The 72,089-nt window shown below is 44.2% G+C and overlaps 1 pseudogene across 1 annotated transcript; it reads right to left on the reverse strand.

Annotated features, from left to right (window-relative positions):
* Nucleotides 1-1,502: 1,502 nt before the first annotated feature.
* LOC308252704 (small ribosomal subunit protein uS5m-like) lies at nt 1,503-45,152 on the reverse strand (annotated as a pseudogene). The gene is made up of 2 exons: nt 45,001-45,152; nt 1,503-2,176 (listed from the first exon to the last, which is right to left on the reverse strand). The product of its transcript is annotated as a small ribosomal subunit protein uS5m-like (transcript).
* Nucleotides 45,153-72,089: the final 26,937 nt, after the last annotated feature.

The following is a 72,089-nucleotide window of genomic DNA, read 5'->3' on the forward strand; positions in this document are numbered from 1 at the left end:
CCAGGGCTATTGTTTTTTAAACTCTCTACAGACTTTGGACTTTATTGGCTGGCTGGGTGGACTACTTCCCACTCCTCCTTTCTTGCAATATCTGCCCCCCTGTCTTTGCCTCAGAGGAACCTCACTTTCACTATTCCCGCTATCCTCTCCTCATCCAAGGGAACCTTTTCCTGCTGGTTTATCCTTCCATTTTTTCATGTTGCTACTACAAGTAAATATATATTCCCATCTCTTTCCTACACAAAGCTATACACTCTTTCTAAACCTTGATAATTTAATTTAAAAGATACAATTTGGAGGCCACTCTGTATTGGGGACATAGAGCTCTTCCTCATTCGTTCGTGTGCCTTCTCAGCATTCTGTTGGATGGAGGGCTTACTGAACCAGTTCCCTACTGGTGACGGTTGGGTTGTTTCTGTTTATGGGGTAGTACAACACTGCAGTGAATCAGTTGTGGTTCTTTCCAGGAAGAAGATGAGACTGTGAGGGAGGAAAGGGATCATTCATTTGAAAAACCATAGAGAAAAGAACCGAAGTCTGTTTTTTATGGAAACCTGGAACCCCTAAAACTTACCTCTCTGTGTTTTCTAGGGATTGTCCTTTTGCAGTGGCCTTGATTGGCAGGCAGGCTTTGCAGATGTAGCCTTGGAGATAAGCAAGGGGTCCTATAGAGGAGGCATCAAGATTTGCACTTGAACTTGCTTTGCAGTCGTTGCTGGGGGGAAAATTTATGCCAGCTCAGGAAATGGACTCCAGTCAATAAGGCCTTCAGTGCAAATATTCTCTTGGAATAATTTATTAACTCCCTGCAGACCTTGTGGTCAGACACAATTAGAATCTTCTCCCACAGAGGCCGTGTGCCACTTAACAGGCTGGGGCTAGGCCTGCAAAGTGGAATTGAGGAGGCCCAGGGGATGTCTGCAAACTGAGGCAGGGGGCCATGATATGGGGGAAACAGCTCAATGTAGGGCAAGAGCCAGGCCTGGGGGGCGGAGGGAGACAGGCTTGAATCTTCACTCGGATAGTTTTTTAGCTGGAGTCCTTTGGGAATGTTACTTTATCTTTTTCAGCCTCAGTTTCCCTACCTGTTAGATGGGGTTAGCTCTTAGCATAATATAGATAATAAATGGCAGGTAATTTGGGAAGAAGTTTCAACTCCATGGGGTACAAACATGGAATACTTTTTTTAAAATTCTTCCCTTAACACACACACACACACACACACACACACACACACACACACACCCTGACATTCCAAGGCGTGAAAGCTGAGCCTCCTCCCGGTGCTGGCCCGCCCGGCACTATGGTGGATGAGGCCCAGGGAAGCTCAGCTGGGGCTCTCCTTAAACCTGACCGTATGGAGCACCTTGTTCCTGGGTGGTCCTCACCTCCTCCCAGTCCAATTGGCTGTTCTGGCTCCGGGTCCTTTCTCTAAGCCCCCTTCAGCGAGTGGCCACGCTGGGCAGAGGGCGGCACTCCCCTTGGACTTTACAACGCAGACACTATTCCCAGCCAGCTGTTGGTGGGTTTCCTGGTGCGAGAGCTCGTGGAGGAGGCCCAGGTGAGGTGAGCATGAGAGGGACCCCGAGACCTTGGCGCACCTGTCTTCCATGCCAGTGAGGGGCAGACGGTGATGAGGCCGGGTGGCAGCAGAGGCCATGGCCTCTGGGTGGTTTCTTCATCTTGATATGTGTCCTATTAAATGTTAAAGAGATCCCATGGAATATTACACGGTCTTTGTAGTGTTCCGTATCATGCAAAGAGTGAACTGCTCTGTTCTTTGCTTTTCTGGAAGCATCCCCCGGTGCAGTGGCTTTTCCAGTGGCAAAACCTGTGGCTCCTTTGCCATTCCCCACAGCAACCAGGACATGGACTGATCTCTTTCTTCCCTCTTTGCTGTCATATTGAAAACATTTCTTACCTCAAGTATCCTGGTATCAAAATCATCATGTGTTTCTCCACCGGGACCAGGGGCGGGAGGGCCAAGACTTTGAACCATGTTTCCACTCCAGCTTCGCTCCAGCGTGACCTTCATCTTCCTCTTCCTGTCCCACTCTGCTCTCTGCTGGATCGTGTCAGCTTCAGCCTTCTCCTGCTCTTGTTGCTGCTTTGGGCAATGGTTTGCACAGCTCCATCCCTCCTAGGAGGGACATTCAGACCAGGCAATGGGAGGCCACTGTACACTCCATCAATAATCTGACCCCTGTTCAAAACCTTTCTTCTCTCTCTCTCTCTCTCTCTCTCTCTCTCTCTCTCTCTCTCTCTCTCTCTTTTTTAGTTCTCTTGCCTCTTTTTTTTTGGTCAATCCTCACCCAAGGATATTTTTTCCATTGATTTTTTTTTTTCAGAGAGAGTGGAAGGGAGGGAGGGAAGGGGTAAGAGAGAGGAACATCGATGTGAGAGACACATTGATGAGTTGCTTCCCGCAGGTGCCCAACCAGGGTCTGGGATTGAACCTGCAACCAAGGTACGTGCCCTTGACTAGAAATCAAACCCGTGACCTTTTGGAGCACAGGCCGATGCTCCAACCACTGAACCACCGGCTAGGGTGCCTCTTCCTTTCGTTTTTGCTCCTGCACCAGTCTCTACTAATGTACTCTTGCATAGCTGACCAGCTGTCAGTTTAGTGAAGAAACAATAGGATCTGTACCGTTGGCCCGTCAGGCTGGTGGGAGAGGAAACCCAGCATTGTGACTGTAGCACACAGATCCAGCTGCTGAAATGGTTCCCAGAGGTGACAAAGGGCCTTTGCTGAGAACAGTCTTCAACATGAAAGTGGAAGCTGTTGCGAAGGTGTTTATGTAAAGCTGCCTGGACCATAAGTGACCTGCCAGTGTGCCATACATGGCAGGGAGGCAGCCCGCTGCCCTCACCGCCACCCGGGGGTGGCGTATCTGACCTTACTCCTGCCACCAGCAGGTCTGTCTGTGGCACAAGACTTTTCCATTCCAATCCATAGAAACTCTGTCTGACCAGTCTACTCTCCGAGTTCAAAGCCAAATGAAGATAGTTCACATTTATTAAACACCGACTGTGTGCCAGGGGCTATGCTGAGTACTTTATATGCCATACCTTTTTCAAACCTAACAACAGCCCTAAGGCAGGTAAATGTTCCGTCCATTGTACAGTTAAGACAACCAAGGCTCAGAGAGGTTGAGTGCCTTCCCAAAGTCACACAGCTCACACGTGGCAGAGCTGCGGTAGAAACCCAGGATCAACCAACTCCGCACGTAGCCCATGCCTTTAACCATTTTGTTACATGAGGAGTTGAGAAAATGAAAGTATAGATGGGGCTGAGCCTTTTAATATCTGAGTGCTCAAGCTAGAGATCCGAGGCCAGTTACCCAATGGAGGGAAGTACGTGAAGGGTCGCTCTGAGTTGGAAGTGGAGCCATGTGCAAGAATGGGAGATGAAGAGAGTTTTTGGACCCATTTCTGAGGGGTCTGAGGTGGCCAGAAAGAACCCAGGCATATGCAGGAGGGTGCCTACCACGTGAGGGCCAAGCCTAGAAAACCTGTCACCGCCCTGTCTATTTTAGGTCCTCTGGTGGGTCTGATCTGACAGGGCATTTAGAGCATCTGAACCTATAGACTGTCTAACTCAATCAATTGATTGTCCAGTTTTGCAAGCATTTTGACTTTGGTTCATTTCAGCGTTGTGCTGAAATGCCCTGATTGCTTATGTTCCCACTCAAATACCGATGGACACATTTGCATCAAGTGTCTTTAAGTACCCAGGTCTGTGGTGGCCACTTAGGGGGACCTGTGTTCCAACATCAAGGAGTTACTATCTAGTTCAGTTGGAAAACCTAACGTGGACTCATTCGCCCCATCTTAGTCCTGAAAAAGAATGCTTATGTTTGTTTATCCCTTCACTTTGCACTTGGGAGATGTGTTAGTTAGCTAGTGCCAGAATGATGCCACATAACAAACCTTCCCCATACTCAGTGGTCCGTAACAGTGGACATGTACTCAGATTGTGCATTGAAGGAGATGGCAGGGGAGGCTCTGCTGGACTCAGCTGGGCTTGCTCACGCAACTGGGATTTGCTGAGCCAGGCTGGGCTCAGCTGGGTGGTTGTGCTACAGGTTTCATGTTGGTGGGGTAACTTGAGTCAGCTGGGCTCCACATATCTCTCAGCTTGTTTGGACTAGGGGGTAGCCAGGCATGTCCTTCTCATGTGATGGCAGAGATGAAAGAAAGCACATCCAGCTGCACAAACCCATCTATGTCTCCTGCTTCCACCATATCTGTCCTCATCCCATTGATCAAAGAAAGTCACATGGCCAAGTCCAAACTCATTGAGGGGGGAGGAACTACCAGGTTTCATGGCAAAGAGAATGAGGTCAGAGTAACTCAGAGAAAGTTATAAGAAATAGTCATGAAAGACTCCTGGTGTGTTGATGCTATTCAGAGGGTTGCCTTCTCCTCCCCAATTCCTGTGCCTGTCATGTCACTGCATCAGAGAAAGCTGTGCTTTCCTTGAGCCACTGGGTATTTTCATTGGCTGAATGCCATGAATCTCATGTTTCCCTCTTTGCTGTGGCCCACAGGAAGCTCAAAGTCAAATGTCAGCTCATGCCTACCTGGGACTGGAATCACTGTTCCCGATGCTTACCTGATCCCAACCCACCTATGGCTTTATCTTCTTTTTCTCCTAAAACAACCTCATTTATTTTATCCTGTTCTGTTGCATAGGTGTGGTGTTTTTGTTTTGTTTTGTTTGTTTGTTTGTTTGTTTGTTTGTTTTTTTGTCAGCAGCTACAATTCTTTTCCTGAATAAGGTGGGGAATAAGTGAACACCCAAATGCCAGATGAGGTGTACAGATGGTCCATTCCACTAACATTTACTGAACACCTATTGTGTGTCGGGCTCTATAGCTGGTTCTGAGCTTACATGGTTGAATCTTACACATTCCCTGCAGTTGAGGACCTCACATGACAATAGGCTACTGCAGGGTTTCTCAGTGTCAGTACTACTGGCACTTGGGCTGGATAATTCTTTGTTGTGTGTGTGTGTGGAAGGGGGCGTTGAGGGGAGACTGTCCTGTCTATTGCAGGATATTTAACAGCATCTGTGGACTCTACCTACTAGACAGTAGTCTCACCCAACCCCAGTTGTGACAATTAAAAATAGCTCCGGATTTGCCAAGTGTCCCCTGGGAAGCACAATTACCCCTGGTTGAAAACCACTGGGTTATAGTAAGTGCAATTGTAGGAGGTTGGGAGCCTGGGATGGCTTGCTACCGGAGGTGGCACCAGAGTGGAGCCCTGGAGGCCAGTTGGAGGAGCCAAATGAAGGGGAAGGGAGAGATCATTTCTGTTGCCTGGAGCAGCAGGTGTTGATGCAGGAAAGATGAAAAATGAATCAGAGATACCACAGATCCAGGCTGTAAAATCGTGTTGACTGTGACCCAGACCTTGGATGAATTAGATTCTGTAGGTCAGTGCTTTTCAACCTTCAGGATGTCTCATAAAGGACATATGTTAAACATGCTGGCAGATTCCTGGGCCCCACCCCCAGGGATTTTAATGGAGGAGGATTGGGCATTATGAATCATGCTGTTATGAACATCTGTATATAGTTTTTTAAAAATTTTGTTTTAAAAATTTATTTTAGAGAGAGAAGAAGGAAGAGGGAGAGAGAGAAACATTGATCTGCTGTCTCCTGCTTGCACCCCAACCAGGGATAGAGCCAGTAACCTGGGCACGTGTCCTGACTGGGAATTGAACCGGTGACCTTTGGGTGCGTGGGATGACATGCAACCAACTGAGACACACCAGCCAAGGCTGTATAGAGTTATTTTATTTTTATTTTTATTTTTTATATATTTTTTATTGATATTTTACAGAGAGGAAGGGAGAGGGATAGAGAGCTAGAAACATCGATGAGAGAGAAACATCGATCAGCTGCCTCCTGCACACCTCCCACTGGGGATGTGCCCACAACCAAGGTACATGCCCTTGACCGGAATCGAACCCGGGACCCTTCAGTTCTCAGGCCGACGCTCTATCCACTGAGCCAAACCGGTTTCGGCTGTATAGTTATTTTTTAAAAAATATGTTTTTATTGATTTCAGAAAGAGGAAGAGAGAGAGAGAGAAACATGAATGATGAGAATCATTGATCGGCTGCCTCCTGCACGCCCCCTACTGGGGATTGAGCCCACAACCAGGGCATGTGCCCTGATCAGGAATCGAAATTTGACCTGCTGGTTCATACATAGGTCGACGCTCAACCACTGAGCTATGCCAGCTGTGCATGTGTATAGTTTTTACATGGATATTATACATAATGGAATTGATATGTCATATGGTTAACTCTGTGCTTAATCTTTTGAAGAACTGCCAGCTTTGTTTTCCGAAGTAGAGGGTTGCAATTACTCCATATCTATTCTAGTGGGTGTGAAGTGGTATCTCAATGTGGTTTGGATTTGCATTTCCCCGATGGCAAATGGCGTCATGTGCTTACTGTTGAACAATGTGTAAGCTTCCCCGGTTATTTTAATGTGCAGGCAGAGTTGTCAACAACCTGTCTGTGTTGAGGGAAAGCAGAGATGCTGTGGGCAGTGTAGTTGGAAAAGCTTCCTGGAGGAAGGTGAGCAGCCCAGAGAGGTTAGACTTGCAACTAGATTTGCTGAAATCCTCCTGGGAGCCACTGCGGGAGGGACTGGAGGGAGAAGAGCTGACAAAGAGAGAGCCCTGATAGGCTTCTGCAGGGGTGGAGTGAAGGAGGTCTAACTAGAGAGAGAAGAGTGGAGACATAAAGAGGGGGCTGTGTGGGAGAGATACGGAGAACTGGAATAGCCCAGACTTTAGGCCCATAGAGTACTGGGGCAGGGGATGGGAGAGAGGGAAGCAAGAGTCCGATTTCAAGCTTTTTCTGCTTCAGTGGCAGAGATGAGTAATCCATTTTGGGGAATGGGTCAGATCTAAACTAGAAGCAAAGAGGAGGTGGGGACATGAACAGCATAAGTCCAGGCTACGTCCCCTTACCCTCCCTGAGCCGCCCCTGGCTCATCCCTGAGTTGGGGTGACAATCCTTGGTTGCAGGGGGTGTATGAGGAGTAGGTGAGGTAATTGATGTAGCCTGGAGATCTGTATCGACATGCACTTTGTTTATACATCTAATTTATGACCTTGGATTATTATTTACACTTGGCTCTCTTGCTACAAGACTGTCTTATTTATCTTTATAACTGTCTCATGTGTTTGTATAACCTCAGTGCCTGTAACTGATCAGGGCCAGATTTACAGTTCCTTCCCTTCCCCTTATTAATGGCTGAGCACTCATTGTGAGCCAGGAGTTGTATATATTGGTTACGTTCTGTCCGCTTCCAACCATCCTCCCAGGGTCCCATCCCCCGTTTACAGATGAACAAAACAAACCCCGGGGAGTTATTTGTCTTTGGCTGAGTAAATTTTCGGTGCAGTGGGGGAAGAGGATAAAAGTTTATGGACTCCATGTTATATGCCAGATTACGTAGTTTTTCTTAGTGTTCCAATCACCCAGTAAGATGGCGTGATTATCTCCACTTTGCAGATAAGTAAACAAATTGCCCAAGACCACACAGTTAATGAAGTGGCAGGGTGTGACTGCAAAGCCCCTGGCTCCCCGCTATAGTATATCGCTTCCACTGAGACCTTCAGGCAGCCTGAGAAGGGATTAAGGAAGGGATGGAAGGGTCTGCAGGAGTTGGGAGGAGCAGCTCAAGGATCAGCGCCTGCAGTGCTGCCCTCTGCACGTAGATGGCGCTCGAGGCTTGGCTTCCGGGACACACCTGGGCTCCAGCCTCTGATAAACAGGCTACTGGTTTCATACAATTTATTGTAAGGAGAGCAAGAGATTAAAATAAAATTTTTTTGGCCTTTGTTTTGTTTGTGTTTCTGCTTGTAAAACTAATCTATTGACTCTGTGTCCGCAGTTCATCTTTGTAGCTACCCGAGCCTAATATGCTGGCAAAACCCCAGGGTTGGGGTGGTGAAGGCACTGGCAAGTGAGACATTTCAAGCAGAAAATAAAGTGACATGGCCCCCTCACACAGGGCCCCTCTCTTGACCCCTTTATCACAATTGCCATGGTCTGAAGATGTCAGCAAATCCCCCCACCCTGGGAAGCAGGGCCTCTGCCCCTCAGAAGGAGGAATGTTGTCAGAGGTGGAAAGAATTTCTCCTTCAGTGTCTGACCCCTCATTTTGTGAATCTAGAAGATGGATGGCTAAGTCATGGGTCCGAATTCAGGTCTTTTGGGTCAGTTTTGCTCACTTCATTCTCCTTCTCTCTCTCTCTCCTTTGTTAAGTTTAAGTATTTGTTGTCTCGACTGGGTTTTGTAAACATGATGAAGGAAGTGGGTTGGGTGTAAACAATAGAGGGTGAGGACTGTGGCAGATTGGAGGTGCCTTTCTCTCTGTAAGGAGGCAACCGGTTCTCAGCTCCAGCTAAGAGGAGATGCCGTGTTACCTACTTAAATTTTTTTTTTTTGGCTTGATTTGTAAAAAGTGGCAGATCTGGATTTTTATATATTTTCTAATGTTTAACAGTTACCAAGTAAAAAAGGTGTGGGGGAAAGAAAATGCTAATCGTGGTCTCTGGTGTAGAAAAAATAGAGTAGCCTCCTCCCATATCCTCCTGAAACAAACCTGGTTATCTAGGTGCCCAGGGAAGAGAAGGGCTGTGTTCGCTAGAGAGCTGGGACCTTGGAGGGTTGTGTGGGGGGATCTTGGCTGCACCCCAAGGGGGGATGGGCAGGAAGCAGCTGAGAGGAGTAGGAGGGGGTGGAGGAGGGCTTAAGAAAGGGCACCGAGCCTCAGGTCAGCTCAGAAAGGTCTTGCCAGGCTGGGTGGAGGGGCGCTCTGGTCAGCTGCTGGGACCCGTGTTTAAAAGAGAAACAGAACTGTTCTGAGAAATTGAGAATGGTGTCATCTTTATATCCTATTTTCCTCTTTGCAGTTATTCTTAAAGTCTAAATGTGGGGATTTTCTTCATGCACATTTCGAATCTGGATACTAACTTAAAAATTATTTTTATTGATTTCAAAGAAGAAGGGAGAGGGAGAGAGAGATAGAAACATCAACGATGAGAGAATCATTGATCTTCTACCTCATGCACCACCCACACTGGGCATTGAACCTGCAACCTGGGTATGTGCCCTGACCGGGAATCGAACCATGACTCCTGGTTCATAGGTTGATGCTCAACCACTGAGCCATGCTGGCTGGGCTGGATACTAACTCAACTAAAATCTCCCCATTCCTTTTTTTTTTTTTTCCTTTGGTCACCAGGGAGCTTGGAGTCCAGCTGGAGTTCCTATGCTTAAAAACTGTGCAAAACCTAGTGGCTTGCATAGATGCTTTTCCCCTTGGCCTTCATGTCCTATCCCATATATATTTTCCCTGGCTTTGTCTTTTAATTACATTTTCCAATTTTATTATGTTATGTCCCTTCTCAAAAGCTCCCTCAAGTCCTTTGTGGCATGAATAAAATTGCTTGTGTAGCATGGCATTTTGGCAGACCGAGCTGGGGGACGCTTTTACCGTGGACAATACTTCTCTCTCCTCTGCCCCCTCCCAGGCCCAGAAGGTTTTGTTATGGGAAGGTGGGAGGTAGGGAGGTGGACTAGCATCTGTTTTCCACTTAGCCCTTTGTGCTGGGTCTGAGGTCCTGTGTTAGAGGGTCACAGACTGGCAGCTGCTTTTCATCAGCTGCTTGGTAACATCCCAGGCAAGGTGTGGCCAGAAGTTGGAAGAACTCTCAAAGGAACTTCCTGTGGCTCTAGACACAAGCAGAGCAGCTTCAGGGCCTGGGTGACATTTCCTACGCTGAATTGTCGAGAGTGTCATTCTCCCAGGCTCTGCAGGCAAACTTGCTGTTTGCTATTCTCAGACAACCCAACCGAGTGGAGGCTTTTGGGGGCATCTGGAATAACCTGTTGGCTAGAAATAGCAATGAGGAGTCCCTCTGCCTCTTTGTGGGCAAACGTGTGCCAGTGCAGATGAGAACACGCTTGGTGGACTCTGACTTTTAAATGCAGATGAACACATCACATCACAACCAGGCTCTTCAACTAGACCAGAGAGCACTTTGAGGGGGGCTGACTCCTGCAAAGCCATCCAGGTAAAAGGGGCCCATGCTGCTGTCGTTTGCATATAAAAGAATGTATAAAGAGTTTGGCATATCTATCAATTTTAGGAAGGCACATTTTCAATGATTCAGCAATTCCACGTCTTGGAATCTACCGTACGGAAATGTTCAGATGTACGTGGAATGACATATGTTCAGGATGTTTATTACAGCATTGTTTATACTAGTGAAAAAGTAGGAGTGGCTAAGTGATGGTACATCCATATGATTGAGTGCCGTGCAGCTGTTAAAAAGATTAGATAAATTTATATGTGTAACATGGAAATATCTCCAAAACACACCAGGTTTAAATAAACTATACATCTATCTGAATATGTAAAACTGTACATAATATGTACATTATTATATGTAACTATGCATGTAGCCATATAACTATATATGTATACACAACTATATATAGCTGTATATGTAGCTACACATATTACTATATATGTATACACAACTATATATGTGTGTATATGTATGTATGTTTGTATACATGTATATATATTTTGTGTGTGATTTTATTTATTCTCACTAAGTACCCTCTCCCTCAAAGGAAGGTATCTGGGTTTGTAGATGGCTGCTGGTGACTGGCTGAAAGCCATTGTCTGTAGTCAGGGTCATACTCAGATTTTTGACCACCTGTCGGGCATGAGCACTGACTCATCAGAATGGATACTGGGGCATGTTCTGGAGACCTCTTCCTATGCCAGGTGTCGACTCTTCAGTTCTTAGATCATGAGGGGTAGGGGTCTGGGAGGTCCCAAGGGCAGCTGTTGACCAACTAGTATGGAAAGATTTCATTTATTTAACAGCTGGTGTGGCTGTACTGGTGCTCCTGGTGCAGTATCAGTCTGGCTGCTGGTAGTCATACTTGAAAATGCAGATAAAAATGTGTGGGCTGCCCCTACCCTGCTTGGTGAGTGGCAGACTGTGAAGTGGGCTCCACGGAGCAGAGGTCTGTGGGAGTTCCTTGATCCTAGCTGTGGGCTTGCTGTTCTGGGAACCGAATCCCTTCCTGAACCTGACATTGCTGACGAGTCCTGCTGTATCACAGCCTTTCAGAGAACAACCGAATCCTGCAGAATATTTGGTATAATTAGTTGTTAATAACCGGGCCGGGTTCCCCACGGTGCAGATTGTTTCCATATTGATCGCCACCTGCATTGTCAGCACTCTGGAAAGACTGAACTTTAAGTGCTTAATTCAGTCCCATTCAACCAATAATTTTGGTTTTGTCCTCCAAACAAAAGCACCCTTGTTTATTTCCCCCCCTCCAACAAATAATAGAATCAATCCATTTCTCTCCCCTCCCCTGCCCAAACCGAGTCTGCTCCTGTAATCAATACATTTTGAAATGTCAATGTATTCCGGGTGAGAGGAGGGGAGGGTGGTGGAAGTGGGCGAAGGCGGAGCTGATGGGAAGACAGCCTCAGTGTCACCAGGCCAACAGGCTGCCCTTTAAACCCTATCGTGGCAAATTCCCACTCTGTCAGGGGCTTCCACACCTGCATCCGTGACATTGGACGTGGTCTTCCTGCTGTGGGTGACAGAAATACACATGAAGCACTTTCTCATGTGCTTCACGACCCAAAGCCAAACTGCTAAGCTTTCCACTTTTTAAAAATTATCGAGTACACTGTATAGGAGTTATGCTCCCTCTAGCCCCATCCCGGGTCACTTGCCCTGAGACCCACCTTATTCATGAAGCTAGTGTTGGTGGGGGCTGTGGAGGGCTGGTGGCGAGGATGAGAGAGGCTCAGAGCTGGGCTATTGGTAAGCCAGAGTGGAGCCAGCCAACCAGAGGTCTACTTCTCTGTATAAGAATTTAATAATGTTCCTAAGGAGTCAGAATTTGGTCAAGTTGCCAGGGGTCATTGTTTGTGGAAAGAGACATTAACATTGAGCATCTATGATGAGCCAATAATTTTATAAATAGTATTTTTAAATTATCATAATAAATCCTCATTCCAGAGATAAAAAAACAAATGGAGGCAAGGTGAACTGCCAGGAGGCTATATAGAAGGTCAATGACTGGACCACATTAGGACTGTGTCTTTCAGACTCCAAAACCCTGTGAGAGAGAGAGAGAGAGAGAGAAAGAAAGAGAGAGAGAGAGAGCTTTCATTCCCCTCCGCCCCCAAAAAAGAGAGAACAAAAATAGTACCTCCTTATAGAGCAGTTAAAAGGATTAAATGAGCTAAGACTATAAAGTGTTTAGTCAGACTGAGCACTTAGAAATAGTTGTTGTCCTTATTATTATTATAATGATTCCCCTGGTATTCATAAAACATTTACTTTCAGAAATTTCTGGTATCAGCACAGTTGCAAAAACTTTATTTTTGTCTTGACTTTTATCTTAAAAACATGTATGACATTGGAAACAAATCAGACAGGATTTCTATCTCAAAGAGATGACCATCTGGTTTTGGAGGGATAGAGAAAGAAGAAAAAACAAAAAACAAATCACAAGACTGTGTTCTACTTATGATAGGAGGAAAATGTCAGAGCACAGAGGAAGGTCTGGGGGAGGGGAGGCATCAGAAAAGGCCAGGATGGGGATTTGAACTCATGAAAGAGGATGAGTAGATGTCAGCTCGACAGCCAAGGAGTGGGAAGGGAATTGTGAGACAAGGAGCAGCATATTCAGAGGCTTGGATGCATGCAAGGGCTTACGGGGGGATGGCCAGTAGGTTGCTGCATTTGAAGGGAAGAGGCTTGTGTGAGAAATGACCAGAGAGAGGGCCGGGTCAGTAGGCAGGGCTAGATCATGATGGGCCTTCCTGACTAAGGAGCAGACTTTATTTTGGAGGTTTGTGAATCCTTGAAGGTTTTTACATAGGCAAGTGGCAGATTCACAGTCAGGTTTCAAATGACTTTGTCCTGCATGTGGGGGCTGTTCTGGTGGAAACTGGAAGAAGTGTGGCCATGGTGGAAGCTGCTGGGGATGAGTGGGAATCAGCCGTGAAGGGGGAAAAATGGGATGGGAGAGGCACAGACCTCAATCCACAAAAACGGGGCATCAATTGGATGTGCAGAGTGAGGGAGGGAGAGGAAGTCTGGGGTGATTCCAGTGTGGTAGAGCCATTGACCAAGAAAGGAGGCAGGGGGAGAACATGTTTTGAAATATGGAAAGTCGAGTTTTGGGCCCTTTGAGTTTAGGTACCTGAGATCTAAGTGGAGCTGAGTGGGATACAAGGTGCCTAGTTCCATATAGAGAGCATAGTAATTGGTGATTAGTAGAAGGTTAATAAGTATTTGTTGAGGGAATGAGTAAATGTGGATGAGATTTCCCCAGGAAGAACATGAGTCAAGCAGGGTGCAGAGAAAGGCATCCTGGGGTCATTAATTACCCACAGACCTCTCCCCCCAAGTAACTAATTAAGAGACACTTGAAATTCAAGAATCATAAGCACACCAATCAAGAGAGGAAGATTCAGGGTATGGCAGAAAGTTATTTTCAGTACTGATGTTGACCTATAAAATGTGTAGACTAGCTAAACGTTTTCTTTCTTAGGAATAATAGCCAACATTTATTGAGTGTCTACTGTGTGCTGGGTCTTGACCTGTATTTCTTCACTTAGCACAAGACTTGACCTGTATTTCTTCACTTAGCACAGGATGACAGGAATATGCTCTGTTTATTCCTTGTCTGGAGATGGAGGCGTGGAGACATTAATGGCTTACGTCCTACAGCTGGTGTGTGGTGGATTTGGAATGCATACCCAGGTCTGGCTGACTCTGAGCCAAGACTCTTCATCACTTTTTTTGTCTCCTAGGTTTCTACTCATTTAAAAATCAAGGTTGAGCATATGGAGCTTTGCAAGAGGCGCTTTGACTCATGAGGTAATCAGGTTGAGAGATGTGCTGTTTGGAGTAATGTGGGAAATAGAAGTTGCTACATTGGTCCAGTGTATCTTTAGGCTGTTCCAGGTACTTCACCTGCCATCTGCTTCCATTCATCTCATGTGATATTAACTTGATGGCTTTCCAAAAGTCATCTCATGTGATACTAACTTGCCAGCTGGGGGGGGGGGGGTGTCCTCAGTTTTCCAGTGACGGCCTGGAGGACTTTTCTCCATCTGGATGAGCATTGAGATCAAGGGTGAGCCTGCCTCAAGGTCAGTTGGGTGAACAGATTCTTTCTTTTGTTGGCTCATGGAGCTCAGGTGGTAATTGTGGATGAATGGATTCAATTAAAGGCTATCAATGAGCTGGGTCTACTGGGGGCAGTAATCAATTATCAAATGGGGCAAAGGACCTATGTGGACTGAGCACAGCACCATGCCTGGCTTTGGTAGCTTCAGAGAAGCTCCTTCAAGAATCATAAAGAAGAGGGTCTACCAGTATTCCCATTTTTTTTTAGTAGCTTGTTTACCCCAATTTCCATCCCTTGTAGTGAAAAAAGCGTAGTCTTTAGAGTTAGGCAGGCAAGGCTCTGACTTCAAGTTCTGCTCCTTGCTAAATTTGTGGACTTACGCAATGAAATTAACCTCTCTGAACCTCAGTTTTCTTGTCTGAAAAATGGGGCTAATAGAACTTACCTTGTCAAAACCCTTACTGTGGACATGAAATGGATAAGATATTTAAGGTGCTCATCATGGGGCCTGGTACTGTAAAAGGGCTCAGTGTATGTGAGCCCTTCTGCTGAAGGAAATGGAGGATGTACGTCTAGATAATTTGTACCTGGGTACTTATTCTCTTGCCTTTAGGAATTTTGATATTTTCATCCAAATAAAATCTGATGTTATAATGGCCCTCATGTTTTTTCACTTTGTTGCAGAAGTAATCAGAAATTGTCCAAGGAATTCAGATATCATAAGTATTTGCAAACTATTGCTTCTAACTGAGAGTAAGAATCTTGCTAGCGCCCAGTACACATGCTTTCATATTATTAATGATACAGAATTACATGAACTGATTTTAGTGTAAATGGAGAACATCCTTTCCCCCAGTGGCAAAGGCTCAGTACTTTTTCTATCATGCTACCTTGCTTGCATTTCCAAAGGCACACTTATTTGTATCCCATGTTCCAGCTTTTGCTCATAGCTTTTCAAATATGAGCATCTAGGAAGCTCTTGCACATTCCTGTCAATTGCTGTTGATGCCTCATCCTCCTTCTCATTGGGAATGGTAAATGTGGGTTAAGCAGACACAGTTTCTCTGGGCCTCCCTGTTATGGACTGCATGTATGTGATTCCTCCAAATGCATACATTGAAGTGCTAACCCGCTATGGTATTAGGAGGTTAGCCCTTTGGGAGGTGAGCCCTTGGGGAGGTGATCAGGTTTAGATAAGGTCATGAATACGGAGCCTCCTTGTGGGATCAGTGGTCTTATAAGAAGAGAAGGAGACCAGAGCTTTCTGTCTCCACCTTCTGAGGACACAGCAAGAAGCCTGTGGTCTGTATTAGGAAAACAGACCTGATTGCTGTCTTTGAACAAGGAAGGGGGCTCTCACCAGAAACAGACTAAGCTGACACACCAAGAATCTTGGACTTCCAGCCCAGAACTGTGAGAAATAAATTCCTATTGTGCAGGCCACTCAGTCCACAGTATCCTAATATATAAAGCCAGAGGCCATCACGACTGAAACAACCAGACAGACAACCTAACAACAGGCTGTGTGGGGCGACCAGGCCAGCAGGGGATTAGTGAGGGATGACCAAATGACTGAACAGCAGGATGTGTGGGGCGACCAGGCTGGCAGGGGGCGCAGTTGGGGGTGACCAGGCCAGCGCGGGGGGAGGGGGGCAGTTGGGGGTGATCGGGCAGGCAAGGGGGGCAGTTAGGGGTGATCAGGCCAGCAGGCAGAGGCGGTTAGGGGTGATCAGGCTGGCGGGGGGGAGGGGGGGCAGGCAGTTAGGAGCCAGCGGTCCCAGATTGTGAGAGGGATGTCCAACTGCCAGTTTAGGTCCGATCCCGGCAGTCGGACATCTCCCGAGGGGGTCCCAGATTGGAGAGGGTGCAGGCTGGGCTGGGGTGAGGGGGACCCCCTCTCCGTGCACAATTTCGTGCACTGGGCCTCTAGTCCTATATAACAAAAGGCTAATAATGCAAATTGTCCCCTTGACCGTTCGACTGGAAATTCAACCAGGCTCAGCCGGCCCCACCCCTGATCGCCCCCCCATCCCGGTCAGGGGCGGGGCTGGCCAACCAACCACCCACTGCCCCTCCCCCCAGCTGGCGGCCCCATCTGCCCCGATTGGGGCGGGTGGGCCAGACCCCACCTATGCATGAATTTGTGCATCGGGCCTCTAGTTATGTTATAAATACCCCCTTCCATTTTGCAGTTTATTTTCTTCTGGATTTGTGGCCACGGGACCTTGTTCATAGGGGACTGAGCTTCCCCACATGCTTGGTGATTCTTGGTTGTGAAATCATCTTTCATAATCAATTTCTCCTGTCAAGAGTGTGCCCTCTCTCTTCTTTCGAGAACTGCTATGTAGTTATTAATTTTTGTTTTCGTGTTCTCTCCTCTCTCTTGGGAGCACACAGAGGCAGGATTCATCAGGTGTCCATTGCTGCGCAAGGCAGCTTTCTTTCTCAACTTGACAGAGGCTGGTGCCATAGGGACTTTTGGTGCCTGGTCCTCTCTGGTTCTTCCTCCTTCCTGGTGGAGAATTGTACTCTGTGCCCATTAGGCATTGGGTTGGGTCACATGAGTGGAAGTGATGTGTGCTACTTCTAGGCATTGGAGAAGAAAGCCCTGGTGTGGAGGTCCTCCAGGGCTTTCTTCTGCAACTGAGGCAAACCCTGCTGAGATGGAGGGTCCATGAGTTCCATGAGTGCTGGGCCACCACACAAAAGACAGCAGATGCTACCCTAGAATGCTGCCCAACCTCGAAGAAATAACTTTCGTTGTGTCACAGTTCTGTGATTTTGGGGTGTGTGTGTTGTTACTGTAGCATTATCTAGGCTATACTGATTGACATCCTTTTTCTTCAAGTCCAGGTGGCCAGTCAGGCAATGCCCTGCTTTTTACTCAGCAGCTTAGTGTGAGGTCAGACTTGAGATTTGCAGGCAGACAGACATGTGTGATATGACCTTGGGCAAGTCACTTTAACCTTTCTCCATTTTCTGTTTTTCTTTATTGCCTATTCTGTAAATAGAAGTGATTTATACCCACTTTCTAGGGTTGTTATGAGAATTAAATGTAGTAACACATGTAAAGTAGGAGTATCCAGTAGGTGTTTAATGAATGCTTTCCCCCTTTCCTGTGCTGTAACTCTAAGCTTACGTGCCTGATATTTTTCTCCCAAAGATTCCACCACTTTCTCATCAACCAGTGTTTCTTTGTTGCCAGAACTTGGTGCCAAGCAACCATTTCCCTCGCCGTTTCCTCTGACTTCTGAAAGATGAAATTGTCAGCACAGCAAGGCGAGGATTGATCAGATGAGACGCCCAGCAGATGTCCAGAGAGTCAGAGTCCCCACTGCTTCCCCGTCTGTCTCTGTGCCAGTTCTGTAATCTGTATTAGGAAAACATGGTCTGGTTGATTGCTCTGTAATAGACTTTCACAACATTAGCGCTTGCTTCCCTTTCTTCTGGTGCTCCATGATATTTGTTTTCATTTTCAATTTCCATTCAATTCAATTAGATGCTTGTTTTGACTCAGACACTGAGCTGGGCATGGGGGATACGGAGTGGATTAAGGAATAGCTCCTGCCTGCATGAAAGTCACTCTGGTGAGGGGAACAGATTTGTTGGCCAAACCAATGAACCAACCAACCAACCAACCAACCAACCAACCACTGACCAACCAACCAAAAGAAGAAAAACCCAAACACTGTGCTAATTACAAAAATGAAAGCATGCACCTGGTATAGAGAAAGGACCGAGAAGAAACTGATGAATTCCATGGGGTGTAAGAGTGGGAGAGAGAGAAAAAGACTTCTTCCAAAAGATTATGTTCCAGCAGGGTTTTGATGGGTGAATAGGAGTTTTCCAAGTGTATTGTGGAGGAAGAGCATGTGGAAAAAGAAACAGCATTTGCAAAGGCATAGTGACAGGAGGCATGGATAGTGCTGGGCCGTATATGTGATCTGGTGTTCAACAGAGCATGAAGTGCAAGGTGCGAAGTGCTGGAGATGAGGAAGAAGGCTCTGCCAGGCAGGCCAGGGAAAGAGGACATATTCTTGAGTTTATGGGTATGTATTAGAACTGCTTGCATTTCACCTTTATTGCTTTATACTGGCCATGAGTTCCAGTTTATAAGGTTGCATCTGTTGCCTTTCCTGATCATGTGGGGTGTTTAGCTCTCATAGGTCTGGATGGAGTAGAGGGCTCTGGGAATATGCTGGAAAGAGTATGGAGCCAGGAGAAAAGACTTAGGCTTAATCCTGACTGTGCACTTCATTGGCCCCATGTTCCTGGGCAGGTAGCTGAGGTCTCCATTGCCTGCCTCACTGAGCATCTGGGAGGATTAAGATGAAAGAAATATTTAAAATACCCAGCCCAGAACATGGCATCCCTTGGGTACTCACTACATCTTCCATTTGGAGGAATCAGTTATTTGCATTTGGGAATTGCATTAAGCCCTTAAAGAAACAATTATTAGAATGGATTTAAACATGGAAAAATTGTTATGATTGATTTAAAAAATTGACTTAAAAATTTGAAAATTGTTATCATTGATTTAAAAAATACAATTATGCGTATTTTTTTATTTTTGAGAAAACTTCTTGCGTCTTTTTGATGACAGACCTTTCAGTGCCCTCCAAGGAGGAAAACAAACTTAAAAAGAACCAAAAGAAAATTGAAATAATATGACATTTCTAAGGTATCAAATCTCAAAGGTCTTACCTTGAGATTATTTTGGTAAATCCATTAACATTTTTTGCTTCCCCCCACCCCAAATGTCATGTGTTAGAACACACTGCTGTTTTGACCTCTCCATTGTGATATTTATTTTAAGCCATCAGCAGAGTTTTAAATATCTCAGCAGTGAACTTTGGCCTTTGAGGAAGGCAAACTAATTTTTTCCCAAACCATTCTGTGAAGCCAGCCCCTGGCCTTCGTTTCTTGACAGCTTAGAAAGGAAAAGTGAAGTCGGTGGCTTTGTGAGGAAGAGGATTTGCATTTGGACAAGAGCTCAGAAACTTGGGGTCCAAAGCTGTCTTGTCCAGCACATGTGCAGAGGAAACCTTGATATACCCGGAGAACTGGGACCAGTTTCACACACGTGGTTTTGCAGACGACTCAGACGAAACAAAAGCAGCAGTGATGGGTGGGATAAAGTTGTGGTCACAGATGTCACAGGCTGACTAAGGTCTATCATCATTTGATGGTTCCAACAACTCTATGAAGTAGAGAGTTTTCATCCCCTTTTATAGATGGAGAAGCTGAGTCTTAGGGAGAAGTTTAGTCTCTTGCTCAAGGTCATAGGGCCAGAGGAAGCTGAGAGCTGTTTTTGGCCTGACACTAGAGGGTGAGATCTTAACCACTTGGGGCTGCTTCCTGGGGGTCTTCATGTTGCGTGATCTTGAGCAGCTCCCTGAACCTCTCAGAGCATCTTAGTTTCTTCTTTCATCAGATGGGGATGACATTATCTACTACCTACCTCATTCCTGTGGTGATCAGCTATGCTTCCCGAGGTGGGAGCTCCTAGAGAAAATAAATGAAAGTAAAACATTGTGATAAATTGGGTGTTGAGTATCCTGACCTCTCTGTTTTACTGCTATCTGGCTATCAGTTTCCACTCATAGATGCACCCCCGCCCCTGGACCACAGCATACATCCTTCATCCCCTTTCTCTTTTTCATTTCCCCATCTCAGGCTCTTCTCCACTGGGTTCCCTGGCTCCTGAAGTTCTCACCGATATTCCCTTTCTTAGAGATATTATGTTTCCTGGTGGAGGTAAGCACTGGGGGGTTGGGGTACATAGAAGAGAAGCAACTGATCAGCCTGGGGGTTTAACGGACCTTCTAAAGGAGCTGACGCTTGGGAGATGAAGAGGATTTTGGTGGATGGAGGGAGGAGGAAGAAGAAGGCACTGTAGACTTGTGCAAAGGTATAGCACATTCGGGGACCCCCAGGGATTTGTACAGGATAAGTTGGGTGTGGTGGCACGTCAGTATTGTTTGCTAAAAACTGCATGGGTATTTTTTTCCCCTTTGTCTCCTCAACTGTTAGTCCCAGGAGAGCCAAAGACTGCACACCTTAATTCCATACCCCTTACAATGCCTCCCTGGGGATAGGTACAGAGCCAGCTAGACTCAGGTTAACACTCATGTACAAATGAGTGGGTTGTATTGAGTGAAGTGGGCAGCATAGCAACACAGAAAGGACATAGACTTTGTATACAGTCAGTCAGACCCAATGCAAGTCACTTACTCTCTCTCAGCCTCAGTTTCTTCATCTGTGAGATGGAAGCAAAAATGCCTCATCCGATTGCTGTGAAAATGAAAGAAGACAGGCTATCTGGGAAGGAATGGGCAGAGCAGACTCAACGTGAGTTAGTTCTTGATGTTTGCAGACTCTCCTATGAACTAATCCTAACTGCTTCATGGAGGCTTCAACTTCATGATGGCAGCCAAGGATGGGTGTTATCCCAACAGAGAATTGCAACATTGGCTACAGCTCAAGCTAACTCACACTGCTGCCACTCCACCTCCTGCTTTTCCACCTCCTGTCCTGGAGATGGGAGTTTGCTTCCATGGCAGGTAAGATAGAGAAGAACACGTGGGTGCAGGAAACACTTTGTTTCTTTCTTTATACTCACTTCTCCCCAAGATAGTGGGGTTGTTACTGGCGTATAGGATCTAGGAAGTCTTCAGGCTAATACAATCCCTTTGATCCGCAGCCCTGAACCATAAACTCAAGATTTCATCCTTTCCTGCCTCAGCGTATGCCCCACAAGTGCAGTCATTGATGTTTTATTTGTAGTCCAAAAGCCTAGGACAGTGCTGGGTGCAGAATAGGGGCCCAATCATTTTGTTGAAAGAATAAATGGGCAAATCCCTCCCAACCTCTATCCCTTGTTTACCTTCAGCATGGAGTTGGCTAGATTACGTGTTGTTCAATCCTATTCTTTCTTTGTCTGCACGTGCCTGCGTTTGCTATAATAACACTGGCATGGAGGGTTGTGCATAGCCAGGGCAACCAGGAGTGGAGTTCTGTGACATCCAGACATCCAGGGAGGCCCATTTACTGCTAGTTTCATTTGATGAGTTCTTGGTCTCATGGCTGAAAGGGTGTATGTGCTCTGAGGTGTGTGGTCAGTGTGCTCTCAGGTCTTGCTGACCCAGGAATGTGCCTTCCTTCGGTGACCTGCCATAGTCAAGCTACTACCCTCAAACAGATGGATTTCTCTCCCTCTAATAAAGAATCAGTACATTTTTACAATTACTAATACTCCCAGTAGCAGACTCTCTTCCCCCTCCCTCACTCTGAGAAACCAAGTCAGGTCACCAGGTACTAAGCACCTACTGTGTGCATGGGAGTGCCCTTCATCCCATGCACACAGTAGGTGCTTCACCAGGTACTAAGCACCTACTGTGTGCATGGGATGAAGGGCACTGGCTGTCCATCTTTCCCTCTGCATCTTCACAGGCATTATAGCCGTTTACAGACACACAAGTGCATCTATGAAACAAATCCACACATCTGACTGTGCCTGTGCATAAAAAGCTTTCCCGCATGTGTTTTAAAGATAATTGAAAAAGATGGTAGCTGCTCTCCTTTTGAAATTCCATTTTCATTTTGATTTTCTTATTCAATACAAGGTATCCTTTTCTTTTTTAAAAAATGCTCCCGAGGTGATTTTAGAGAAATAGGAAAGGAGGGGGAAAAAAAGAGAGGGAGGGAGGGAGGGAGGGAGAGAGAGAGGGAGGGAGGGAGGGAGGGAGGGAGGGAGGGAGAGAGAGAGAGAGAGAGAGAGAGAGAGAGAGAGAGAGAGAGAGAGAGAGAGAGAGAGAAACATCTATGTGAGAGAGAGACATCAATTGGTTGCCTCCCATATGTGCCCTGACTGGGAATTGAACCCATGATCTTTTGGTGTATGGGACAAAGCTCTAACCAACCGAACCACCCCATCAGGGCAATGTGATGTTTTCTTGAAAGTTATATTCCAGTTTGGGAGCCAAAAGGTGGGGCAGCATTGCCATAAGAGTAATTGGCCAAAAAAAACCAAAACAAAATAAAAAAATTCAGATAGAATTAGTGGATGCAGCTCATCTGCCCGAGGTTTGCTATTAATTACCACCCTGCCACCCCCCACTCTAAGGGACTAAACTCATCTCTAGGTGAGCTTCAATTGATAATATGAGGTTGATGATCAAACCCAAGCTCCCCCAGAGCAATGTCATCAGTAGGAAGGGCTCTGATGGATAAAGCCGGCGTGATGGAGCCTAATGAAATTGGGTCTCAGGAATGCAGTGTGGACTCTTCCACTATCTTTCTGTTTTCACTTCACAATCAATAAAGCCATGAATGAGAGAGAAATATGCTGGTTACATTACTTTAAAATAGCCTGGCAAAAAATAATTTCTTATTGATTAGTTTCCCATCGAAGGCAAGGTCTGTGCATAAAAGAAAATTGACTGCTGAAAATTCTAAAATAAAGTAAATGAGGGAAGATGTTTAAATTTTTAAAGGGGGGAAAGGGTGCAATCGATGTACCCAAACCTGGTGCTTATAAAAGTAGTGCTGGAACTGAAATCTAAGTTGTTCTTGATCTGATTGACTGACTTTCATTTATTTACTCCAGTATTAAAAAAATGTGAACTACACTGATGGGCTTTGGAAAGCAAAGCCCATAGAAAGATGTTTCAGATTCCATGGGAAGTAAAGAAATGTAGGAGTGAAAATGGTCCTGGAAAGTAGGAAATTAGGTAGGAAATTATTTGATGGGTTATGTGGTCATGCCTATTTTTGGTTACATGCCCTAGAAACTGGTTTGATCCAGTGGTCCTCAGTGGGAAGTGATTTTGCCTCCGAAGGGACATTTGGCAATGACTGGAGACACTTTTGGTTGTCACAACTGTGGGGTGACTGTTGGCATCTCGTGGGTAGAAGCCAAGGATGCTGCTAACCACTCTACAACGCACAGGGCAGCCCCGCCCAGCCAAAGAGTCAATGGTGCTGAGGTGGAGAAATTCTGGTCTAAGAACAAAAGTAGAATTTATTGAATCATAACTGAAAATCCAGGATAAATCTAGTTGTACTCAGATGTTCATTAGAAGCACCTTTTCCTCTTGGGCCTGCCATGTTTCCTGTGAGCTTCATTCTTGGGAAGGTTTCCCCATCACGGTCATAAGATGGGCTTTGGCAGCTCAAGGCTGCAACTAGCTCAGCCGCTTTAGTGGAGAAAGGGATGTCTTTCTCATTGGTTTTCCCCAAGCATCCTGAGACTGAGTCTTACTTGGCTAATCTTTATATTTGGTCATCCACGAACCACTCATAGTGGGGCTAGAACATTGGCTAGACCTGGGACACACACCCACCCTTGACATGAGGTGGGGATAGGATGTTAGATTGGTCCCATCTAAAACACTTGGACTGAGAGGGTGGCAAAGTGTTTCTCCAAAAGGAAAAGTATTTTTTTTTGGGGGGGGGGGAAGCGGGCATTTCTGTAATAAGGGAGAGTAGATGCTGAGCAGCCAAGCAACACATATCCACTACATTTATTTTCTGGGGAAATTCAGAGGGTGGTGGCATGGGGGACACTAGGACCCCTCTGATCCTCTCTCATCCAAGAACCCAAGATAAGGTATTTTAATACTCCTATGATAGTGTTTCCCTTTCTCTCTCTGTGCCTCCTAATATTCATGTTACATTAAGATAAATGTATTTATTTACACATCCATGTGTTCTCCTAGGCGGTGAAACCATAAACAGAGGGATCACATCTAATTCATCTTTGTGTCTCCAACACCCTGCACAGGGTAGAGCAGGGTAGGTTAAAATAAAACTTTAAGAGAGCTCAAAGTCAGTTTGGTCCTTTTCGACTATTGATCATTCATTCATTGAATGTTTATCGAGCAGCTACTACTACCAGTATGTGCCTGACCCTGTGTCAAGACTTGGAGACATAGCAGGAGACAAGGCAAGCACATGTGGGGTGTAACATCTGGTGGGGTGGCAACCATTGGACAGGTGACAAAAGTGAGTTGCATGCTGCAAAGGGGAGTTCTGAGAGCTATGGAAATCACCACAAGGGCCCATCTTAGAGAAGGGTCTGAGGAAGTGATCCTCAAGGAGCAGTCTAGAAGGTGAGTGACAGATAGTTTTGTGAAAAGTGATCGGAAGAGGTTTCTGTCCAGGGGCAACAGCCTGTGCAAAGCCTCGTCGTGATGGTGGGGCACATGGTCGTGGTCATTGTGACCTGTTTCCAAGATGGAGTTGCATTTTAGGTCTGATTTAAGGAACATTAGTCTCAGCTTTCCACTGTGGCGAGTCTCTTCAGCAGTGATTGTTTAATTTTAAGGAACAGAAACTCATTCAAAGAAATTAAAGTGAATAGGAATTTTTATTGTCAGGACACAGTAGGTACTCGGGGAATCCAGTGTTAACAGCTGGACCTCATGGGACTAGAATGTTGTTAACCAACCGTTTTCTCCACCTCTCTCTCTGGGGCTTAACACATCTGCTCCATTCTTCTCTCTACAGACTCACATCTGCCATCCAGATCTCAAGTTTTGCTCTTTATTACTTTACACTTGCCCAGAGCTCTAGCTCTTCCTCCTCGTAAGCTTTTAGTTCTAGTTTCTAACACCCTCTGACCAACTCAGCCTCTGTATCCCTTTCACATTTCCAAGTATAAGAATCTGATAGGTGCAGGCGGTGGTATCATTGTTGTCCAATCAGCTGTGGCCAGGGGTGTCACATGGGTGCTTCTGCTGTGTGTAGGCTAGAGAGAGTCTCTGAGCAGGTGTGCAAATGGGAAATAACTGGTGGACCTCTCTGGAGTGGTATGCTTAGACACCAAGGATGGTGATGATGATGATGATGATGATGATGATGATGGTGGTGGTGATGGTGCTCAAGATGTGGCCAGCCCTCTTTTAATAACTTATACTTGTTAGCTCATTTAATGCTCACAATTACCCAGTGAAAGGTTAATATTATTTTCTTTGGCTGAAGAGACTACTAAGATGCAGAAAGGTAGACTAAAATTGCTTCAAATGTTATTTTTGTGAAATGTTAATTGCTGAACACGTCTGATTTCAACATCAGGGGAAATGTTACTCACAGATAATTGTCTAGGGGACATAGCCATTGGTAATTCTTACCCAATTCTCCTTCTCACTCAGAATACTCCAGCCATGCCAGTATTCTTCCGGTTTCTCAACATGCAGCCTTTGAACCTCTCTCCCACTCTTAACTTGGTTAACTTTTATTCTTCTTCACGTCTTAGCTTAGACATTATTTTCTCAAAAGCATTGTGTGAGGTAGTTGATAAATACCATCTAATTTGATTCTTTTGATAACTCTGAAACATGTGGGCAGTGCACTTTGTAGATGGTCTCCTTCAACTTCCATTCCAGCCTATTGACTATGTCATCTATATTGCAGAGGCTGGAAATATAAAAAGTACACTTCCCAGACTCTCTTGCAGCTAGGATCCTGGCTATGACTTAGGTTCTGCAAATCAGACTCACCCTTGAGTCTTGAATTCAGAAATGAGTTAGAAGGGAGAAAGGTATAATGTGACCCACCTTGCTGCTGTGGGTCATGGCAGAGTTGGGGTGGTTCTTCAGCCACTACCTCCTTGACTTGGTAACTTCTCGTAGCAGTGGTGGCTGTTTTCTAATCATTATAGAGGCAGGGAGATTTGGGGGCCAGGGAGTTGTTCATGGAGGTCCAACTCTTTGAGCCCTTCCATTGGTTTTTCTAAGACACCTTACACCTAGTAATCAATTCCTTTCTGCTTAAAGTAACTGGAGTGGTTTCTGTTGTCTGCAACTGAACACTACCTCAATACTCGGTTTCCCGTACCCTGCCCCCTTGCCTCATTTTACTCATGAGGGCCTGAGGTCTGAGAATCAGAGTTCAAATGGCTTGACTCAAGTTTCAGAGCACGTAAGTGATGGAGAACTTGACTCTCTTCATTTGTCTACCTTTAGTACTGCCTCTAAGGTCTCTTGTCTGGGCCCCCTTTCTCATGTTATTTCCTCTAGTGTTCTTACCCCACAGCACATTTGTTCCAGTCAGATGGGATCTGATAGTTAATTCATTCTAAGGCCAGAGGGATGTGATGTAACCCTTCCTCAGGCACCTCTGCATTTTTCAGAGGACTATGTGGATAGTATGATGATGAACCCCAGAGCATGAATCCCAGGCACCATGGCAACTGCTTGAGGAGGAGGTGAAGAGGGTGGGGAGAGAACCTGGGGTGGGAGGCTCTGAAAGGAAGGTCAGGAAAAATGACCAGGTTCTCAGCTGTAATTGTCCTGGCCTGATTTCCTTGAGGCCTGTGTTAATCTTCTGGATTTGCTGAAAGGGGCTTGCCCCAGGTGGTTAGCTTCCTAAAGCGTTGGTTTGGGGTTTATAAACCAATTGGAATACCCCACTTCCGACCCACTCCCAAGAGCTCTGGTCAGATTTTAGACATGCTAGCTAATTCCTTTCTATAGATTTGCCTGGCTTTATTAGGAGTAATGGTACCAAGGGTATTTTTCTTTATAGACGTTATAATTAGTAATTGTTTTGAAGGGCAGTGGCTGTTAAACTACTTATTTTTTCTTTTCCTGGAGGACAGGACAATTTCCAAGACGGATGATTTCACAATTGAAATTCCATGTCTCCCAGAGGTAGATTTTTATGGCGGTTGGTGGAAGCAAAATCCTCTCCTTTTATTTTTTCCATTACATGTCCAGACACAGACACACACAAAAGCCGTTTCTGGGAAGGGAAGCGGAAAGACAGAGCCTCCGCTGAGTGTGTGGCAGTTTTATAGACAGTCGCCTGGCTCGCTGGCTAATGGGATGGATGATAAATGCTCCCGAGATACCATTTCAGTCAATTAATTAGTTAATGTTTAAAGATGAAGAGTGTCATGTAGATAGAGAACATTATGATTCTCTTAATAAAAAAGACAAAGTAAGAAAATACAGGAACAAGAAGATAGTGCAAGTTTTGCCTTTGAACTCTAACTTCTCTTTGATTCTGGAGTTAGTCAGGGAGCTGTGAGTGCTCTCTATGGCCAGGTCACCTCCAGTGAGTTCTTTTCTTCCAGGCAGAAAATTTCAGTCCAGTAAGTACGGTGGGGTCATTGGTTATTTTCTTGTGACACTTGTTGCATGGAAAATCCAGAATTGGGTACATTGTTTGCAGCTCTGAAGCTGGTTGGAGTAATTTCCTAAACCAGTCACGCCCAGAAATGACTGGAAGATGGGTAAGCGGCATGCAGGCCCTCCTTTAGGGTGCCCTAAGGTTCAAGATCCAGAAAATAAAATTTAGTCCTTTTTTTGTGAGGCCTTTGAGCTGTAGACAAGAAGTAAAGGGTGGGATACCTGGGTGAATATTAACTGAAACAAAGATGGGAGTCTAAGCAATGGTGTTAATAAAAGGAGAGGTTCCTAGAGCAATGGCTACCAATGGGGCCCGTGTTCCCTGATTTCGTACCACTGGCTTCCATGCTGGGTGAGCGGTTACTTCAGTGAAAAGGTTTGGGGTGAGGGCAGACAGCCCACACCCAATATAGTGTTTATCAAATCCATGCACTCCAACTATCCTAGACAGATGCCCGCATCACCCATTCCAGTTGTTTGGACTCATCTGCCTAATTTTGAAGATTCCCGAAAAGGGGAGGGAGCATGAGAGAAGCCCAGACACAATGGTTCCTTGAAGTTTCATTCTATCCAGGTTTTTGGCAGAATAGCAATGCTTGATTTGAAAGCTACATCCCTGGTACGACATACTCATGGTTGCAGGCTGATCAAAGACTTTCTTTTCCTGTCACAGCTACTCAGATATTTTTCATGAACAGAAGTTGGAAAGCACAGTCTCTAGTAGTGAGGGGGATTCAGGCTTTGGAGTTCAGACAGTGCTATGGTCAAAAGTCTGGCTATCACCTGCCAGCTCTGTAAACCTGTGGTGTTTCCTTATCTGCTCAGAGCCTCAACTTCCTCATGTATTAATGGGGTAATAAACATATTTATCTCAGAGGATTAGAAAGTTGTTTATTCACTCATTCCACAAAAATTTATTGAGCTTCTGTAACATGGCAGGCATGTACTAGATTCTTGGTCTCACAATGGCAAGACAGGAACATTCCTTGCTTTCATGAAGTTTCTGTTCTCATGAGGAGCAGGCAGTAACTGAATGAGTTAACTAAAAGTGGTGATGGCCTACGAAGAAAACACAATAAAGGAACATCATAGAGAATAGCTGGGTGTGGAAGACGGGCACCTTAGCGAGGGAGACAATTCCATGTGTCTCAGAGGGAGGGGACGAGAATCCAAGATGCTTAGGAGACCATGAGTAGATGGACCATGAGACATTTGTTTAATAAGCTTGGATTTACATATCTGTAAAAGTCTCTACCATATTCATTAGAATACAGTCCACTTATGTGAGCTGGACTTCAAGAATCTGCGTCCTCAAATAACCAGAACACAGGCTCTGTCCTTGGCTTCTAGGAGAAGGGTAAAGACAAGGAATAGCAAATAAAACGAGTGATAGCAAATAAAATTTTAAATAAAAATCCCACATGCCAAAGATCTCTGCCGAGTCTGCCTAATTTCTAATACCACTTTTAGCCCCAGAATTCCTGATTCTCAGTTCTGCAGGATGCTCATCTCTGTCAGAGACTCCATTTCTTTGGGGGAATTTATTCCCAGTGGGCAGCAACGTGGGCGAACCTATTGATTCTTTTTCCAGGTAATAAGGGGGGAAATAAATGGCATTTTCAGTTTTATTCCTCAGCTAGCCGGAAAAACAACAACAACAACAACAACCCACCCTAGAAACATAAAACCAATGTGTGCTTGAGCCCCAGTTAATCAAATTTTTGTTGTGGTTGGCAGACAAAAGCTGAGCAGATTTTTTTCTAAGTGTGGTGCAATATAGAGCTGGATTTTGCTGTAATTTTGTCATTAGGACCAAGAGAAGAAATCACATCAATCAGAGATAATTTCACTGAACTTCCCAGAGGGCTGTGAAAGGAAGAGTGAACTCCCTGTTGCTCTGAAGTGGCAGCAACTGACTGTCCAACAGATGAATTGAACAGATGGGAGGAGGTGTCAGTGTGAAATTGATATGTGCCCTGGTGATGGAAAAGAAGACACTACTTGGAAAATGACATGGGGGTGGAGGGGGGGGGCGCAGAGAGGGGAGATCTTGCTGAATCCCAAAGGTCTGCTTTTACCCTTGATTTGGCATCTAGAGAATGACAGGTATAGGGAGACACTTGGCCAAAATCTCATGGCAGAAACAATCTATAATAATAAAGGGGTAATATGCTAATTAGACCGAACGTCTTCCGAACTTCCTTCCTGACCAAGCTGGGGGCAGAGGGAAGCTAGCCTGGGTCCCGGGTGCCTGTGGGTGGCCTGAGGGAAGCCAGCCCAGGTCCCGGGTGCCGGAGGGCGGCTGAAGGAGGGAAGCCTGGGTCCCAGGTGCCAGAGAAAAGCCAGTGCCGGCAGCCGGGGGAAGGAAGGCCTATCTTGCACGAATTTTCATGCATTGGGCCTCTAGTCTATAATAATAAAAGCATAATATGCTAATTAGACTGGACATCCTTGGGTGACCTTCTGGACGAAGCTGGGGCTGCGAGGGAAGCCTGGGTCCCAGGTGCCTGCCAGTGACTGGAGGGAAGCCCCAGTCCTGGGTGTCAGAGGGAAGCCGGTGCTGGCTGCTGGGGAAAGGAAAGCCTACTCTTGCATGAATTTCATGTATCAGGCCTCTAGTTAACAAATAAATAAATCACTTTAATAAAAATTCATTAAGCATTTACAATATCCCAGGTACTGTGCTTAAGTGTTAAGATAAAGAAACATACTAGGCCTTTTTCTCTCCCAAAGGCCTGCACTCAACATGATGAGTGGGGAAGACAAATGGGGAGAGGCAGGTGACATGGATGATTACCAGGACGTTCAGAGTGATGAGGACCACGACAGAGGGGACACATGGCTCTGGCCTGGGGACTCAGAGATGGCTTTCTGAAGAAGATGTCTGGGATGGGATTTTTTCTAATTATAGAAGTAGTATATGTTTTCTTAACACATTACGGACAGATCACGAGACTTCTTGCTTCATATTACACAGTGTTTTACAAAGTATCATACTTTAAAAAGATATTAGCTTGTAAGAACATGTAATAAATAACTTCAAAATGCAATGGGTATTTAATTTTAAAGTGTGCCTTTAACATTTATGTAAAACGTTTTTTGTACTTGGTCAATAGAAACTTATCTGGCCACTGGGTAAAGCTAGCAATAAAACTACTGGAACGCAATGTGTTAAGTTGAGATGCTGTATTAGTTATCTATTGCTTCATAGCAAATTATCCCCAAACCAAGAAGCTTAAAATAACACACATTTATTAACTCACAATTTTTGTGAGTCAGGAGTCTGGTTGTGGCTTAGCTGGGTTCTCTGTTTCATGGTGTTGCAAAAGGCCCAACATTTATGTTCTCATTTGAAGACTCGAGTGGGGAAGTATCCCTTTCAAGCTCACTGACTGGTTGTTGGTAGCACTGAGCTATTTCCTGGCCATTGGTCAGAGGCCACCCTCAGCTCCTTGCCACAGAGATCTGTGCCACTTGGCAGCTTGCATTGTCAAAGCATGCAAGCTGGGAAGACACCTAGGAAGTCTGTTAGAGGCTGCTGGTAAGATGGGAGTTATACATCATTTCTTACCTGATCACAGAAGTGACACCCATCAGCTTTAAACTTAGAAGCAAGTCACACTCAAGAGAGAGGACTGCACAAGGGCAGGAACACAAGGAGATGGAGGTCATTGAATGCCATGTCGGAGCTGTCTGTCACAGCTCCCGGAAACAGCTCCTGGACTGCAGACTCATTTGAAACTGATCTGTTAGGACGAGTTTCCAGGAAATAACACACGCAAGTGTATGATAACAAGCAAAGTCCTCCAAAGGAAGACATTGGCTCAGTCTGCAGGGGAGATGGGAAGACAGCATTATTGGAGTTATCAGGGGCAAGGGACCTGGAGTACTTATAACCCCCCTACCTGCCATTCCTTGGCTAAGTACTGCTCTTGGGGGACATAAATTCCCAGGAACTTGTGGCTCTCCAAGGGTGAAGAGCAAGTGCGTGCCAAGAGCCTGAGGCTGTTGAGAGTGGAAGCCCATGGGGGGCTTGTAGGCATGAAAATGTCAAAGGGATCCTGGGGGATGTGGGAGAGCAGTGACAGCATCTGCTACTCATGTTTATTATAAAAATTGTTAAAATGTAGGAAAGTATGACGAAATGGAGAATTCTGCATGAGTAACAGCTACTGGAAGCAAACTGTAAAGGTTAGGAGTGCATTTGGGAGAAGGAGATGAGAGGAATGATGTAGGCAGAGGAAATACCAGGGAGGGAATTATGGACGTGAGCGAGCATATCACTTTATAGTAACACTAAGTAGATTAAAAAAAATAGATTCTAAGTAAAGCATAGGGTAGGTAGGGATCCATGGACCACAGATGGTGTTTTACTGGCCTGTGCATAAAGGTTTTTGAGCCAATATTGAAAAATGGCAGATCCTACCAAAAATATCTGGATTTCCTGATTCTTTTGACAACTTGGAAGTGCTTGCAATACTGAGTCTGTATTCCTCTTGGAAAAAGGAGCTGGACATGTGAAACTGCTCAGGTCTGGAGTTCGGGTGTGCACTTGTGGTTTCCTCTCCCAGCATCCTCTACTGTGTCCCTCTGGCCTTTGAGATTGGGACACATGATGGAGTGTGACAGGGGAGTGGTGGAAGGTGAGGCTGGCAAGAGCTACCTCACTCAGGGCCTCAAACATCATGCTGAGGACTGAGGAGTATGTCCTGGGGCACTGGGGAGCTACTGAAGGTTTTATGTAGCAGGATGACATTGTGAAATTTGTGCTTTAGAGAGCCCTCATCACTTGACCCCACCGACACGCCAAATCAGATATGGGGATCAGATAGGTCAAGCTTTTAAAATAGATCTCAGCTGTTCACATTTAGGTTAATTATAGTCCTTGTCCATGAGACACTGTCATTTCTCTAGGAACGAATCTGTTATTTTACTTTAATGGATTAAATATTTAATAATCTAATAACTGTCCATGCACCTGTCAGCCAGCCCAAGTGCTATAACATTGACACGAACTTACATCTATTTCTATCTCACCTGTTAATGGGATTCTGCTGTCTTTGCTTATTTATCAACTATTCTTCATCCTAGTAACCTGGCAAAGATTAGATGAGCTTAAAAATCATCTTGTCCTGCTGTTTTTTAAGAACCTCTCTATTCATGGGAAATTCACTGCTTTAGCAAGCGGCCAATTCCAGTTGTTAGAAAGTTGGCCCAGTCCACCGATTCCAGCTGTGCTGTCTGTTAACTTTCTCCTATTCACCTGGAATCTGGTAAACACAGTCTTCATTCAACATGTATTGAGCTCCTGCCTTGGATAAGGCATTGTGGGGAATACAAAGGTGGTTAAGACAAGGTTTTTTGCCCCAGTGGAGTTTATAGTTTAGTAGCAGAGATAAGACAAATACATAAATAATTATAATACAACTAGAGGCCGAGTGCATGAAATTCTTGCACTGGTAGGGTCCCTAGCGGCTGCCAGCTGCTGGCTGGGGCCTTCCTCCCTTCTCCCGGTCACCTGCCACCGTTGGTCAGGGCCTCCCTCCATTCCCCTCCACCCCCGGCCAGCCCCGCCCCCTGGTCGAACTCTCAGACGAACTCCCGGTCAAGGGGACAATTTGCATACTACGCTTTTATTGTATAGGACAGTGGTCGGCAAACTGCGGCTCGCGAGCCACATGCGGCTCGCAAGCCGCAGTTTGCCGCTCTGTTGACTAATGAGTTTGCTGACCACTGGTATAGGATGTCAAGAGTGCTGTGTAATATATGAGAGGAACAAGCAATGTGTTACTGGAATTCAGAAAGAGAGACGGAGATTAATTCCAGGTACAGGAATTTGGAAGAGCTTTATGGAAGAGGTAACATTGGGGCTGTCCCTTGATGGAGGGGGCATGATAGCTTTGCAGGTTGGGGAGATAGGATAGTGCTGTTTAGGGAGAAGGAACAGCATGGACAAAGGTGGGAGAGCACTGGGCTTGTCACACTCAGGGACATGATTATGGGCATAGATTGTCATTGTCTAGGAGTCTAGCTGTAGCAGTTAAAAACAGAGGGGACTGAGGCCACATCCCTTCATGGTATAAACTACTTACCTGCCAATCTTCCCTCTTTTCCCTTCATCTTTGCTAATTCTCCCTCCTCCAGCTCCTCCTCCAAGAAGTTTTCTGTACTTCCCCTGGTTGGCGTAGGTGCTTCTGTGCACTCTCAGATTTCCCTGGGTTTACCTCTGTCATAGGCCTTCTCTCTGTCCTGTATTTTCATGGCTCTGTTGTAATTGTGGGTTTATATCTTGGTCTCCTCCATCAGACCACGAGCAGTTGAGGGCTAGCATTATGACTTCTATCCCAGCGTATCTTTAATATGTAGCTCAGTGCTGGCATTTGGTAGGTATGGGTATATGTATAGTTGTCAAGTGAGTGAATGCTTCCTACTCTGGTCCTATTACTGTCTATTTCTCTCCTTCATTATCCTGCCCATTGGCCTTAGAACGTGTATTTAGTTCCTTATACTTTGCCCTTTGCTGTCACTCAAGGTCTTGACTTTGCCTTATTCTAGAATATATCCTCATTTTATGCATTACCTTTGGGTTCATATTCCAGCTCCCATACTGGCCAGTCCCACAAAGAGACCATCTGGACAAATTCCATTTATTCAGCCAACCTGCTCTGCTTTGAGCCCCAATTATGATCCCTTGGGCATTTTCCAATCCAACAGTTACTTATTGAGTGCCCATCACATGACGAGAGAGCCCAGTGATGCTCCTGAGTTGACCTAAGTTTGGCTGCACCCTAAATCTCCCCAGAAAACAAAGAGGCTGGAGAAAATGACAAGTTCCCATGGAGAGGTCTGATGTGTCAACCCGATTAATTCATCCCTCGCCACAATTAGATGAGTGTCTGGGCCCCTCAGGCGAGTCCCGACGGCAGCTACCTCTTCCACTGGTCATCGGGAATCTATCTGGGCTCTTCCGAGGGGGAACAAGAGATTGTAATTCTGAAGTGGAACAGAAAGAAATGTAATTGGATCAATGGGCTGTTAATGATGCTATTGAGCAGCTCTCTGCCGCTGTGGATGGGCTGGCCACGGAGAACCGGGCCGCGCTGTGTGAATGGCCCGCTTTGACACAAAGCCTTCTGCAGATTGTAAAGTGCTTTTTGTGCGCATGATCTAGTGTAAATCATTGCCGTCCTCCTCGGCCAGAGATGGAGCTTAGGGTGTCAGGGCAGGCTTGCCAGACACTTGATGGGTCTCTGGGATGGGAAGAAAGATCTATGTGGGTATTTGTGGTTTGCAGGGCGGTTTCGAGCATCACACCACCTTGTGTTTATTGCTGTCTGGTTTCTCACGTGGGAGGAATGGGAAGCAAAGTGCCTGCCTCTCCGAGGGGTAATAACTGAGTCAGTTACAGTGCATCTACTCATGGACTCATGTGTGCCTGTCACGGAGAGTGAAGTCGAGTTCCATCAGGTAACGTGGGGGGCTTTCTGCAAGGAATTGATGTGTATAAGATCCCATTTCTACAAAACAGACAGTGACCACCATGCCCCTTATGTCTATATGTCTGTCTAGAATTAAATGAGGATGGAGAATATATGGAGGATCATAGACTGGGCTGTTTTATATGGGATTTCAGACAGGACAGGTCATTGGGCAGGGTGAGGTTGAGAGGGGGTCAGGGAAAGCAAGTAAAAATGATTAGGAAATGGAACTGCTCTCTCTCTCTCTCTCTCTCTCTCTCTCTCTTTCTCACACACACACACACACACACACACACACACACAGCACGATTTGGTCACTTTTATGCATTTATGTAAAACTAGTGACCTGGTGCATGGATTCGTGCACACTGAAAGGAAATTAATTAGAATGTGGCCGGCAGGATGGAACTGGGTGAGACAGGCCGCATTCTGGAGCCAACCTCCTGCAGTCCCTCCCTGGTATCTGTGGAGTGAGCAGGGTCCCTCCGACAGGTGGGGTCCCTCAGCCTGGCCTGCGGCGATCGGGCCAAAAACAGCTCTCTGACATCCCCCAAGGGGTCCTGAAGTGCGAGAGGGCACTCTGCAAAGTTGCTGGTACAGGGTGTGGAATGCAAATGCAAGTGTGCAGTAAACCAGATTCGGGGCTGACAGTGCCCCAGCAACAACATAACCCATGGCTGAAGGTAGAATTGCGTGGCCCCGTGAAGAATTGGGCTCCCTCCTCTCTGGTTTTGGGGTGCGTCACCCGAGAATCGCCGGTGCCAAGTCACTGTGTTGAGCGTCCGCACCCTGATGGTCAGTGTGCATCATAGCAACTAGTCTCATGGTAGGAAGGACACTTAGCATATTAGCCTTTTATATATAGATTAACATGTGCATGGACACATGTGTAAGGTAAATAATTGAAAAAACCCCATAAGGTAATCAAGTGATGTTACTTTTATTCACATAACATGTATTAGTGACAAACTATGTGCCAGGCACTGTGCTTGGTGTGGGTGATGCAGTGACGAGACCCAGGGCCCATCCTTTAGAAAGTACTTCGTCATCTATCAAAGAGCAATACAAACTGCTGGCATGGCTTTCAATCCTGGCTGCACATCAGAATTGCCACGGGAGCTTTATACAAATCCTGATGCTGGGGAGATGGGGTGAGGGGTGGGAGACACACCCAGACCAACTAAATCTGAATCTGGAGTCTGGGCACCTGAGTTTAAAAAGAATCTTTTCTAATGTGAGGGTTGAGAACACTGTCTGAGGACCTGTGTTCTAATACCTTAAGACATTATTTTAGGCCACAATATCTATTAATAACTTTAGGCTAGCCTTTTGCAAGGCTTTTATTTATTTAACAAAATACTTGAGCAGTTTTGGCCCTGTGGGGGCGGTCCCTGAATGCCTGTACAGCGCTGTCATTACAAGGCTGCTGAGCTAAAGGGGGGACTCGGGAGGATGCTTAAGGATGGAGGCAAATTAAGAAGGGCGTGGCCTGACCTCACGGCCCCTCCCCATGGGCTTCTGAGTTCCTGCCATCTGCTGAAGGTCTTTTTTAGGCTGGGTGGCATTCAGATAAAAGCAGCGCCTCCTTGGCCTGCTCTTACCCAGTGGAAGCAGTGAAGTTCTGAACTTAATTGGGGGCTCTCCCTCCTCTAAGATGCTGGCACTTCCTAATGAATTGTTTGCCAACTTAAAAAACACACATGTCGCTTAAGGAGACTCAACAGGTGAAGCCCAGTAATTAAGGATCTCTGCAGGAGGGAGCTGAAGGCAGCAGCTGGCTCTCTTTAACTGTGCCATTAGTCAGCCCACCTGCACAGGAACGGATGGACGGCACCGATCTTGCCGCCCACCCAGAGGACTGGGCCATCCTCCTTCTCAGGATTCTCCCTGGCCTTTCAGGTCTATGGAGGGGCAGGTGCAGGGCGGGGCAGTGCTGAGGCAAGCAGGCACCTGGGATGCAAAATGGAAGTTGCACTCACCCTGCAGGGAAGCATTTCAAGACAGGGAAGGCAGAGTCTGCAGGCCTATTGAGGCTTAGGCTCAAACTCCTGGAATATCACTTCTTTGAGATTGTACTGGACAAAGCCAATTACATGGCCATCTCAGATTCAAGAGGGTGGAGAAATAGACTCTACTCCTTACTGGGAAGAACAGCAAAGTCGGATTAGAAAGGGGTGTGCATGTCAGGGTGGGATGAATCACTGTAATTCGTACTTGACTCACAAGTACTCTCAAGACTGATCATTGCTACTTTCTAGTCCACAGGCAGTCCTTGTGGCAATGCAGAACAGGCGACAGTGTGAAGAATGACTTTGTCTGTATGGGCTTATTTATGTGGCTAGTGATGGATCAGTGGGAGAAGCCACAGATGTGCAAAATCCCCTGAGATTCTCAGGTGCCTCTAATTTGCATTTTCGTAATGCATATATAGAACTTCAGCCTCCTTGTTGTCCTTGTTCCTTCTTTTGGCCCAGCTGGTATGTCCCAAGGGTGTCTGCATCAGCCCTGGTTGCTTCTATACTTTTACCTATTTCTATGCCTCTCTCCGTCTTTCTGTGTCACTACATTATTATGACACAAATGTCATAGAGTTCCTGGTTACTTTAGGCCTGGGCAGGCCATTCTTCGTGATAGTCCCTTGGTTTTCTTCCAATTGTGCCCAAGTCATATTGTGCATCTCCAACCCACATCTGGCAAACAACTAAATATTTACATTCTGTGATCTCCTGTAGATCCTATTGGTGTTACACCAACTTATATGATTTTTCAATGTCTTAGTATTTTTGGTATTAGCTGGCTTTTCTGCACATAATTAGGTCTACCTATTTAAAAAGTATTATTAAACCGGAGTATGCTAATCTCCTTTAGATCTTTATTCAAAAATCATTTTCTTAGTCCTTCCCTAACCCTACTGTTTAAAATTTAAACTACCCCCAGCCAGTTCCAGCCCCCTTTTTTAATTTTTTCTCTCCATAGTACTTAACTCCAACTAGCATTCTGTATGTTGTACTTGCTTATAGTCTGTCTCTTCTCTTCTACAATGCGAGCTCCATGAAGGTAGGGAGTGTTTGTCGATTTGGGTTACTGTTATAGACTCAGCACCCAGAACAGTGCCTGGCTCATAGTAGATAACTCAACAGATATGTATTAAATGAATGGATAAATCACTTCTATCTGTTTTGAACTATTCATATCTATCTCTATTTTGTCTATATCTGCCTATCTCCATCCAGGCATTCATCCATGCATCCACTCATCCATCCACCCACCCACCCACCCATTGATCTATCTATCCATCCACCCACTCATCTATCCATCCATCCACCCATTCATCCATCCATCTACCCATCCATCCATCCTTCCTTGCATCCATCCACCTGGCCATCTGTCCAATCATCCATCCATCCATCCATCCATCCATCCATCCATCCATCCATCCACCCACTCATTCATCCATCTACCCATCCATCCATCCATTCATCCATCCATCCAACCATCCATCCATCCACCTACCCACCCACCCATTTATTTACCCATCCATCAATCTAGTGAGCCTGCCTGTTTAACACATAGTACGGCTTAAATAATGACCAGAAGAACTGACAACTCAGAGCAGATCAATTAACATCAGAGTATCTGTGGCTTTGCAGGCTCCTCATTCTTGCTGAGGGTTTATCTTTGAGGCTAGGGAAGTCTGTGGTGAACATAAAGGCAATTCCTCAGCTAGATAGAGCCCAGGTCCTGCTACATCTGAAAGGTATCTTTAGGGAGAAAAAACTCTTTCATGCCTGGAGCTTTAAAAAGCAGAAACTGTGAACATTAGAGAATTTCTTATTTTAATCTGAGATGCTTTAGAGTTGGGGGGCTGGGAGGGTCATCGTAGGAGGGCAAGATTCATTCCATCTTTATGTCATCCTGAGGAGATCTGTGAGTTGTCTTCTGCCCTTGTACACTTCTCCATTTTTTAAATGTTTGCTGAGGGATTTGTGTCTGTGTGTGTGTGTGTGTGTGTGTGTGTGTGTGTGTGTGTGTGTGTGAGACTTTTGGTTGTCACTCAACGAGGCAAAGCGAGAGAAAAATACTTTCAGATCATTTGCCAAGTGCTGTGCTGGTTTAAGGTAAGAAACGGGGAGGGGTCTCTATTCTACCTCAAGTCACTGGTGGCTGTAATCTGCCTCCTGGGGCTCCTTTCCCTGTGGTTGCAGCCCTGAGAGCAGAGACACAGCAGGTGCCCATGGCTGTATCTGATCAAACCATCCTTTTGTTTGGCTCACACAGTGTCGATTTTATTTTACTTTTTCTTTTGAACTGTTAGGCTCATCAAACATCAACATTGGTCTATGCAGGGCTCCAGTGCAAGAAAGAGTTGACGTAGCAGGCATTGAATACCGGCTTCCTTTTTAGGAGCCTGGAATTTCAAAAGTTACACCTGGTTGTTGTGCATACATAACCAGTTCACAATAAAACCTCTGCACTGTGAGTCTGAAGTGGGCTTCCCTGGCAGAAGCACTGCACACACGTCGCTGAGTTTTGTTGGAGGAAGAGCATGTTCAGTGTGCTCCCTGGGAATGGAGGGGGGGAATGTTGCGGGCCTGTGCATGGATTCCTCCGATCATGGCTGATGTGCTCTTTACCCCTTGCTGGTCCTTGTCATAAACTACAGTGAGTACAGTTGCCTCTCAGTCTTAGGTGCTGGTCTTCCTAGCACATCACTGACTGTCTGTTTTATTTATTTGTTGTGAGTTTCATCTCCTTTTATCTCCACACCTCACTCCCATTCATTCATATTCACTAAAGAGGCCACCATTTTGTGCTTAACATATATCTTTTTGTTTGTGTATGTTCTTGCAGCATGTGTAATTTTTTTGGTGTAATATATATACATATGTATATTTCTATTTTTCTAGCTTATCCTATATAATAAAAGCCTAATATGCTAAGTGTCCAGTCATCCACTCAACCAATCAAAGCGTAATATTCTAATGATATGCTAAGGCCACTCAACTGCTCGCTATGACATGCACTGACCACCAGGGGGCAGGCGCTCTGACCATTAGGTTAGCTTGCTGCTGGGGTCCGGCCGATTGGAACTGAGTGAGATGGGCCAGACACACCCTGGAGCCCTCCCGCGGTTCCTCCCTGGCTGGCCAACCTCCTGCATCCCTCTCCGGCCCCAATCGTGCACCAGTGGGGTCCCTCAGCCTGGCCTGCATCCTCTTACAATCTGGGACCCCTCAGGGGATGTTGGGAGCCAGTTTCAGCCCGATCCCGCAGACCAGGCCGAGGAACCCCACTGGTGCACGAATTCATGCACTGGGCCTCTAGTTGAGATATAATTGGCATATAACATTATGTAAGGTAAGGTAGGACACATCAATTTGACACACTTACACATTACAAAATTATTACCACCATGGTGTTAGTTAACACCTCTATCATATCACATAATTGCCATTTCTTTCATATATATATATATTAGAGGCCCAGTGCACAAAATTCATGCATAGGGGGTCCCTTAGCCAGTCTGCACCCTCTCCAATTTGGGGGATGTTCGACTGCTGGTTTAGGGCCTGGAATCTCCCCTGCCTGCCTGATCGCACCTAACTGCCTCTGCCTGCCTGCCTGATCCCCGTACCTGCTCTCCCCTGCCGGCCTGATCCCCCTAACTGCTCTCCCCTGTTGGCCTGATCCCCATAACTGCTCTCCCTTGCCAGCCTGATCGCCCCTAACCACCTCTGCCTCTGCCCTGCTACCGTGGCTTTGTCTGGAAGGACGTCCAGAAGGTAGTCTGGAAGATGTCTGGTCTAATTAGCATATTACCCTTTTATTAGTATAGATATTAGAGGCCCAGTGCACAGGATTCATGCACTGGTCAGGGGCATGGCCTATGGGGATTGGCCCGCTGTGGGAGCAGCCACTCATCCCAGTCTACCGAGCAATGCTCCCACTGTGGGAGTGCACTGACCACTGGGGCAGCTCCTGCGTTGAGTGTCGGCCCCCTGGTGGTCAGTGCATGTCATAGCGACTGGTTGGTCGACTGTCTGACCCCTGGTGGTCAGTGAATGTCATAGCAAGCAGTTGAGCGACCTTAGCATATCATTAGCATATTATGCTTTGATTGGTTGAACGGATGACCAGACATTTAGCATATTAGGCTTTTATTATATAGGATGGAATATGACTTTGAATCAATATCTTACTTATTCTATATCTTAAATTATTATACAGTACAGTTGTCTCTCTCTTTTTGTTTTGGTATATGGATCTATGAATTTTAACACATTATAGATTCATGTAACTATTACCGGCACAATCAGGATACTGAACACTTTCATCACCCCAAAGAACTTCTTTGTGTTAGTTCTTCCTTTATTGTCACACTCTCTCCCACTCATAAACCCTGGCAACTGTTGATCTGTCTTCCCCACTATAATTTTTTTTTTTTAAGAACATCATATAAATGGGTTCATATGGTATTATTTGCGATTGGCTTCTTTCACTCAGGACAACACATTTGAGATTCATCCAGGTTGTTGCCTATGTCAGCTGTTTCTTTTTCTTTTTTTGCTGAGTAGTATTCTGTGTAAAGGGTGTTTGTTTATCCACTCTCTCACTGAAGGATATTTGGATTGTCTCCAGTTTTTGGTGATTATGAATGACACTGCTATACACATTTCTGTATCTATGCACAGGTTTTTGTGTGAGCATAAGTTTTCATTTCTTTAGAACACTCAGGAGTGGGATTACTGGGCCATATCGTAAATGTATGTTTAACTTTATAAGAAATTGACACATTATTTTACAGAGTGGCTGAGCCATTCTTCATTTCCATCAGCAATGTGTGAGAATTTCTAATTGTGCTGTGTGTTTGCCAGCACTGAGTGTTGTCAGGGGAACCTGTGTCTTTTGAGGGTGCCCCTCCAAGTTTTATTTTTAGTCATAATATAAAGAGCACAAATCTTACAGAGACAGCTTGATATATGTGCAGATCCCTGCTTAATCACCACCGAGATGAAGATGAAGAACATTTCCAGCACTGTAGAATTCTTCCTTGTGGACTCTTAAAGTCTGTCATCCTCAGAGGGAACTACTGTAATGATCTCTAAAACTATTGATTACTTTTGTCTGATTTTGAACTTCATTAAGGAAATCACATAGTATGTTCTCTTTGTTTCTGGTTTCTTTTGCTGAACATTTTGTCTAAGAGGTCATCCATGTTGCATATAGTTGTGGTTTTTCCATCTTCATTGCTATATAGTATTCCACTATATGGATATACCTCTATTTGTTAACAATTGGCTGTTGCATATTTGGGGGGATATTATGAATTAAACTGCTGTGAACATACTTGTACATGTGTCTTGGTGACACACTCATTTCTCTTGAATACACTTCCAGGAATGGAATTGCTGGGTCATAGTTTTTATATTTGGCTTTAGTATATACTACCAAACAATATTCTAAAGTGCTTGTAACAATTTACTCTCCTACTGTGTACACTTAAGAAATTGATTTGTGTGAAATTATACTAATGACTGCATATTGTTTTTCACTTACCCTCCCCCCTCGCATTATAATTGTAGGTCCACCATCTCTACAGCTGTATATCAAAAATGTCACTTCTAATATTCCATAGTGTTCATTTGTCCACCTTTACTTGCCTTCTTCCCCAGTGATGGGCACCCTTGGCGCCTCTGACTTCCTGCAACCACAGTAACGTTGAGTGATTATCTTCGTAAATGTCCTTGTAAGGAGTCTGGTGAGAATTTCTTGCAAAACCGCTGGTCATCGGGTCTGCGCCTCTTACTCTGATAAATAGCAATACCAGTGTCCACTCCCACCAGCTATTCCTGAAGGTTCTGCATCCCACATTCCTCCCCATACTTGACCTTTTTGAACTTTGTCAGCATAGTAGGTGTAAATCTCATTAATATTTTAATTTGCATTTCTTTGCATACAAAATACATTTTAGCTTCTCTTTATATATATTTAATGTTTATGTGTATGAGCCATAGGTTCCATTAAATCAGGGTTTCTTAACCTTGGCACTGTTGACTTATTTGTGTGGGGGGCAGGCTGTCCTGGTCATTGTAGGATCTTCAGCACCATCCCTGGCCTCTACCCACTATGTAGCAGTGGCACCTTCCCCCTAGTTGTGACACCAAAGGTGTTTGTAGACATTGACCATTGTCCTCTGGAGAGCAAAAGTGCCCCCAGTTGAGAATCAGTGCTGTAAAGCAACCAGAATGAAGCAGACACTAATTAAATGTAAAATATCCAAAGGTATAGGCTACAGAGTTGAGCATTCAGAGTTAGAGGCAGATGGAAATCTGGTTACGGGGATATGGAATCATTCCATTCTCTGACCTAACTAGATCCCAGTGGCATCAAGATATCTGGGGTTGCTGTCTCCCACATTCTACTTATCTCCCAGTGTCCATTGATTTTTCTTTAGAGATTTTCAGCCTGAGAACCAGGCCAACCTGATGAACAGTGACACCCAGGTGACACTGATGTAGGGAACTGAGGCCAGGTTAATGGGAAGTATCAGGGTGGGCAGCCAGAGGGAGATTCCAGCTGCGGTTGAAGAGCAATGAGAAAGCTGTGGGTGGAGAAGCAGTGCACTTCACCAGAGCCCATGATGGCCTTAGAGTGCAAAGCTGGGTGGATCGGAGCCTTGAGTGAGCATCCTGAAATGGGCAGGAAAAGTGGCACTGCACTTCTTAAGGGTCTGGGAGGCTTGCTGTTGAGAATGCCAGTTGCCCCACTAGCCTTCTTTTCTCCTCCCTGAACATTATGAGGTTGTTCCTGCCTCAATGATGTGACACATTATGTTTATTTTGCCTCAAATGTTTTTCCTTTAGTGCTCAAGATAGCCAGATCCTTCTGATCACTTAGGACTTGGGTTAGCTATCATTACAGACCTATTGTTTACTGCCATATTCCCAGCCATGAGAACAGTGCTAAATGGGTTATGAATTTACCATGTTCATCATTTATTGATAAAGAAATTTGTAGAGCTTAAGAAACTTCCTTAAAGTTACACATCAATTAAATGGAGAGCTGGGATTTGAACTCAGAGGTCATGTCTTCAAGGTCATGGTCTTATCATTATACTATACTTAACCTCCATCTGTTAAATGGATGATAAATTGTCCAAATTAACAAATATTCAACTTGGAGTTGGGCAATGCCCTAGACATTGGACACAGTGTGGAGGAAGAAGGCAAAGGTCTGGCTTCACGGAACCCACAGTCTAGTCAGATTGGCTGACCTGCAAGGAGACAATGACCATAGAATGTGATGAGTGCTGTGACAGGAGGTGAACCTGATGAGTAGGACTTGGCCAGGGTGGAAGAGTAGGGGATGATGAAGAGGACTGTTCTATGAAGAGAGACATTGCATGTGAGAAGAACCTAATGACTTTGAGGAACAGAAAGAAATAGATCTTTGGAGGGTAGAGGAACTATTGGGAGTGGTAGAGGATGGGGGTGCAGGAGGTAAGGACTCCTGGGACAGAGAATTTGAACTTTATCCTAAGGGTACTAATCTGCATCAATGACTCAGGTGGGATATTGGAGACACCAGGGGTTAGGGTTTTTTTATGTGGATCTTATTTGACTTGGTAATCCAAGTACCAACCACAGGCTTTGATGGAGTTTATTAGCCATACCAGGCCAGCCACAGGAATGGAGTTAATTAACCACTTAATTAATTACTTAATCAATATATCATATAACTAAACAATTAGTTAAATAATTTGGTATTGAGTTCCTAATATATATCACACACTGTTCTAGGTGATTGGGGAGGCAGCACTGAATGAAAAAGCAAGATCTTGCCATCATAGATATTGCATATCTGCAGGCAAGAGAGTAAATGTTTAAGTAAAATGTGCAGTATGTTAGATGATATGTGCTGTGGGAAAGGATAAAGCAGGAAAGGGTACTGGGGGATAGCAGGGAGGATAGGTGTTCGTAGAATTAAATAGGGCAGGAGAGAAGTTCTCACCAAGAAGGTGACATTTGAGCAAAGTCCAAAGGGAAATTGGGTGGAGATCAGGTATAAATGACCTCGAAGCATCCTTGACATGTTTCAGAAGCACCAAGAGGCTGGTGGGGCTGGAGTGTCATGAGCCCAGGGTGAGTCTTAGGAGATGAGGTCCGACAGAAAGAAGCCCACCATCTCTGCACCTTGAAGGTGAACATCCCCAAAGCCCCCTGGAAACTGTCCAAGGTTGTCCAGTTTGGCCACGGTCAGCTGAAGCAGCTGGTGCTGACTGGCAGGTATTACACGCCTCCAGCTCAGGTCCCCAGCCATGGTGGCTTAACTCAGATTAAGTCTTTGATTTAATACAAGGTTTGTGTCCTATGTGCTTAAGGATATGGCTTGATTTAACTGTTGAATCTATAAATTGACCTTTCAGTTGGGTTTTTTTTTTTTTAATCTTTCCATTAGATCTAAAGATGCTAACTCTGTTTGCAGAGGAGTAGATACTGTTGTACCTCAAAGACTTCTGCATCTGTATGAACGGCCCCATGGGGATTCAGTTGACTTGGGCTAACCATCAGAGAAGCCCTAACTGTTCCGGGGTAGCGCTTTCCCTTGCAGTGTATATTACATACATGTAAAAGTACGAAGAACCCAAAGTACTTTAAAGGAGGGAGAGCAGTAATTTGGCCATTCAGTTGTGGGAAGAAATTTATCGAACAACTGCCACGTGCCAGACGCTATTTTGGGTGTTGAGGATAGGACAGTGAACAACATAGATACAAATCTTGACCTTATAGGCTTACATTCTAGTAGGGTGGTGGGAATAAGAGACAATTTAAAAATAAGAAAATTATGTTATATGTTAGATGGTCGAAAGAGCTGTGAAGAAAAAGAAAATGGGGTGGGCTGGAGGAGATTTATGGGGGGGGGAAGGGGACATATGTAATGCTTTCAACAATAAAGAATTATTTAAAAAAAGAAAACAAAAACAGGGCCAGAGTAGTGGGGTTCCAATTTAAAATAGGATGGTTAGATAAGGGTTAATATCCAAAATTTATAAAGAATGCATATATCTGAACACCAACACACACACACACACACACACACACAAAACAAAAACAAACAAAAAAAAAACAACACGGAACAATCCACTTTAAAAACGGACAGAAGACCTAAGTAGACATTTCTTCAAAGAGGACACACTGATGGCCAAAAGATATATGAAAAGATGCTCAACATCACTAATCATGAGAGGGATGCACCTCACACCTGTCAGAATGGCTATCATCAATAACTCAACAAACAGTAAGTGTTGGTGAGGATGTGGAGAAAGGGAACTCACACACGCTGTTGGTGGGATTGCAAATTGGTGCAGCCCCTATGAAGGTTTCTCAGAAAATTAAAAGTAGAACTACCTATGACCCGGCAATTCCACTTCTGCACATTTGTCTGAAGAAATGCAAAATACTAATTTGAAAAGATACTAGTACATGCACCTCTGTTCATTGCCCCATTATTTATAATTGCCAAGATATGAAAACAATCTAAGTGCTCAGCAAGAGATGATTGGATAAAGAAGATTTGGTACATATATACAATGGAATATTGTTCAGCCATAAGAAAGAAAAAAATCTTACCACTTGTGATAAATTGGATGGACCCAGAGGATATTATGCTATGTAAAATAAATCAGAGAAAGACAAATATTATATGATTTCACTTATACGTGGAATCTAAAGAACAAAATAAACACATGAATAAAACAGAAACAGACTTATAAATACAGAGAATGAACTGAGGGTTGCCAGATGGGAGGGGGGTTAGAGGGATTGAGTGAAAAAGGGAACAGGATTAAGAAGTACACATTGGTAGTTACAGAATAGTCATGGGGATGTAAAGTGAATAGGGAATATAGTCAATAATATTTTAATAACTCTATATGGTGTCAGGGGGGGTATTGGAAATATCAGGGGAAACACTTTGTAAAGTATATGATTGTCTATCCACTATGCTGTGCACCTGAAACTAACGTAAGATAATATTGAATGTCAATTGTAATTGAAAAATTTAATAGAGTAATAAAATAGGGTGGTCAACATTTTTGTTGTTACAAAGGAAATTATTGAGAAAATTGGTGAAATATGGATAAGGTTTGTGGATTAGATAATAGTATTAAAAATTTTCTGACTTCATGTAGTAGTTATCCAAGGAAATGACTTTGGTCTTAGGAAATAGACAATGAAGTTTTTAGGTGTAAAGGAATATCATGACCTCAACTCACTCTCAAGTGGCTCAGAAAAAATACAAGTCTCTCTCTCTCTCTCTCTCTCTCTCTCTCTCTATATATATATATATATATACATATATATACATATATATATATATATATATATATATATAGAGAGAGAGAGAGAGAGAGAGAGAGAGAGAGAGAGAAGATGATACAGCTTGTGTGGGAAATTCTTGACTGTTTTGGGGAACTAGATGAAAAAGGTATATGAGGGTTCTTTATATGAATCTTACAACTTTCCTGTTAGTGTGAAATTATTTCAAAACTTAAACATTTTACAAAACGAAGCCAGCAAAATGGTTGGGGGCCACCACAATTTTTCATGCTCATTTCTCACCACTCTGCTGTCCCCTGTTCAACACTAAAGCTTGACTGAATTATGTGTAACCCTCTTCTCTTCTTCCCATTCCCCCAACTCACTCACTCACATGCCTTTTCACAATTTTTTACATTTGTTTTCTCCTTTTCTTTTTCTTCCTGAAAAACTCCTATTCAACCTTTAAAACCCTCATCTGTGAAAACTTCTTTTTGTCATCTTCTACTTACCCCACAGGGAATATAAAAAAAAAAAACCCTTCCTCTTTATCTTGTTTTTCTTTATATTACTGCATGGGAAACACATTAATGCTTTTATTTTGGATTTGGGTATAAGTCCTTTTACCTTTTCTTTCTGACTGTGAGTATATGGATCTTATGCAAGGGCTGGGTCCCATTCACCTTTCTATTCCAGCCTAGCCTGTGCCCAGCCCAGAGTAGAGGCTCAGGAGAAGATTGTTGAAGTGAATTGAAGGGTCTGGTTGGAGAGCAGGAGCGTGGGGAAGGGATGGCACAGGGAAAGGAGGGATCCTGATGGAGCCACCTAGCTGTCAGCTCAGTAAGCAGAAAGACCTTTTTGTGGACATAGATACTGACACATCTGCAGTCGAGGCAAAACTGTCTAGGGAATCTTACAGGGCAGGGAGACATTTGCAGAAGATTTACATCCCAGGGAGGGCTGACAGTGACTGGGTATGTGACAGGGACAGGGAGGGGCCGGGATAAAATAATGGGTAGAATTATGACTTAGCTTGGTCTAAAAATAAATTGATAGTGGGATATTGACCAGTTAGCCTTTTCCATTAAATGATCATGACTTCTTTTGACCAAAATCACAGGAGCTCAGGGCTGAACAGAAGCTCACAAGTCATTAGTCCAAAACTCCTGGAGTACTCGCACCCCTCATTACTTTGATGCCCCTGGGTTTAAGCTTGGGGAATTTGACCCTGAATATTAACCTTCCAAGTGGAATGGGGAATACAAGACTGTTAACAGACCCATTTCCGTCTTACTGGGTGCCCGGGGAACTGATATTCTTTGTTGTACGTGACACAATTTTCAGTCCATGAAGCTATTGATAGACTGTAGTTCAAGTCAGGGTTTTCCCCAACGTTTGGAGACTCAGGCACAAATTGATGAGAACAAAGTAGGGTCCTGTGGGGTCTGGAACAGTCTGCTGATGAGGGAGGAGTGGATGCTGTAGAATGCAGCAGCATGGTGAATAAAAGCAAAGAGTCTTAGAGACAGAGAACTTGGGGCATGCGTGCATGTGCCACAGCCCCATCACTCACCAGCTGTGAAATGGGGAGTCAGTGTACCTACGTCAAAGGGTGTTTGTGAGGATTAAATGAGTTAATGCCTGTAACATGCTTAGTGTAGTGCCTGACACGGAGTAAGTGCTCCATAAATTCAGTTGATAATAAAAATCTAATAAAAGAGTAAAAATAACATATCTCATTTTTTGATATGTCTCTCCTACTAATCCATGAGCACTTCTGAGCAGGGGCCATGTCTCATTTCCCTGTGACACTCCTCACCCTCCACAAGGGCTGGTGCACAGAAGGTGCTTGGTAAATGCATTTCTGGAACTGCGTTAGACCCACCATCCTTGTAGCCCAGGTTTTGTTTTCAGGAAGGGCACTGTGTGTCTCTCTGGTTCACAGGTGTATTCTGAGCACCTAGCATGGCAGCTGGCACATAGTAGGCACTTAAACACTTGTTGACTAGTTAGAGGAATACATGAAAGGGGCAGTAAGCGTGGTTTCTGAGAGGAGTCCACAGTAATGCCACATGCATGCTGCAGAGACTAGGCAGGGGTGCTGGCCACACTGGGCTTTTTCTGGGATAATGCTAACAACTCATAGAGCAGCCACCAGCTATGAGCACCCCCATCTCTAAAAATCAATCAGTAAAAAATATATAAGATGCAAGTGAGCCCCAGAACCAAGCTATTTCAAAATTCTGTAAGCCAATAAATCTCATTTTTTTTGCTTAATTCATTTTGAGTTGGGGTTCCCATCAATTGCAACAAAAAGAGTCCTAACCAATACACTTTAAATATAAACTCTAAAACAAAAAACCTCTGAATGATGCTTTATAACTTAATTTTGAGGGGCCCTTGGGGTTTTGGTTTTGGACAAATTATTTAAGGGTTTATGACTTTCTGATTCATATCCTTGACATTTTCTGCTATTCTTTCAAGTTTATTTATTTAAAAATGTTTTTATTGATTTTAGAGAAGAAGGGAGAGGGAGAGAGAGATAGGAACATCAGTGATGAGAGAGAAACATTGATCAGCTGCTTCTTGCACGCTCCCTACTGGGGATCAAGCCCACAACCTGGGCATATGTCCTGATTGGGAATGGAACCAGGACCTCCTGGTTTGTAGGTCGACACTCAACCACGGAGCCACACTGGCCGGGCTGATGTTTGTTTCTTGATCATGAGTCCTTTCTTATACATGCTGTAAGGTTTTAAAAATCTAAGCAAATCTTTAGCCTGGACCCATGATTTCTCTTCTTAAAAATCTTTTTTTTTAATGTGTATGTGTGGTAAAATATTTCATTTTGCCAAAAATCTAAATTTAGAAATATAGAAAAATGTGAGGGGAAAAAAAAAACTCAGTGGTGTTCTAACCGACCAAAACTAGTTAACATTTCCCCCAAATTCTTCCCCAACTTTTCTTGTCCTTGCACAGATGATTGGATTACACTCTACAAATAGTTTGGCATATTGCTTCAGATTGTTTTTGCAAAGTTAATACACGCACATGACATAAGATGTAAAAGATAGCGCGTGCTCTGCTGCACCTTGCATTTTCCACTCAGTGGTTAGTCTGGGGAAGGGTTCTCCGTCAGTTCAAAGAGAGTCGCCTCCTTCCCTGTGCTGTGGATGCAGCAGAGATCATGAAGCAAACCCTTTTGTGGGGCGCTTAGTTTGTTTGCAGGTTTGAGCCATTATAAGCCAGTGCTGCACGTCTTTGTGCACGAAGCTTTTGTGCTAGTCCCAAAGGGTGCTCTGTCTGAAAAGAAAGAACAGGGTCAAATGGCAGGAACACTTTTTACAGCCCCTGGTGCCATTGTGGAATTACCTTGCCAAAGGACGGCCACCCTTGCTGCTCCTTACTGTCGCAAATGAAAACGCTATGCATGTGTGTGTTTTTAATGTTTGTTTGGCACCGAGATCAGTGCCTGGCACATAATAAGTGCTTAATATGTTAGATGTTATTACTGCTGCTATTATTATTTTTTCACTCTTACTCTACTCTACTCACTTTTTTTTTCTGCCTCATTAGTATCATTTGAGAACCTACTGCCAGTCTTTCCATTATGCAACCCTCTCCGCCAAGCCCAGGGACTGTGATCTAGGAAACAGATTTTTTCCTCTGAATTTTTAAGAAATATTCTTCTCCCCTCTCAGGACATAATTCTGAAAAAGAAACAGTGATACTCCCTTGGGTAGGTTGTGATCTAAAATATGGCTTTCTCCCAAGTTTCTGGTTGCTTTAGGGCCAAGTTTTAGGGCCCAGTCAAAATCCCAGTCATTAGCACAGAGCCTGGCACATCATGGTACTTAATTTTTGAATGAATGAATGGTTGAGTGTTGGGTTCTTTGATCAATATCTCCACTAGTGAACTGTAAGCTCAGTGTGGAATGAGGCCATTCTTTCTTCTGATCTCTTTCTTAGCAAAAGCATATAAGAGTAACCAACGGATGCAAAACATTGGGGGGTGAGGGCATGTATGGGAGTGGGGTCAGGGGGGCAATGGTAAGATATGTACACATATAATACCTTAATAAAAATATATATAAAAAGCCGAAACCGGTTTGGCTCAGTGGATAGAGCATCGGCCTGCGGACTGAAAGGTCCCGGGTTCGATTCCGGTCAAGGGCATGTACCTTGGTTGCGGGCACATCCTCAGTGGGAGGTGTGTAGGAGGCAGCTGATAGATGTTTCTCTCTCATCGATGTTTCTAGCTCTCTATCCCTCTCTCTTTTCCTCTCTGTGAAATATCAATAAAAAAATATATTAAAAAAAAATATATATATATAAAAGAAAAAAAACATGTATTGAGTATTCGTTAAATAAATAAATGGATAAATCCAGGTGTCTGGATTGCTACTAAACTAGTTATAAAACAATCCTCGCATGGGAACTCAGTCCACATTTGGCTGCCTCTTCAGCATCATCACCTGCGAACCTTTTAACAATTGCTAACAGATTCCCAGGGACCACATCCAGTCACTATAATAGAAACTACTAGGGATGGGGTCTGGATTCTATATTGGGAAACCTCCCCGGTGATCCCAATGTAGCCAACTTTGCAGAAGAAGATCATGGACCAGTGTTTGGGGGACCACTGTCATTTCCTACCCCAGTAGCCCATTACATTTTATGTTATTTTTTTTTATTTCTGAAGTGGCCTCTTGGCAGCTCTGTGGGTGATCTTATCTGTGAGTACATACTATTTCAATCTGATAAGCCACCCTGACTCTCCAGCAGCTTCCCCAGGCTTTAATCCTATTAACAAACCTGTCCCCTGGCCTCTGAGGATGTGCCCTTTATATCTTGCCCGTTAAGGCTGCAGCAAACAGCTTTTCCTAGCATTCCACCACAACTCAGTTTTATTACAAAGTTTTGCTCTCTTTTGGAGAAATAGACTTGATGCCCGTGATTTCAATCACCAGGCTCTTGCTGGCCAAATGGCTCATCTAGTGTTTTTATGGGGCTCTAGAGATCTCACCATATTGTGGAAGTAGCAGGCCAGGAAGGCATTAGCATTGGGCCATCCCTTTTGTGTGCAGATGGTGTGCTGGGGCTTGTTACAGGTATTTACATCCATAGTGGGTATTGTTATTACACTTTCCAGGTGAAGAGACTGAGGTCAGAGAGATGACAAATGGTCCAAGGATACGCGTTTAGCAATGTTACTGGTTCAAAGTCAATGTGCCCAATGCTGCAAAAGGCCAATATTCAAAATGTCAGAGTTTGGAGTAAGGAAAGGTTTGTTGATTGAGAAGGGGCCAGCTCAAGAAGGTGGGGGCCTTAGAGGTTCCTCAAACCCATCTTCCGACAGTGCAGAATTCAGGCTTCTTTTATGTCAAGGGAAGAGAGAATGGGCAGGGCAAGAGGTGATCAATAACCAAAGACATCTGGGTGCCAACAGGGATTCAAGGAAAGGCAGATTTAGATTTCTGCATCTCTAAATCTCTTTGTTCCTGGTCATTGACCACTGCTGATGGGAGTCTGGTTTGCATATAGACTCCTGCATATATTCCATAAACAGTCATTATTTTGTACATATTTTCTGGAGAGGCACTTTCTTACAAAAACTCAAGCCTCAAGCAGAATTCCTCTGATAATTAGCATACCAGGCATTTAGCTCTGCTCCAGCAGGAGTACTCTTGAATGTCAGGATTTAAACCCAGGCCTGTAAGATTCCAGAATCCCAGCTGGGAGCCCTGGGAGGGCCAGAATGTGCAGGTTGAAAGGGGGTTGGGCAACATGCAGGGCCAGATCTGTTGTGAAGGAGATGTATCCTCAGCCAGGAGAGACTGAGTGGGTGAGCTGGGAGGGGGTCCCTGAGTCTGTCACACCAGGATGGGAAGTAATAAAGGACTCCTGAGACTTTGCGTGGGAAGGAAGGAGCGGTGAAAAGCACTTTGGCAGCCGTCTGTAGGCTGCTCAGGATCATAATTTGTCACCAGCTAAGCTTGCCATTTAATTCAACCATCCAACAAACATTTATCGAGTTTCCTCTTGTGTGCCGGAAGTGGGGGGTGCTGGGAAAACAAGGCGGAAAAGGTCCCTACTATTTTGGAGCATACATAATACTATATTAATAATCATTATAATCATAGCAGCCAACAGTCATGGAGCACTTAAGTGCTAGGCACAGTTTTAATTACTTTACATATATTAATACATTCAAATTAACAACCCCCCTCTGAGGCAAATACTATTATTATTGCTATTTTACTGTTGGCCCCAGAGGGGCTCTGCTGGGACTGGGACCTTTGACTATTGGCTTCCGTGGTCTGTAATCTGATCCCCTGGACTCCGGTTCCTCCCATTTGGCCACAGGCCATTTTCTTCAACTTTGTTCAGTAGCTTTTGATAACTTCCAGTTTCATTTACTGTGTTTTGTGTTCTTAATTGTTCTCACAGGCATTTCTTAAAGAGTCTGCTTCTAAAATGTAAAGCACTTAATTGGCCTCCGTGGTGAAAAGTCAGGCACCTGCATTTTGTAGAATGTCATCGGTATGCAAATTACCAGACAGACTCAGCGTCTTTCCACCTAGCAGAATTCGGGGCTGCCTGGAACCCACTCCTGGCTCCATTGTCCAGGTGCCCCTGCTCCTGTGACCTGACATTGATTTGGCATCTGTTGAATTGTTGAATTCAATAGGACTCGTTTTTCACTTATCTCCTCCTAAGTGCCCAGCCCAGTGAAGTTGACCAAGACCTGCCCTGGAGAAGTCTACAGTGGAGCTGTTGAGATAGGACACATCAGGATGAAATGCTGAGATCACAGCTGTGCATTGGGGATCGCCAGATGCTATGTAGGTTCAGAGAAGGGAAATAGTAGCACGGATTTTGCGAGGGAGGAAGAGTGGGAAATGAGGCAGGTTAGGAAAATTCCCTGGCAAGTGGAATGAGGAAACTGAGACAAATGGTTGAACAAATGGCCGGGAATGGCTGAGCAATTAACAGCCAGCTGATAAATCACAATTCTCTATCCCCCTAACCAAAGATACCTAAGAGCAGGTGGTTTACTAGTAAATCACGTTAGTCAGGGAGATAGATAACAAAAAACAAAACAAAGCAAAACACACAGAGTCAGACTAATCTAAGACAGTGGTCGGCAAACTTATTAGTCAACAGAGCCAAATAACAACAGTACAATGATTGAAATTGCTTTTGAGAGCCAAATTTTTTATTTTTTTATTTTATTTTTTTAAATAAATCTTTATTGTTCAGATTACAGGTGTTCCTCTTTTTTTCCCCCCATAGCTCCCCTCCACCTGATTCCCCACCCCACCCCATGCCCTTACCCCCCGCCACTGTCTTCATCCATAGGTGTATGATTTTTGTCCAATCTCTTCCCGCACCCCTCAAACCCCTGTCCTCCTGAGAATTGTCAGTCCACTCCCTTTCTATATCCCTGATTCTATTATATTCACCAGTCCATTCTGTTCTTCAAATTTTTTATTCACTTGATTTTTAGATTCACTTGTTGGTAGGTATGTATTTGATGTCATTTTGTTGTTCATAATTTTTATCTTTACCTTTCTTTCTTCTTCTTCCTCTTCTTAAAGAATACCCTTCAGCATTTCATGTAATCCTGGTTTGGTGGTGATGAACTCCTTTAGCTTTTTCTTGTCTGTGAAGCTCTTTATCTGACCTTCAACTCTGAATGATAGCTTTGCTGGGCAGAGTAATCTTGGTTGTAGGTTCTTGCTGTTCATCACTTTGAATATTTCTTGCCACTCCCTTCTGGCCTGCATAGTTTCTGTTGATAAATCAGCTGACAGTCATATGGGTGCTCCCTTGTAGGTAACTAACCGTTTTTCTTTTGCTGCTTTCAAGATTCTCTCTTTGTCTTTTGCCCTTGGCATTTTAATTATGATGTGTCTTGGTGTGGTCCTCTTTGGATTCCTCTTGTATGGGGTTCTGTGAGCTTTCTGAACTTGTAAGTCTATTTCTTTCACCAGGTAGGGAAAGTTTTCTGTCATTATTTTTTCTAATAGGTTTTCAATATTTTGCTCTCTCTCTTCTTCTGGCACCCCAAAAATTCGGATGTTGGTACGCTTAAAGTTGTCCCAGAGGCTCCTTACACTATCTTCATATTTTTGGATTATTTTTTCTTTTTGTTTTTCTGGTTGGGTGTTTTTTGTTTCCTCATGTTTCAGATCTTTGGTTTGATTCTTGGGGTCCTTTGATCTACAGTTGAGTTTCTGTATATTCTTTATTTCAGACAGTGTATGCTTAATTTTTGACTGGTCCTTTTCCATTTTTTTGGCATTCTCTTTAAGATCCTTAAAGGTCTCACTAAGTTCCTCAGCGGTTTTAAGAAGATTCTTGAGTAACCTTACAAATGTGGTTCTGAACTCTATGTCTTCCAGTAGTTTGCTTTCCTCCATTTCTTTCATTTGTGACCTGTTTCTTTGTCTCCGCATTTTGTTGCTTCCCTGTGTTGATGGAGTGGCTTTGTGTGGTAGGTGACCTATAGGGGCCAGTAGCTCAGCCTCCCCAATCACCTGAGGTGGACGCCTTTGGTACACCCCTTTGTGGGCTGAGTGCAAAGTCTTGGTGTAGTTAAGCCTTGATTGCTGTTGGTACACTGGGAGGAATTGACCTCTAGGCCAATTGGCTGTGAGGACCCGCTGTGTCTATAATGGAAGAACTGCTGTGCTGGAGACACACTTATGGTGCAGGACTTGTTTCAGTGGGGCTTTGGTGCTCACTGAGTCTGCTTCTTGAATGTGTCACTTATGGATGTGAGGAGTTGAAATCTGGTGTCTCACACTGACCACTAGGTATCCTGGCTTCTGGATTTCTAATGGGGTGCAGGTCAGCTACTGTCTGAGGCCACCCAGCAGGCACTACAGCGAGAACTACAGTTTTCTCCTCTTTGCTTGGGGTTTGGAGGTTTTGGAGCTATCTGACCAGGGCTGCAAGTTTGCTAGGTTAAGCTGCGATAGGGCAGGTCATTCATATGCTAAAGCCGCTGCTTGGAGCTTGGGTGGGTTTGTAGGTTGTACAGGGCGGGGTCTCAGGGCGTGACTAGGCTAGGGCGTGGCAAACAGTGATGGCTGCCAGTAAGCCAGCTCTGTGTCTCCGACCGCGTCCCAGCGTCCCGGGCCCCAGTGCAGTAAATAATTATTCCTGCGCGCAGCCCTGCAAGCAAGCCTCCCTCACTTTCCGACCCCACGGCAGACAGTCCAGCTTCTCCCTGTAGGAGTTTGGGTCCCCCGTGTCTCCCCAGAAACTGGAGTTCGGAGTAATCAGTAGCTTGTCTCCCTTCGGGCTGAAAAAGCAGTGCTCCCAGTCGCCTGTCGCCAGCCCGATTCGCACACCTCCGTACCTCAGCTTTTCAGCGCTTGTGCACCTCTCAATGCTGTTTGCTCTTTCCTTCTAGTTGTAGAACTTCCACTTAGCCAGCTTTCCTGTGGTTCTGGGTGATAGACGTTTTGTCTTTTAGTTGTAGTTTTGAAATTGTTGTGCGAGGCAGCAGTTTAGGTGTTTACCTACGCCGCCATCTTGGATTCTCTCGAGAGCCAAATTTTTTAAACTTAAACTTCTTCTAACGCCACTTCTTCAAAATAGACTCACCCAGGCCGTGGTATTTTGTGGAAGAGCCACACTCAAGGGGCCAAAGAGCCACATGTGGCTCTCGAGCTGCAGTTTGCCGACCACTGATCTAAGATAAAGTAAAACTAATCAGAAAATGACCCCAGACCTCTTATACGCTCATTTTAATACTTCAGCATACTAAACAACACACCCAGAAATCTAATGAGCATTCTGTTGAGATCTTCCCCTGGGAACTCCCCTAAAATTCCTGCTTATAGAAAATAGATAAAACCCTTAGGACAAGGGACTCCAGCGCAGATCCTCTTTGATCACACCTGCACCCCCTTTCCTCAGGCGTGTACTTTGCTTCTTCTATCCTAAGCTCTAAAGGTCCCATCAAGACCTGCACCCAGGGGAGCAATGGGCAGCTTACCCCCGTTCTATCTCCAGGGGCCCTTCCTTTGCCTCACTGTCCCAGGCTTTAATAAACTTAATCTCACGTTCACCTGGACTGTGTAACTTCAAATTTTTCCTGCAGGAGTCAAGAGTGTGGAAGCTGCCTGACACACAAAAGATCCCAAGGAGATAATATATTAAAACTGTAGTTCTCAACCAAGGGTGATTTTGTCCCCCAGGGAACATTTGGTAATATCTGGAGATATTTTTCATTTTCACATCTAGGTGATACTATTGGCATCTAATTTGTAGAGGCCAGATGCTGCTGAACATCCGACAGTGCTTAGGACAGGCCACCTTAACAAATAATTGTAAAGCCTTGAGTATCAACAAAACTAAGGTTGAGAAACCCTATGTTAGAGGGTGCTCATTTTTGCTGAGACCCTACACCAGCCGTGGGCAAACTATGGCCCTCGGGCCGGATCCGGCCTGTTTGGCTGTTCTATCTGGCCCGCGGAGCCGAAAGAGCGGAGGGTTCTCTTGCTTTCCCCTCCGCTCCTTTACTTTGAATTTATATTAGTTCACACAAACACTCCATCCATGCTTTTGTTCCGGCCCTCCGGTCCAGTTTAAAAACCCATTGTGGCCCTCGAGTCAAAAAGTTTGCCCACCCCTGCCCTACACCCTCATTCTTCCAGAGATGTTAATGCTCCCATCAAGACAGAATGTTCCCATTAAGAGCTTTGGAGATGCCTCCAACATTGTGGGTTGGCCCAGGTCTATTCCACGGCTCTCTTCCTCCGTGGACCAGCAGTCCCTCTTTAAATCTTGACCATTTGTAACATAACCCCAAGGCTTCTGTTCTCTGGCCTTGAAATTTCACCTGCTCAGACAAGGACTCAGACCTCAATGAAAGCTCTGGAAAAGTGTTCCTGCTGGGGCAGCCCTTGGCTCTCTTGCCCTGAAGATTCAAGGGGGTGGCATAGCATAGTGGTTGAAGCATGGTCTTTAAAGGGGGACCTAAATTAGAAACCCAGCTCTGCCACCTACTGCTCTCAGACAAGTTACTGACCCTCCCTAAAACTCTGTTTCTGTCTCTATAAAATGGGGGCATTGACAATGCTTACCTACCTGGGTTGTGAAGAGGATGAAATGAGATAATCATGTGTCTCAGTCAGCTCTTGCTGCAATAACACCATATAACAAATACCCTCAGAATTTTAGTGGCATACCACAGTAAGCTTCTGTGATAATTAATTTTTTAAAATATATTTTTAGTGATTTTAGAGAGAGGACAGGAGAGGGATAGAGAGACAGAAACATCAATGTGAGAGAAACATCAATCGGCTGCCTCCTGCACGCTCCCTATTGGGGATAGAGCCTGCAACCCAGGCATGTGCCCTGACTGGGAATCAAACCGAAACCCCCTAGTTCATGGGCCAACACTTAACCACAGAGCCACACTGTCTGGGCTGTGATGATTAATTTTATGTGTCAACTTGACTGGATCATGGGTGGGGTGCCCAGATATTTGGTCTAACGCTATTCTGGGCGTGTCTGATAGGGTATTTCTGAATGAGATTAACGTTTGAGTGAGTGGACTGAGTAAATCAGATTGCTCTCCCTAATGTGGGTGGGCCTCATCTATCAACTGAAGTCCTGGTTAGAACATAAACGCTGAGTCAGAGGGAAATTTGCTGCCCGACTGTGTGAGTTGGGACATTGGTCTTCTGTCCTTGGACTGGAATTTACATCATTGACTCTCCTGATTCTCACACCTTTGGAATATATATCCTAGCAGTTCTGTTTCTCTGGTGAACCCTGTTAATATAGCATCCATCTCCTGCCCATGCACCTGCAGGTTGCTGTGCTGTGATTTGGCTGTTTAGACTAGTTTTGCCTCCAACATTGTGGGTTGACCCAGGCCTATTCCACAGCTCTCTTCCTCCGTGGACCAGCAACTACCCATGACAAGTTCTTTACAAGCTGAAAGGCAGGAGCAGGAGAGGGCAAGCCCAGCCTTGCAAGTACAAGCTTTTGCATATATCAACATTTGCTTCCACCACACTGACCAAAGTGAGTCACATGGCCGAGCCTCAAGTTGATGGGGCTGGGAAGCATGTGCTGCCCATAGTAACAAGGAGAGAGGAACAATAATCCAGACCACCACTTATGCATGGTGAGGGCTCCACAAATGTGTTTTTTGTCCTAGATATTATGAGTCCTTATTTTGCACTAGCTCAGTCTTTGTTCCCTAGCCTGGTGCTCTGACCTCCAATTGATCTATGTGCGCATCAGCTTAAACCTCTTACCTGTGAAGCAGCTCAGATCTGTTCATCTGGCCCTCCCTGGGGCCTCAGTTTCCTCTTCCATGCCTTCGTGTTTAGTTGTGTAAATAAGCAGCTCACCCTCTGTCACTTGCTTTTGCTGATGGAAGTGGGGTTCTTGCGTTGTTGTGAGAAAAGTCATTTTTTGGGGGACTCACAGGGAGGATGAGCTCTGGTGGTAAGATTTATTTGGGTGAAAATAGAAGGCTGTCCCGCTTGGGTTCCCAGTGTCCCATCTCCATCTGTGTCCAAAGTTCCTGTGCCATGTTAAAGCTCAGTCCGTCTAACCTCTCTTACCATCTGACTAGCTTAGCTTGTGTTCCCATCTGCGACCTGAAGCTGTGCGTTTGGACTCTGCCCGCCCATCGGCCACAAGGCTGCTAGGGCCACATGGCTATGGAGGGAAAATGTGAGAACAAATGGGACCAGCACAGGTCACGGAGCTGGAGAGAGAGAGAGAGCTCCTCTTTGTTTCCCTGGGATTATATTATCTCGGGTTTGGGAAGAACCAGGAACTTTTTCAAAATAACCAATCAACTTCCCAAGCTTTCGGGCTTCTGGTGGGTCCATCCCCTAGCCCAGTGGTCGGCAAACTCTTAGTCAGCAGAGCCAAATATCAACAGTACAACGATTGAAATTTCTTTTGAGAGCCAAATTTTTTAAACTTAAACTTCTTCTAACGCCACTTCTTCAAAATAGACTTGTCCAGGCCGTGGTATTTTGTGGAAGAGCCACACTCAAGAGGCCAAAAAGCCACATGTGGCTTGGGAGCCGCAGTTTGCCGACCACAGCCCTAGCCAATTGAACTCTTTCCCAGGTTAGACTGTCATGTCTCTATGTTCAAGCACCTCCCCCTATGCCATTTTGACTTCTATTGCATATGTGCTTACCTCCTCCTGCTCCCTCCACAATCGGTTCCAGAGCGGGGGAAGGAGGGATGTAATCCTTGGTGGGCAATGCTGTGACCCCCTGGAGAGGATGAAGCTATAGCTTACGGGTGAAACAGTCATGTGATTCCCTTTGCTCTCTTTCTGTTAATATCTAGCTACCTATGATAACAGTATCACTGCCCTATAGGAGTACATGTTAGCCTTTAAAAAAAATTTATCCTCACCTGAGAATGTTTATTGATTTTAGAGATAAAGGAAGGAAGAGAGAGAGAAACATCCATGTGAGAGAGAAATATTGATTGGTTGCCTCCCATACACACCCCAACTGGGGTCAAACACACAACCTAGGTAGGTGCCTTGACCAAAATCAAACCCATAACCTTTGGGTGTACAGGACAATGCTCCATGCAACTAAGCCACCCGCCAGAGCTCATGTTAGCTTTTATTTATTTATTTATTTATTTATTTATTTATTTATTTATTTTTAAATATATTTTATTGATTTTTATTTATTTTATTTTATTTTTTTTTACAGAGAGGAAGGGAGAGGGATAGAGAGTTAGAAACATTGATGAGAGAGAAACATCGATCAGCTGCCTCCTGCACACCTCCCACTGGGGATGTGCCCGCAACCAAGATACATGCCCTTGACTGGAATCGAACCTGGGACCCTTCAGTCCACAGGCCGACGCTCTATCCACTGAGCCAAACCAGTTAGGGCATCATGTTAGCTTTTAAATGGTAGGTGCTGTTGACCTGAATTTACTCGGTCTTGATTCATTGGAACTTCCCTTTAGTCTTTGACTCACTTGTTGCTTCAGTCCTCCCCTTCTTTCCAGGGTCTGGTCCACCAGTAAACCATTTAAAAGGGCTCCACCTTCAGGAGCCTCTTCTCATTGTCATCGTCGTCCCCACTCAGCTTGGTGAGCATCGCTGCTGTCAGATGACTAGGTCTTTCCATGCATTGACATGGTCATGTGGACGGCTCTGAAATCCACAGGGTGCTTGGCAATATTTGTTGATATTGAGGGTTCCTAAAACACTTGATATTTCTCATTTGTTGGAGACAGATGTTCCCATAGACCGAGCAAGTATAGAGCATGCTAGTTAAACACACAGCCTTGAACATAATACTAGTATTTCTTAGTCTGCTATGCGTTGTAATCACTGGGGATATTATGAAAGTGTGGATGCCTGGGTCCTGTACAGAATGACTCGGATTTAACGGGTGTGACCTGGACATCAGGATTTTTAAAAGCTTCCCATATGATGCTAGCGTGCAGTCAAGGTTGGGTGGTACCACTTTATTTTTAAACCTTGGCTTTGCACGTACCACCTACAGCTTTGTCAAGTTAGCCCAGCAGAGCCTAATGCCTGCCCCTATAAAAGGAGACTCACTCAGGCTATGTAAAATGCAACAAAATAGGCCACTAACAAGCACTCAGCAAGCATCATTACAGTCCTTTAAAATGGAACTTTGTTTTATTCAAAAGAGATAGGTTCCTTAGTGAAAAATTAGGACAAAATAGAAGATAAAGGGAAAGAAACCACTTTGAGTCCTACCCCTGTAACTTTTAGTGGATTGCCTTTCGTTTTTGTCTTTTTCATGGTGCACCTATTTTTATTTGGCTTTTAACCAAGGTCGAAATCAATGTGAAATACAATTTATGCCCATCTTTTCTTCACTCGACTTTTATGACGTTGAGGTAATAATCACTATTTCAGATCCGCCAAGGTTTCAACATTCTGAAGGTCCCACAGAGTGAAGGTGAGTCACCCGGCCTGAAAGCCACGGGGAACTGCTGGTCTCCCCTCCTGTGATTTTCTTGGTGACAGTTCGGTCCCTCAGAGCCAGCTTTGAGGGCCTCAGAGCACCGCTTCCGCTTCTGGGGGTATGAGGGCCTTCTGAGCTGACTTTCCACCTGGAAGATCCTTACATTTCAGGGCAGGTGCGATGCGATCTTTAGGAGGGATTAACCTTTGTTGTTAGGATGACAGCATCGCCTGTCAGTTGCTGCAGTGCAGGGATGGCGGCCTTACCCCATTCTGTCAGCAGTCCCGTTGCTTTTTCTGCCCCTGGGCCACGCCCTTCATTCCCAGCCATGCCAACACCATCCTGACCCAGCGCAGAAAGGAGCAGCGCCGTTTTCCTTCCAGTTGCATCACCTACAAAACCTCGCCCTCTGGACTTCCCAGGCTTTTGAAGCAGCGGTATAAGGCACGGAGAAGAGAGGTCTTTGGGACCCAGCGGTTCTGATTTTGAATCCAAAATCTGCAGCTCACTTTCTGATCCACCCTTGGTGAGCTACGGAACACTCTGATCCTCAGTTTCCTCATCTTTAAAAGATGAACTATGCAATTCATCTTGTACCAGTAGGATTGGATGAAGGTTAACAACGAACACATTTATCTACTAAAAAATATTTACTGAGCACCTGTTACATGTCGCAGGCTGTGTTAGGTGCGGGAATACTGGTGAGCAAGCAGAACGCTCGTGCCTGCGTGGCCTGTGCAGGTTAGTAGGAAGATGCTGAACGCGGAGATCACAGTGAGTTGACGTTTGCCTGTGGTTCCGGTTGCGATGCGGAGCCCACGAGACTCAGGAAGTGCACTGCAGTGCAACCTAATGCAGACCTGGGAGATTTAAAAGTAACCAGAGTGGATGGAGTTGATGTGGCAAATTCACTCTTTTTTTTTTTTCTTTCAAATTTTTATTAAGGTATTATATGTGTACATATCTTACCATTGCCCCCCCCCACCCCACTCCCATACCTGCCCTCACCCCCCAATGTTTTGCATCCGTTGGTTACTCTTATATGCATGCATACAAGTCCTTCAGTTGATCTCTTATTTCCCCCACCTCTCCCTAATCTTACCGCTGTAATTAGACACTCTGTTTGATGCTTTACTGCCTCTGTAACTATCTTTTGGTTCATCAGTTTATAATGTTTTTTATCCCTAAATGAGTGAGATCATGTGGTATTTTTCTTTCATTGACTGGCTTATTTCACTTAGCATAATGTTCTCTAATTCCATCCAGGTGTCTATAAATGGTAGTAATTCCTTCTTTTTTATGGCAGCATAGTATTCCATTGTGTAGATATACCATAGTTTTCTGATCCAGTCATCTGCTGACGGGCACCTAGGCTGTTTCCAAATCTTAGCTATTGTAAATTGTGCTGCTATGAACATAGGGGTGCATATATCCTTTCTGATTGGTGTTTCTGGTTTCTTAGGATATATTCCTAGGAGTGGGATTACTGGGTCAAATGGGAGTTCCATTTTCAGTTTTTTGAGGAAACTCCATACTGTTCTCCACAGTGGCTGCACCAGTCTGCATTCCCACCAGCAGTGCACGAGGGTTCCTTTTTCTCCGCATCCTCGCCAACACTTGTCGTTTGTTGATTTGTTGATGATAGCCATTCTGACAGGTGTGAGATGGTATCGCATTGTCGTTTTGATTTGCATCTCTCGGATAATAAGTGACTTTGAGCATGTTTTCATGTGTCTCTTGGCCTTCCTTCTGTCTTCTTTCGAAAAGATTCTATTTAGGTCCGTTGCCCATTTTTTTATTGGATCATTTATCTTCCTTTTATTAAGTTGTATAAGCTGCCTGTAGATGTTGGAACTTAAACCTTTATCAGTGATACCATTTGCAAATATGTTCTCCCATACAGTGGGGTTTCTTGTTGTTTTGTTGATGGTTTCTTTTGCTGTGCAAAAGCTTTTTATTTTGATGTAGTCCCATTTGTTTATTTTCTCTTTGGCTTCCATTGCCCTAGGGGCAGTATCACTGAAAAAGTTCTTTTGGCATGTGTCTGAGATTTTGCTGCCTGTGGATTCCTCTAGTATTTTTATGGTTTCCCGTCTTATATTTAAGTCCTGTATCCATTTTGAGTTTATTTTTGTGTATGGTGTAAGTTGGTGATCTAGTTTCATTTTTTTGCATGTATCTGTCCAGTTTTCCCAACACCATTTATTGAAGAGACTGTCTTGACTCCATTGTATGCTCATGCCTCCTTTGTCAAATATTAATTGCGCATATTGGTTTGGGTCGATATCTGGATTCTCTATTCTATTCCATTGATCTATATGTCTGTTCTTGTGCCAGTACCAGGCTGTTTTGAGGACAGTGGCTTTGTAATACAGTTTGAAATCTGGTGTTGAGATCCCTCCTACTTTATTCTTCTTTCTCAGGATTGCTGTGGCTATTCGGGGTCTTTTTTTATTCCAGATGAATTTTTGGAGAGTTCTTTCTAGGTCTGTGAAATATGCTGTTGATATTTTAATGGGGAGTGCATTGAATCTATAGATTGCTTTGGGTAGTATGGACATTTTGATGATGTTGATTCTACCAATCCATGAACATGGTATGTTCTTCCATCTGTTTACATCTTCCTCTATCTCTTTTTTCAGTGTCCTGTAGTTTTCCGCATATAGGTCTTTTACCTCCTTGGTTAGGTTTATTCCTAAGTATCTTAATTTTTTTGGTGCGATGGAAAATGGGATTGCTTTTTTAGTCTCTCTTTCTGTAAGTTCACTGTTGGTGTATAGAAATGCCATAGATTTCTTGGCGTTAATTTTGTATCCTGCTACATTGCCAAATTCATTTATTTAGTCTGTTAGTTTTTTGATAGAGTCTTTCGGGTTTTTTATGTACAATATCATGTCATCTGCAAATAAGGACAGCTTTACTTCTTCTTTACCAATTTGGATGCCTTTTATTTCTTCTTCTTGTCTAATTGCAATGGCTAATACTTCCAGTACTATGTCAAACAGGAGTGGTGAGAGTGGGCATCCTTGTCTTGTTCCTGTTCTTAGGGGAAATGGTTTTAGTTTTTGCCCATTGAGTATGATGTTAGCTGTGGGTTTATCATATATAGCTTTTATTATGTTGAGGTATGATCCTTCTATTCCCACCTTGTTGAGAGTTTTTATCAAGAAAGGGTGTTGGATTTTGTCAAATGCTTTTTCTGCATCAATTGATATGACTATGTGATTTTTATCTTTCAATTTGTTTATGTGATGTATCACATTTATTGATTTTCGGATATTGAACCATCCTTTCATTCCTGGGATAAACCCTACTTGGTCATGGTGTATGATCTTTCTGATGTACTGCTGGATCCGATTTGCTAGAATTTTGTTGAGGATTTTGGCATCTACATTCATGAGGGATATTGGCCTGTAATTCTCTTTCATTGTGTTGTCTTTATCTGGTTTTGGTATTAGGGTGATGCTGGCTTCATAGAAGGAGCTTGGAAGTGTTCCTTCCTCTTGAATTTTTTGGAATAGTCTGAGGAGGATAGGTTTTATTTCTTCCTTGAATGTTTGGTAAAACTCTCCTGTGAAGCCGTCTGGCCCCGGGCTTTTGTTTGCCGGGAGCTCTTTGATGACTGCTTCAATTTCTTCCATAGTTACTGGCATATTGAGCTGTTTAGATTCTTCCTGATTGAGTTTTGGAAGGTTATATTTTTCTAGGAATATGTCCATTTCCTCCAGGTTGTCCACTTTGTTGGAATAGAGTTGTTCGTAGTATTTTTTAACAATCCTTTGTATTTCGGCGGGATCTGTTGTTATTTCACCTCTTTCATTTCTGATTTTGTTTATTTGGGTCCTCTCTCTTTGCTTCTTGGTGAGCCTGGCTAGAGGTTCATCAATCTTGTTTATCCTTTCAAAGAACCAGCTCTTGGTTTTGTTGATCTTTTGTATTGTTTCTTTGGTCTCTATGTCGTTTATCTGTGCTCTGATCTTTATTATTTCCTTCCTTCTGCTTACACTGGGCTTTTCTTGTTGCTCTTTTTCTAACTCTTTGAGTTGTTGGGTTAGGTAATTTATTACCCCTGTTTCTTGTTTTTTGCAGTAGGCTTGTAGAGCTATGAACTTCCCTCTCAAGACTGCTTTCGCTGTGTCCCATAGATTTTGGATTGTAGTGTTTTCATTGTCATTTGTTGCCATGATGTTTTTTATTTCTTCTTTGATCTCTCTGGTAACCCAGTCATGGTTTAATAGCATGCTGTTTAGCCTCCATGTGTTTGACTTCTTTGGGTTGTTTTTATTGTAGTTGATTTCCAGTTTTATGCCACTGTGGTCTGAGAAGATGCTTGATATGATTTCTATCTTCTTGAATTTGAAGAGACTTTGCCTATGTCCCAACATATGGTCTATCTTTGAAAATGACCCATGTGCACTTGAGAAGAATGTATATTCTGTGGCTTTGGGGTGAAATGTTCTGAAGATGTCAATTAATTCCATCTGGTCTAGTGAGTCATTTAGGGTTGATGTTTCTTTGCTGATTTTTTGCTTAGAGGATTTGTCCAATGGTGATAGTGGGGTATTAAAGTCTCCTACTATGATTGTATTGCTGTCAATCTCTCCCTTGATATCCTCCAGGAGTTTTTTTATGTATTTGGGTGCTCCTGTATTGGGTGCATATATGTTTACCAGAGTTATTTCTTCTTGTTGGATTGCTCCCTTTAGTATTATGAAGTGGCCTTCCTTATCTCTTGTTATGTCCTTCAGTTTGAGATCTAATTTGTCAGATATAAGTATTGCTACCCCAGCTTTTTTTTCAGTTCCATTTGCCTGGAAAACCTTTTTCCATCCCTTCACCCTCAGTCTGTGTGCGTCTTTTTTTCTGAGGTGGGTTTCTTGTAGACAGCAGATATATGGGTCATGTTTTCTTAACCAATCCATTACCCTATGTCTTTTGATTGGGGCATTTAATCCATTTACATTTAAAGTTATTATTGATAGGTACTTATTTGTCGCCATTCCTATTCTTTACACCTGTGTTCCTTCTTCGCTTCCTATTTCTTTTTCTTTTTACAGCAGACCCTTTAGCATTTCTTGCATTGCTGGTTTGGTGGTAATAAATTCCCTTAGTCCTTTTTTGTCTGTGAAGCTCCTGATTTCACCTTCAATTTTGATTGACAGCCTTGCTGGGTACAGTATTCTTGGATTCAGACCCTTCCTTTGCATGACTTTGTATATTTCATTCCATTCCCTTCTGGCCTGATGAGTTTCTGTTGAGAAATCAGTTGCTAGTCTGATGGGGGTTCCTTTGTAGGTAACTTTCTGTCTCTCTCTGGCCGCTTTTAAGATTCTTACTTTGTCGTTGGTGTTTGCCAATTTAATTATGATGTGCCTTGGCGTCGGTCTTTTGGGGTTCATTTTGCTTGGGACTCTGTGAGCTTCTTGGATTTGTGTGGGTTTTTTCTTCTCTATATCAGGGAAATTTTCTGTCATTATTTCTTCAAATAGGTTTTCTATTCCTTGCTCAGCTTCCTTTCCTTCTGGGACCCCTATTATGCGGATGTTGTTTTGTTTCGTGTTGTCCCAAAGTTCCCTTAGGCTCTCCTCCTGCCTTTTAATTTTTTTTTCTAGAAGTTGCTCTACTTGGGTATTTTTTCCCATCTTGTCTTCTAGCTCACTGATGCGGTCCTCTGCTTCTTCTAGTCTACTCTTGATGCTTTCTATTGAGTTCTTTACAGCAGCGATGTCATTTTTCATTTCTTCTTGGTTCTTCTTCATTTCCTCTTGGTTCTTGCTCATATTGTCGAATTTGTCTTCCATTCTTTTCAGCCACCTTATGACCATTTCTCTGAATTCTTTTTCTGGAAGGTTGCTTGCTTCCATTTCGTTTACTTCCTTTTCTGGTGATGCCTGCTTTTCTTTCATATGCGGGCTGTGTCTTTGTCTCCCCATGGTCTCTCTTCTCTGGGTGTCTGGTTATGTAGTTCTCTCTCTCCTGCGTCGATTTAAAGGCACAAAATACAGCACTACCAGGTACAACACACAAGGCACTGAACAGAAATGTATTCACGATATTAACAACCTCCAATAAAGGTGACCACCAGAGAAAGGCAAATCAGGGGATAGTAGAGAAAGAAGAAGAGGAAAAAGAAAGAAAGAGGAAGAAAAAAAAAGGGGGTGTCAAAATGAAATTGGGAAAAGGGAAAAAAAGAAGAAAAAAAGAAAGAGAGACAAGAAAGAGACTAAGAGAGAAAGGGAAACAGACTATATATATTGGGGATAAAACTCCAATAGAACAATCACTTATCCCAGCAAATGCCAGCAACAAGTACCTGGGGATTAATACAAACTACAACACCAACTAATATTGAGTGAGGCAAGGGAAAGCTGAAGCACTAAACAAACAAAAAAATAAACAAAAGAAGAATAAGCAAAACAATCTCACAAAAAAGCATAAAAATTCGATATAATCTACATTCAAGCGAACAACAACAAAAGGACAGAGAGAAACACAATTTTTTGGATAGTTAAGACAGCGAAGAGAGAGGTGTGTATGGACTTGGAGCAGGGGATTGGAGATTAGATATATAAGTAGGGTGAAATTTTAAAAGGGGGTAAACAGAAAGAATAGGGAAAATCTAAAGCAGGAAAGGGGTAAGATAAACAGGATACTGAAAAGGGAAAAGTGAGGAAGAGAGTGATGGCATAAAGGTAGATTTGAGATAGAGTAAAATGTTGCTAAAGGAAAGATAAAAATAGAATGTAGAACATTAATCCCAAAACAAAATGAAGAGAAAATAAAATGACACTTAAAAAAAAAAAAAAGATAAAATAGCAGTAGTAATAATACGGATTGAAAATAAAAATGTAATAATTAAAAAGGTAAAATCAAGTGAGGAAAAAAATTAGTTTCTTGAGTAAAAGATGCAAAAAATGAAAATAAAAAAGTAAAAAATAAAAATAAAATGTGGAGTAGTGAAGGTCATTCACTTCCTCTGTTGTTCTGTTTGGCACGCCTGTTTCTCAGTCCGGACAGTATTGCAGTTCCCTGCGTTCCACTGCTCTTCAGTGATGTAAGCCAGTCCTGATTTTAAGCAGGCGGTGTGTCTTAATTCGTATTCCTTTATTTTTGATTACACAAGAGTCAATTTGTGATTCAGCCCCTGGGTGGCAGTGTTTCTGGATTGACTTCCGGGTTTATCTATGGCCTCTCTAGGGAGTGTTAGAGCCGGTTTGTGGGAGTGGGCTGCCTCAGAGCTGGCTCTCGGATGGTCACTCCCCGCTCCGATCCCCAGGTTCCAGAAAAACAACTTTCCCCTGCAGTCTCCCAGGGTGTCCCCAACTGGGTGAACCTATGAATTGGGCTTAGTAATCAGAAGCAAGAATTTCAAGAGGAAAAAGCCCAAGTGTGCGCACTCCGTGGCTGCGCGTAAGTCTAGCACACCCCTGGAATTCTTAGGGTGTCCCTGCACTTCAGATCAAAATGGGTTGCTTTTTAGAGAGCCCTTCTGTTAGCAGCTCTGAGGACCCCCTTCCACATTCACAGATCACGCCAGCCCCAGCAGCCACCGATTTTTCTAGGCACAGACTTCCCTGGTCCTCCAGCTCCCGCAAAACGCGCGTTCCTCTCTCGCGCTGGGACCAGAGACCTCACCTTATCCTAGGCGAAATCTGACCTTTCCGTGGTGGAGTGTAGAGCTCCTCTGAACCCGTGTGTTTGCGCCAATTGGGGAGCGTTGTTCTGGGGCTCGCAGCTGTTCCGTGGGTGCCGCAGTTGTGGATTCTCAGGCTTCCGATAAGCTCCACTTTCCGGTTCCAGATGGCGGCGACTCCGCGTCCAAGCCCGCAGCTCCGGGAGGGGACCCAGCCGCAGTGGGAGCTGCCAGGTCAGGGGAACCCCGTCTAGCAGTCTCCCACCTTCTTCTGGAGTTCAGCTGTCCCCCAACTTGCCAACAAACACTCCTAGTGCGACCCTCAGCTGTTCTTTCTTTCTGCTCCGGGACAAGGCTTGGAACACGTCTGTCTATTCCGCCGCCATTTTTCTCCTCTCCTCGCAAAAAAAAAGCTGTTCGTAGTATTTTTTAACAATCCTTTGTATTTCGGCGGGATCTGTTGTTATTTCACCTCTTTCATTTCTGATTTTGTTTATTTGGGTCCTCTCTCTTTGCTTCTTGGTGAGCCTGGCTAGAGGTTCATCAATCTTGTTTATCCTTTCAAAGAACCAGCTCTTGGTTTTGTTGATCTTTTGTATTGTTTCTTTGGTCTCTATGTCGTTTATCTGTGCTCTGATCTTTATTATTTCCTTCCTTCTGCTTACACTGGGCTTTTCTTGTTGCTCTTTTTCTAACTCTTTGAGTTGTTGGGTTAGGTAATTTATTACCCCTGTTTCTTGTTTTTTGCAGTAGGCTTGTAGAGCTATGAACTTCCCTCTCAAGACTGCTTTCGCTGTGTCCCATAGATTTTGTTTTTTTTTTTTTTTTTTTTTTTTTTTTTTTTTTTTTTTTTTTTTTTATTTTATTTTATTTTATTTTTTTTATTTTTTTTTTTTTTCAAATTTTTATTAAGGTATTATATGTGTACATATCTTATCATTGCCCCCCACCCCCACCCCACTCCCATATATGCCCTCACCCCCCAATGTTTTGCATCCGTTGGTTACTCTTATATACATGCATATAAGTCCTTCAGTTGATCTCTTATTTCCCCCACCTCTCCCTAACCTTACCACTGTAATTTGACAGTCTGTTTGATGCTTTACTGCCTCTGTAACTATCTTTTTGTTCATCAGTTTATAATGTTTTTCATTATCCCCAAATGAGTGGGATCATGTGGTATTTTTCTTTCATTGACTGGCTTATTTCACTTAGCATAATGTTCTCTAATTCCATCCAAGTGCCTACAAATGGTAGTAATTCCTTCTTTTTTTCGGCAGCATAGTATTCCATTGTGTAGATGTACCATAGTTTTCTGATCCAGTCATCTGCTGATGGGCATTTAGGCTGTTTCCAAATCTTAGCTATTGTAAATTGTGCTGCTATGAACATAGGGGTGCATATATCCTTTCTGATTGGTGTTTCTGGTTTCTTAGGATATATTCCTAGGAGTGGGATTACTGGGTCAAATGGGAGTTCCATTTTCAGTTTTTTGAGGAAACTCCATACTGTTCTCCACAGTGGCTGCACCAGTCTGCATTCCCACCAGCAGTGCACGAGGGTTCCTTTTTCTCCGCATCCTCGCCAACACTTGTCGTTTGTTGATTTGTTGATGATAGCCATTCTGACAGGTGTGAGATGGTATCGCATTGTTGTTTTGATTTGCATCTCTCGGATAATTAGTGACTTTGAGCATGTTTTCATGTGTCTCTTGGCCTTCCTTCTGTCTTCTTTCGAAAAGCTTCTATTTAGGTCCGTTGCCCATTTTTTTATTGGATCATTTATCTTCCTTTTATTAAGTTGTATAAGCTGCCTGTAGATGTTGGAAATTAAACCTTTATCAGTGATACCATTTGCAAATATGTTCTCCCATACAGTGGGGTTTCTTGTTGTTTTGTTGATGGTTTCTTTTGCTGTGCAAAAGCTTTTTATTTTGATGTAGTCCCATTTGTTTATTTTCTGTTTGGCTTCCATTACCCTAGGGGCAGTATCACTGAAAAAGTTCTTTTGGCATATGTCTGAGATTTTGCTGCCTGTGGATTCCTCTAGTATTTTTATGGTTTCCCGTCTTATATTTAAGTCCTGTACCCATTTTGAGTTTATTTTTGTGTATGGTGTAAGTTGGTGATCTAGTTTCATTTTTTTGCATGTATCTGTCCAATTTTCCCAACACCATTTATTAAAGAGACTGTCTTGACTCCATTGTATGCTCATGCCTCCTTTGTCAAATATTAAATGCGCATATTGGTTTGGGTCGATATCTGGATTCTCTATTCTGTTCCATTGATCTATATGTCTGTTCTTGTGCCAGTACCAGGCTGTTTTGATGACAGTGGCTTTG

This window comes from Plecotus auritus (genome assembly GCF_963455305.1).
Source record: "Plecotus auritus genome assembly, chromosome: 7".
NCBI classification, from domain to species: Eukaryota; Metazoa; Chordata; class Mammalia; order Chiroptera; family Vespertilionidae; genus Plecotus; species Plecotus auritus.